Source organism: Poeciliopsis prolifica, unplaced genomic scaffold (assembly GCF_027474105.1).
Source record: "Poeciliopsis prolifica strain line A6 unplaced genomic scaffold, Auburn_PproV2 SCAFFOLD222, whole genome shotgun sequence".
NCBI lineage: Eukaryota > Metazoa > Chordata > Actinopteri > Cyprinodontiformes > Poeciliidae > Poeciliopsis > Poeciliopsis prolifica.
In genome coordinates, this window is record NW_026562597.1 from 1 (window position 1) to 69991 (window position 69991).

The following is a 69991-nucleotide window of genomic DNA, read 5'->3' on the forward strand; positions in this document are numbered from 1 at the left end:
ATAACCGGTTAGAACCGCTCTCCTTTAATTATTAAATTATATTCCAAGTCTAAAAGAAAGAAAGCGAGAGAGAGAGGGGGGAAAATCCCAGTTCAGCTATATCCACTGATCTTTTTAGCTTTTGATCATATAAATTGAAGCTCAGTTTTTTTTTTGTGCTCTGACTGTTCATTCCTGGTTGTTTTACACCTCAGACACTCATTCTGTCAGGATGATAACACTCTCACTAAAGCTTGGTTATATACGTAGAATGTAAGGTAAAGCGAAGTTTGCCTCGTGTCAGATGAATGCCACATGAATGTAGTGTACTTGCTCTTTTTTCCAGTTAGTCATTGGTCATGGTCAAACAGAGGAGGTATTGTTGAAATCTGAAATTGATTGTCTTCCACAAGACACATGACACGGTGCTGCGTGTTGCTGCTACCGATTTTACAAAAAGCGAAACTCCCATGTCAGTTTATTTTAGAGCAAATGTTTTTATTTCACTTGCAAAGATCAGACTTCTCATTTTTTTTCTCTCCTGTTTTTTTGTTTCTCTCTGTCTTTCTCTGTCTATCCTCTACCGTCCTGGATGTAATCAACGATGGAAGGCATTTTGTGGGAGACTCTTCTTATGTCTTGTTCAAAAACCCTTTGAGTTGAGAAGACAAGACAAATCCACATTCTGGTTCCCATCACGTCGCTATATGCTAGCATCTCTCCAGAAACAACCACATTTTGACCAGAATTTCCTTTGATACCCGAAGGTTCAAGACGAACCTGGTTTTTGCCTCAATGGAGTATTTCATGACGAAAAGGAGAAACCATAGAGGTAGAAGTTACCTCTGCATCAGCTGGGAAATAGCCTAGCTCAGGTCAGCACAGTGCTGCCAGCTCCTCCCTGATTGGTCCTTACCCCCCGTGCTCCCACTTTCTTAGTTTTCTGTCCCGCAAACCGCTCTTAAGCCACCTGCCATGTCGTCGGTCCGCTTCACCGTGACGCCCACCAAGGCCGAGGACCTCCCGGGGATGTCCGACACGTCGCCCGACATCAGCTCCCGTCCGTCTGCCCATGTTCGCTTCGGCTCCAGGGAGAGCGTGAATCGCAGCGACCCAGTGAGCGAGGGGTCCGCAGGTGGGACGACGTTTGGAGGAATGGGAGGGAACGAAACGCCGGACCGCAGCAGCATAGACCAAGGTGAAACACACACACTCATTCTCACAGGCGTAGTGGAGTGCTAAATATTTAAACATTGTGATTATAATTTAGCAATCATCTTGCATGCTTATTATCTCACATAAACATGTGCATGAAAATATATATTTTTTTGTGTACATGCAAAATTCTTTGTGTGGAGGAAAGCTCCAATCTCAAGGTTGACATTTCAGCTGTAAAATGACCCCAACATCCCATCAGAGCTGCAGTTGAATAGTTTAGATCAAAACATATTTATGTGTTAGAACGGCCCACTCAAAGTACAGACCTTGATTCAACTGAGCCTCCAGGGTAAACCTGGAAATTATTTTGACAATTTTTCTCATTTTCATGAGGTACTAAAGGGGGCAGTATTGGGTAAAGTCAACTTTGTCATCATGTTATTCCTTCATCAGAAACATACCTGAAGTGTTGTTCTGATTCCTTCAAACTTGTTTGAGCAACCATTCAGCTGTGTAAAAAAACGGCTGGGTGGATCTAGCGCCGCATTCGAGGACAAAGCTCCTCCCCTGCAGTTTCCGAGCCTCACAGAGCAGCCCGTGATTCCCCACTCAGCTCCTTCAGACTAGCCATCAGCAAAGTAGACTAGTCCGTTTGCAAACATATTAGCAAACACCTGGTGGAACTGTGGATCTGTTGAGGTCATCATAGTTGCTGCTTCTCAGTGAAACGCTGGTAAAAACGTTGTTAAAGGGTTAATAGAGAAGCCCTGTTGTGTTGACTTCCTGAAGGCGGAGTTTCAGAAAGAGCAGGAGTTTCTTAAAGAGATAGATGCCCAATTTTAAGGAATTAAATAAGGACGTAAAATTTCTTTTAAGTCATATTTGACATAACACATTTTTATAAGAACTGACATTAACACAGGGACTTGATTGTGCTATAAAATGGCATTGTGTGCTTGGAAAATGCATAATACTGGCCTATTAAATTCTTATTTTTGCATCAAAATTGTGAAACAAGCAGTAAATCATGTGATTTTCTATATTCTTTCAATCTTTTGGGAAAAACAGGTGTTGATTTTGCATAGAGATCTCTATTCTAAAACTTAAAAGGGACCAGTTAATGTTTTTAAAAACAGGACCAGTTATATGTTTTAAGCTCTGGTTTGCATACTCTTTTTATGTTTATCTTTATTTTTCAAATCCTAAAAAATGCTTTAAAAATGCCAAGAAATTTCCTAAAGCTCTTTAAAATGTTTTTCTTTTTTAAAAAGTCTTGTGACATTTACAGCTCTGAACAAGTTTTATTTGGTTGTCCTTGGATTAAAATTTCTCAGGTCAAACTTATTCACTCAATGGTTGGGTCTGATCGGGCTCAGGCTTCTGTGGCATGTTAGGATTAAATGCATGATATAAAGTTATGTCAATCTACTTATTATAGCATAAATAAAGGATGAGATAGTTTTCTTTGTTGAGAAAAGAAAGAAATCAAGGTGCAGAATTTCATTAGCACAGCTAATGTAACAAGCACAGCGCACTGCACAATACTCTCTGCCTTTTTCCACTCCTATCAATCACACACCCCAGATGATTTGCACTCGACTCACTCTGCAGTCACAACAAGCGACAAAATGGAGCTGGAAGTCATTGAACGAAAGCTAAAAAAAGGAGAAGTTGCACCTCACTCAAATTATAGCCTAAAAATAAAAGCTGTCAAATCTTAATAAAAATAATATGTCAGGCTTTCTTCGAGCCCAGGCTTTCAATTAACGTTAATTAGTCCGGTCAGATCGGACTCACCGATAAATGCCACTCTCCTATGTGGCCTCACTGGGATTTTATTTACTCCAGATCGGTCACACTAAGCAGCCCGGTTGGTAAAATTCATGGGAGCTTTTTCCCCTCCCTTACTCTATTTCAGAGAGTAGGTTGAAAAAGTAATTTTGTAAGAATAGTGTAGTCATGAGGACGATTCACAAGTGGTACACTGGCTCAGTGAGATGTAACTGTATTAGCCCACTGATCCACTTAAGCACTCGCGTTGTTATGAGGATGCCCCGCACTGTTTAATAAGCTTCCATAAATAGACATTGAGACGGTTAATCCGTTTCGATCGGGCCGCTGCGACACTACAGCCTGTCCATATTTCTGTCTCTATGTGTCCCAAAATAAAAGAAGAAGAAAATTGCTGACAGGTGGCGCTACTGAAGCAACTGAGTCAGGTTCCTGAAGTAATGACGGGAGAAGTCAGAGCGAATGGGAGCAGCTATTTCCTCTACGAGTCATTATTTTTGACACCATTACAGTACTGGGCGGAGGAGCCCTTCTGTTGGGAACGCTTTCAGAGACAAACAGCCGTTTTCCCCTCGGGTTCACCCACACGTGGTCTAGCAGCTGTGGCTCTGAGCAGACAGTAGTAGAGAATTGAAAAAATTAATTCTGCTCCGTTACACTTTCATCAATTTTAACACAGCGGATAGTGACTGTCATCACTTGTAGTATCTCAGATGGAGCATCACACAAAGTGTCTTGTGTTATTTAGCTTAAAAAACATCCCTACAAGATGTTGTCACATTTGATGGGGGAAAAAGAAAAGTGGAAAAGTAGAGGTGCACTCGGTCCATTTCTTTTTTTTTTTTTTTTTTTTGCAGATGCAGCTACAATGTTTAACCAATTCCTCCTTTTAGCCACAGAAACTCCTCAACACACTGAACCTGTTGACCTCCTTCCTGCTGTCCTCTTGCTCCTCAGCATGAGCCACTGCTGGTGAATAAACATTTACTAGTATTTGCTCACGTTCCACCTTCAGAATTGATCAATTTTTTGTCACCAATACCAGCATGGTCACACATCTATTGACATTCACCAGCCGTGACATTGATAACATAACATCAATAGCCTGTCAAGCACATTGAAGACCAATAAGGTCCATAATCTGACTCTTAGCTTGGCCAATATATGTTTCCAGGCAGTATCAGTTGGTTACTTTCAGCTCTTCCTGACCCTAATAGTTTCTGAATGATATCAGAGTTAAAACTGAAATACAAAAACAAAAAACAAAAAAAAAACAAACGTCTAAATATCTGGTTCTCAATTTTAGATTTCAAATTAGTGCATTTCATTCAAACTTTTTTTTTGAGACATTTCCTGTTGTTCTTGCCATCTGTTGTAGTTCTGAATTTAGTGTTGTTACGGCTTAATAAAACTACAACACCTATGAATCTGATGGTTGAGCAAGCAGTCGTGTCAGAGGATTTCATCGCAGGACATGCAGTTTGTGTCGTAACCAGTTCTTCTTTGCGATGAAGAACTGGTGTGATCAGGCTGCAGCTCTGTGAGCCTGACTCGGTAGATGCAGTCTGAGAAACGTAGATGAATCTCTGAACCCGGACCGTCCTGTTGAGCAGGTTTGCTTGCCAGGAATGCTCCCAAGTCTCAAAACTTTTTTTTTTTTCTCACACAGTCAGAACCCTGATGTTTTGTCTGTATTCAACCAAAACACACGCATTGCTTGGTTTGCACCTAATGTTGCAGTGTTGTTTTCTGTAATGCGAAAAGACTCGTGCTGAATACCAGCTGCACTTTCCAGCACCTCTATGTGACCCAAAGTGCATGCGGGCGATTGCTGGGCGTTAGCTTGGGGAAGCAAAGAGGGAAGTGATGGTGCTGAGTCAAGCGCTGCTGATGGTGCAGGGATGAGTGCTGATGGCTCTGGGAAGGGATTCGGTGACAGCGTTTCATTGGACTGTGCTGCATAAATCCGTACAGCTTGACCTCGATGAATCAAAATGACAGCGATCTCGACTCTGTGTGCTCATATTAAAGTTCCGGTCTTGTGTTTGTGTGTTCTCTTTTCTTGCTGTTCAGGGGATGGGAACTCTAAGATCTCCAGTGTTTACATCAACAACAGTCATGGGATGGATGACGACGAATTTTTCGACAGGAACTTGGCCTTATTTGAGGTTTGACAGACAAACTGATTATCTCTGTTGTTTTATGTTAAACATTCTAAGTTTTTTCTGCAACATTTTGTCTTGTAGCACCGATGGTGACAAAAATCTCTGTGCTTGTGTGTGGTATTTTTTTTTTTCTGTCTGCCAAACTTGCACTAAAAAGCTGCATGGTAGGTGCAGCTAATTTTAGCTTGTATAGATTACCAGCTTTTCTGGAAATGTCTCTAACCTTTTTCTGGTATAGTATTCCATAACATACTTAACAGTCAGGTTTTTTCTTCCTCTTGATTGTTTAACGCCCATCCTCTTCTCTTTCTCTCTTTATCTTCCTGCTTTTGACTTTGATCCTTTCTTTGTTCCCGACTCATCGCTGTCTTTTCATGTCCCCACCACTGTTATCGCCCCATTCTCACCTGTGACATCTCCAACTATTGTTCGATGACCAACAGGAGGAGATGGACACTAGGCCGAAGGTGTCTTCTCTGCTCAACCGCCTGGCTAACTACACCAACCTGACGCAGGGAGCAAAGGAACATGAGGAGGCTGAGATCATCGGGGAGAAGAAGAAAGCCAGCAAGGTGCGAATGCTACAAATCATCTTGAAAATTAAAGTTTACTGTGAAATAATAGCACAATAAAGCTTTTCTAATACAAATTACATGCAATGTGACTGAATTTGCTTGAAGAAATGGTGGAAAGCAGCGGGGATCCCTTTTAGAATGAGCTCATCCTCTCTGCGTTGCTCATCGAGTTGTTGTCTAGACAAATCATATCTACGACTCAAAGGGCGTTGAGACCTGAACTCGGTACACTGCAGCACTCAATGATAAGCTGCATCCATCCAAGACAAGACGATCTGTGTGGCCATTCATAGTATGTCCATCTTGGATTGACATGTCTTTACACCAGACAGTAGGAAGTGGGTTGGGGTCAGGGGGAGTTCAACCAAAATCATTTTAATCTTCCTTTCTGGTTCTGCAGTGAGTTCAGTACAAGCATCACCAAAATATTGCCACACCACTTGGAGATTAGCTTGTAACCAGGCCAAATTAAAGACATGAAAATAAGAGCATGCTCTCATTCTTTTTTTTTTTTTTAAAGTGAAACTAGACAGTTTGAATTTGAACACACCTGGAAAAACTTTCCTTTTGCACTCAGCATTGAACCTGCTTTCATTTAGGACCAAGAGATTAAAATAAAGGATAAATTCCAAACGGATACTTTGTCTCTGTTTCAGTCGCCGCACAGATGGGGACGTTCATGGGTGTTTACCTCCCTTGCCTTCAAAACATCTTCGGAGTCATCCTGTTCCTGAGGTTGACTTGGGTGGTGGGAACCGCCGGGGTGCTGCAGGCCCTCTGCATCGTCTTCATATGCTGCTGCTGCGTCAGTATTTCTGTGTCGGCATGCGTTCATGGAGACTATTGCAACATTTCCAGTAACATTTTGTGGGTCTGTTTCTGCTCTCCAGACGTTGCTGACTGCGATTTCAATGAGCGCGATCGCCACCAATGGAGTTGTGCCAGGTATTCCCTTTAGTTCTCTTCCCAATCTGAAGGGATTTTTGTCATTTCTGTGCTGCTTGTCTGCTCTGTGTTCATAAATTAAAACCTAGTTAGAATAAATGCCTTCCATTGACTTATCTTTCAACAGTGTGTGTAGATTGGTGTATTAAATAAAATGTTGAAGTAATGTGATTTTTCTCATGCCTGTAGCATCTTCACATTTTGAAAAAAATAAAAGTAGATCAAATGTAACCTGGATAATATGCAGCTTGAGTTTATCTACTCTGCACTGCCGTAAGAGCTTTTAGTTCTCATGCTCACTCTGTTCCCATGTTTATTATGGGTGATTCAAAGGATTATATATAAAAAGTTTGGCTTTCCAAAAAACACTCGGCGCCAGAAATTATTCAGTTATCCTTCTAAGTGCAGACAGAAGGATCTTTTTATGTATGCTGTCACTGTCTTGACATTATTCCTCATTCGAGGTACTTTCTTTACGGCTTTGATGTAGTTTTATGGCAAATGCAAATAAATATGCGCCCGGATACATTACAGGATTAATGCTGCTTTACAGTTGTACTCAGAACTGGGAGATTCCTACTTCCCAATCATAAAAAATCAACTGGAATGTCCTTTGAAGTCAGATTTCCTACTGGAAAACTGGGAGCAAATCCCCAGTAACAACTTGTAAGACGTGTTATGCATTACAATATGGCTGCCTCTCGCATCAGCAGTAAGCTGTGGTTAAAACATGTATTTACAAGACACGTGTAAAAGAGTGACTAAGTCTAGTTAGAAGTTGGAATTTCAACATGGCGATTCCCGTAGACATCGTGTGCAAAACCTCTTGCAATACTCTATTTACATGCGTGTCTTGTAAAGTAACCATGTTTGTTGATGCTAGGAGCAGCCATATTGAAACACAAAGTCGGCCTTGAAAGTTTTAACTAGGGGTTTTGTATATGGAAGTCCGACTTCAGAGGGCGTTCCAGTTGAATTTTCCAACTAAGAAGTTTGAATTTCCCAGTTCTGAGTAAAACTGTGTGAGCACAACTATATCTGAGACATATAGTTGAACCTTGTGGCATCACATAACTTCACCAATGTTAAAACCTATGTTTACCTTAGTACCACCTACTGGCCATGCCTCATCCCTGGGTAGGCCACTCCAATGTGTTTCCATTTACCATCCCATCATCTCTAATCTCCCAATCATTCCCAACCTATTGTTTTGGTTCCCAAGAACGCTTTTGTAAAGCTGGATTCTAGGGTTTGTTGTTGCAGAAGTGGTTTCTCTCTTCCTCAAGTGTTGCATAAACATATATCCTCCTACACAGCCAGTTAAGTAAGGTAAAGAATCAATTTCCCCAGGGTTTGGGAAAGGGGTGTGTCAATCTTCACAGCAACAAGGTTTGCAGTTTGAACACCAAACACTGTTTTCCTTTTCTTTTAGTTGTTCAAATTTGTTCTTTATGTGTTTATCATCCTGTACTACTATTGTCCGTTTTACAATTCTATCAGCAAAAATAGAGGTGCTGTTAGTTTTAACCATCTTGATAAGATCAGTCGAGGAACGTAGGCCTTTTTTAGATCTCTAAGAAAATTTCTAAAGTTTGCTGTTAGGGGGACAAAATGTGAAAACACTCAAGCTGCAATTTATACCATAGCTAGAAAATAAGTGGGGAAATAGTTCTTCCTGATCCTACGTTTTCATTTTCTGTATGTGTTGGTGACATATTTAAACTATAAACCTGTAAATTAGTTGATTTTCAATCTGATTTTTTAGTTGAACTAAAAAATGTGTTATTAAACCTTGAGATGACAGAAAGGGTAAGAAATATAAATTATTAAATTAAATTTTGCCTAAAACAAATGAAGTAAACTGCATCTCAATAGTATCTTTTTCTAAAAACACAAAAATACTCATAATGTCATTTTCAGAAATGTTTTTCCCCAAAATACATATTGTCTAATTCCAATATACCCTTGTAACACTGTCTTTTCTAAATGATTTTAAATTCTTCTGCTTATCTTCCATCATTTTTGTCCCCTTCTACACACTGTGGTTCATTTAACTTCCTCCACTATTTGTGTACCCTAACTCTCTACACTCTCTTCCAGCTGGAGGCTCCTACTTCATGATCAGCCGTTCTCTGGGTCCAGAGTTCGGAGGGGCTGTGGGGATCTGCTTCTACCTGGGCACCACCTTCGCTGGGGCCATGTACATCCTGGGAGCCATCGAGATCTTACTGGTAGGGCTTGGCTTCGTTTTTGCGAATCGCCCCACCAGTGTTTGCATTTTTGTCTACATTCCTGAATCATTTGATTGTAGTCTAAAATATTGGTTCTTATATTAACCCCGCTCCCCCCTCCGTCTCCCAGATGTACATTGTTCCTGAGGCGGAAATCTTTAAAGGAGGCGGGGCGGCCATGTTGAACAACATGCGGGTCTACGGCAGCATCTGTCTCCTCCTCATGTCCCTGCTCGTCTTTGTCGGTGTGAAGTATGTCAACAAGCTGGCCTCCATCTTCTTGGCCTGTGTCATCGTCTCCATCGTTTCCATCTACATCGGAGCGTTTGAGTCCGCGTTCAACGAGCGTAATTTTGAGTAAGTGCGCCGACCCAGTTGCGCCCCCTGGGAATTTTAATAGGGTTGGCCAGACCAAGCCAGTAAACATTTTAGGGGGACACAGATAAAAAAAAAAAAAGATCCTTTCCTTTGTTTCCTTCTTTCTTCCTGTCTTTCTTTTTAGTTGATTGTTTTCCATTTGTCTTCATTGAAGTAGATGACTCTGTTTTCTTGCCAGCATTCTTCAAGTGTGGCCCCTCTTGGTGTCACCGCTGACTCTACATTACTAAAATATTCTAATTTATTCCTCATTTTGTCAGATTGTGTAGGGATTCATTGCAAATGGCCGACACAAAGTGGTTCTATGTAAAAAAAACCTTTCAGATGTTCCTTCAACCTCACACCTATGCACCACTTTGCGTTTGTCTGTCTTGTAAACTCCCAATAAAATAAGTTTGTGGTTGCAACGCGACCGTATTATTTGTGAGATTTTCAACCCTGTCCCGTTCACTAGTTGGTGTCGTTATTGACTGCCGGGTCTCGTTTTCAACAGCGTGTGCATGCTGGGGAACAGAACCATCAGCAGTCACGTCGAGTGTAATAAAACCGTCCCGGTGGGAATCAAAGACACAACGTGGAGCTTCGACGGCAACTTCACACTCAGCTACGGTGGGTTGACGCTTCGTCCTCCTTCGAGTCGTTGCGCGTTTTAGCCGTTGGCTTGTGCTAATGTGTCTGAATCTTGCTGTTAGAAAACAGCACAGCTGGACCAGTCATTGTCTCCACCCCTGCGCCAGCTGTGGAGGAGAAAACCACACTTCTTTGGGAAGAATTTTGCCACAGCACTGAACTCAACGCCACCTGTGACGAATACTTCACCTCTAATAACTTCACCAAGATTAAAGGGATTCCTGGTCTGGCCAGTGGATCATTTCAGGTAATATTTGTTCTCGTATTTCCATTTAAAAGAATAATCTAGAATGATTTAACACTTCACCACTGTACACATATCAGCACAAATCAAACTTGATGATAAACAATGGGATAAACGTTGACTGAGAATTGATAAGTAAACCTGGAGTGGCACGCTACGTTCTCCAAAACAACTGTTTTCTGAATTTTCTCCTCCTGTTAGAGAACCTGTGGAGCTCCTACATCAGCAAAGGCGAGGTTCTGGAGAAAAGCTCACTCAGCTCCTCTCACTCGTCACCTCCAGCATCACTGCCTCATCCGTACGTGTTCGCCGACATCACCACCTCCTTCACCCTGCTGGTGGGCATCTTCTTCCCTTCGGTCACAGGTACACATTTGCTGCTCTTGCTCTACAGCTTGGGCCACGTCAGGATCACGAATGTCCTCTAAGAACGTATTGATAAAACTCCCTATTGACCAACTGTTGAAAATGATACCTGTCTATGACAGGTAACATATTCAATTTGATTTAAAAAATATGTAGCATTTTTGTGAACTTTTTATGTAGAAAATTATTGATGTAATTTGGCACTATACCAATAAAAAACTGAATTGATTTAATTGATCAAATCTAGGAAAACATCTACAGGGTGGCATGAGGAGGCAGGGATTTTATTCAGGGGTGGCTCCTATATGTAGGACTGTATATATATATATATATATATATATATATATATATATACATATAATATATATCGTATAAAATAAACAAATGAACACTAAAAGCAGTGAAATCTAATTAAATTTAATGTGTGGTTTTCTTCAGGCCTGTAATTCATGTTAATCAGTCAGATCGAACTTCACACAATGTCTATGGGCTCTGGGCCGTGTTTGGTTGAATTTTTAGACCTCATCTGCTTTCCTCTTCACATTTTTCATATTCTTCATAGCTTACAATGTTTTCAACTGTACTTTGATGTGTAACTTGTTTATTTTTTCGCCTGCACGTTCTTATTTCTTTTTCTTCTGTTTTTATTGTTAGTGAATTGCAGGTGTTTTGTGTTCAGCAAATAAAAGTAACCCAAAAAATATTATTCTCCTTCTCTTCCTCAGGAATCATGGCCGGTTCAAATCGGTCGGGAGATTTGAAAGACGCTCAGCGCTCCATCCCCATCGGAACCATCCTTGCTATCCTCACGACGTCTTTTGTCTGTATCCTTGTATCGTATCATGTCTTAGTTTCCTAACAAGGTTTTGAAGAATCTGTCCTACTTGTAATTCAAATATGTGAAAAAAAAGCCTCAGATTATTTCTGGAAGTCCCTTGGTTGAGAGCTCATAGTTCAGTTTGTGGGTACAAAGCCGTTTGGACTCTTCTGGTGTGAATGTTGTTTTTCTGAGTGGCATCCTTGTAGACCTGAGCAGCGTTGTGTTGTTTGGCGCCTGCATCGACGGCGTCGTCCTCAGAGACAGTCAGTACATCTGCTTCTATCATTCACTTACCTATGAAAACCCAAAAGATATACACTAACTCGCCTGTGCAGGTTCGGAGAGTCAGTTGATGGCACTCTGGTTGTTGGCACGCTGGCCTGGCCGACTCCCTGGGTCATTGTGATTGGCTCCTTCTTCTCAACATGCGGCGCAGGCCTTCAGTCGCTGACCGGCGCACCACGACTCCTGCAGGCCATCGCCAAAGACAATATTATCCCGTTTCTACGGGTAGGAGTCATTCTATTTTCTTTTTCTTTTGTAAGGTGATGAAGCAAGCCTTTACTTCTTTGAGTGGGATTCAATGTCACGTTTTGTTTGAGTTTTGTTTTACAGTTTAGTTTCTTAGTTTAGAGGTGAGCTTTGTAGAGATATTTTAAGGGCTTTCTAGAACTCTGTGAATTCTTTTATTTTAAGCTGAATTTATCTGATAATCAGAGATGGAACTGGTCTAACAAAGGCAATCAAACAAATTATAAACACTTTTTTTTACTTTTTGTCAATCAGATAAAGGCATGTTAGCTAACAGACATGATTAGATTTAAAGGAGCAGTATTATAGAAATTGGAATTTGTTTTCAGCTTTACATCATATTCCAATGTTATGTCACCAAAAATATACCTGGAGAGTTGCTTTGACTCTCATGCATGTTTGAGAAATCCTTTCATCTTCATGACAACCATACAGCTGTGGAAAACAGCTGGGTGGGCCACGCCCTGCCTTCGAGCAATGACATAACCTGTATCAATGAAGGTCAAATAATCATGTTAATGCTAATCTTTAGCTGCGGCTAGCATAAGTAGAGCATTTTTTGGGACATTCACATCATTGTGAAAGAGCAATAAAGTTCAGAATCTTAACAGGCATAAAAGATTTAAGGATTAGAAGCAATTATTTATTCACTAATTAATTCACTAAACAGCATGGGAGTGGACCAGCACCTGGTCACCTGGATCCATAGTTACCTCACCACAGGCCGCAGTATGTCAGGCAAAAGGACACTGTGTCTGACACTGTGGTCAGCAGCACAGGAGCCCCTCAGGGCACAGTGCTGGCCCCTCTTCTCTTCACCCTGTACTCCTGTGACTTCCACTACAACTCGGAGCTGTGTCACATACAGAAGTATGCTGATGACACAGCCATAGTCGGATGTATCAGGGACGACGGAAAGGAGGAATATCGCTGTCTGGTGAGGGACTTTGCTCTCTGGTGCCACACAAACCACCTGGAACTCAACACCTCTAAGACGAAGGAGCTGGTTATAGACTTTGGGATGTCCAGACCAAAGCCGAGACCAGTCGTACTAGAGGGAACGGAGGTTGAGGTCGTGGGCTCCTACAAGTACCTCGGGCTGTGGCTGGACAGTAAACTGGATTGGTCAAAACACACCAGCCACCTGTACGGGAAGGTGCAGAGCAGGATGTACTTCCTGAGGAGACTGCGGTCCTTTAACATCTGCAGCAAACTGCTGTGGATGTTCTACCAGTCAGTGATCGCCAGTGTCCTCTTCTACACCGTGGTGTGCTGGGGAGGCAGCACATCCAAGAAGGACACGTCCAGACTGGACAAACTGATCAGGCGTGCCGGCTCTGTGGTCGGCATGAAGCTGGACTCTCTGGTGACGGTGGCAGAGGCGAGGACACTGAACAAACTGCTGGACATCATGGACGATAGCAGCCACCCTCTACACGCCATCATCAGCAGCCAGAGGAGCCTGTTCAGTGACAGACTGCTGCTTCCCAAGTGCCGGACCAATAGATTCAAGAACTCCTTTGTCCCCCACGCCTTCAGACTGTACAACTCCTCACTGGGGGGTCGGAGGTGACACAGGACAGAGGGAAGAAGGAGGAGTTTTTCTACAAATGTGAACTCCATATTTATCAGGCCAAACCATACAGTGCAATACCATATCACTGGTCAATCTATCCACCAAATTGCTATAATTTCCTTTTGTGTTGTATTATATTCTTTGTTTTGTATTTAATTTGTATTTTTTTGTATTCTTTTGTGTATGCTTACTGTGTGCCACATTTTTGCCTGTGAGCTGCTGGTAACTATAATTTCCTGAGGGAGTCTTCCCAAGGGATCAATAAAGTCAAGTCTAAGTCTAAGTCTAAGTGTAATGCTTAGAGAGCTTATTTAGTCATTTCTTGTGTAAAGTCTTTGGTGTGATCACTGGTTTTTCCTCGCTGAGTGTCTGTGTGTGTTGTGCTCCAGGTGTTTGGACATGGGAAAGCTAACGGCGAACCCACCTGGGCTCTGCTCCTGACGGCACTGATAGCTGAGCTGGGGATTCTCATCGCCTCTCTGGACCTGGTCGCTCCCATCCTCACAATGTGAGCCAATGAGGCCGATCTGAACGGCCGGTCCTGATTGGCTCGGTCGCCCATCCTGTCAGCCAAATCTCTCCCTGTCGGACTCCAGCTTTACTTATCTGTCTCTCCAGGTTCTTCCTGATGTGTTACTTGTTTGTGAACTTGGCCTGCGCTCTGCAGACGCTGCTCAGAACCCCCAAACTGGAGGCCCGCTTCTCCTACTACCACTGGTACTGACAAACACACACACACACACACACCACACACACACACACACACACACACACACACACACACACACATATGCAGACTGAAGTGTTCTTGTGCTCCACATCTGTCCAGGACCTTGTCGTTTCTGGGGATGATCATCTGCCTCGCTCTCATGTTCATATCTTCTTGGTACTACGCAATCGTTGCCATGGTGATCGCTGGCATGATCTACAAATACATTGAATATCATGGGTATGTTGCCATGGTGATGTATTTGCTCCATGCATTTGTATATGTGCAGTATGGTTCGGATCCCTGTGTGTGTGTGTGTGTGTGTGTGTGTGTGTGTGTGTGTGTGTGTGTGTGTGTGTGTGTGTGTGGTGGGTGTGTGTGTGTGTGTGTGGTGTGTGTGTGTGTGTGTGTGTGTGTGTGTGTTTGAAGTAGTTTGATTTGGTCATTTTTTCAGTGGTGGATCCAGAAAATTTTATACGGGAGACCAGAACAGTAAAAATTAATTAAATAAATAATAATAAAACAAAATGAATACATTTATTTAGTATTCAATCATTTGTTTATTTTTTTAGTTGTATCTATTTTGATGTATTTATTTGGAATATTTATTTTAAATGTATTCATTTAGTATTTAATTTTAATAAATTGATTTAGTATTCATTTGTTTAGTAATTTATTTAGTTTTAGTTAATTTAGTATTAATTTGTGTGTTGATTTGTCAAATTTTTATGTATTTATTTTTTATAGTTATGTCTTCATTGAAGATGACGCTGTATGACTTTCTATGACATAAACGTGATTCTCTGGGGATGTGCGGGGGTCATGGGCCCCTCCTTTCCCACCTGTTGGGGGCGCCACTGCATTTTTCTCATTTTCTTTTTTCTGCTTACCGGCGCAAATGTATACTTTTTCTTTATTTCTGTGTGCATTAGAGCTGAGAAGGAGTGGGGAGACGGGATCCGCGGTCTGTCACTCAGTGCTGCCCGCTACGCCCTCCTCAGGCTGGAGGAGGGACCACCACACACCAAGAACTGGAGGTAAGAGCAGAGCACTTTAGGAACTTCTACTTCTTCATGCGTAAATGGAAAAAGATATACACTTAAAGCATTCAAATGGCCACAAATTTATGTAAAATCCAGTTTTATTTCCTTTACTTCCAAGGCCCCAACTGCTGGTGTTGCTAAAACTGGACGAAGACGCCCACGTTAAGTCTCCGCGGCTGCTGACGTTCGCCAGCCAGCTGAAAGCAGGAAAGGGCCTCACCATCGTCGGCACGGTCGTCCCAGGACACTTCCTGCAAACTTACGGAGAGGCTCTTGCTGCAGAACAGGTTCATCTTTACACTCATCACGTCAGTCCGGAGTGATGTCAGCACGTCCAGGGCGGCCATCTTGACTGACGATTGTATAAGGGCCAGACTATGATTTTTTTTTTTCAAGAATAAAGTTGTACTATGAGGAGAAAGAAGTAATTATTTGTCAATAAAACTTCAACACAAAAAAATAACAAAAACATTTTTTTATAAGGAATCCTGTAATATAGTCAAATTAATTAATACTCTCATTGAACAAACAATGAGAATATTGAAAGACAAAGCTAACGATGCTGAAATACAGACAATTTTTGAGGTGTTGGAAATTATTGTGGCGATAAATCAAAATTCTTATCATGATAAATAATCATGGGCCCAGTCCTATGATGTCGCACTGTATTTAACATGAATGCTAACAGCCTCTGGACCGTTTTCTCTCCTCCCTCAGACTTTGAGGCATCTCATGGAGAAGGAACGGGTGAAGGGCTTTGTTCAGTGCATCGTGGCTCAAAAGCCCCGCGAGGGCATCAGTCACATGATCCAGTCAAGCGGCCTGGGAGGAATGAAGCCCAACACGGTGGTGATGGGCTGGCCACACACCTGGAGGCAGAGCGAAGACCCGCAGGCCTGGAAGACCTTCATCAGTGAGTCACAGAGGAGAAGAAACGCAATTATTATTATTTTTCCTCCACTCAAAAGCCCGTCAGCTGACAACCCCCCCCTCCCTTTGTTTCCTGCTTCCAGATACGGTCCGAGTGACCACGGCGGCCCACCTGGCTCTGCTGGTGCCCAAAAACATCTCCCTGTTCCCCAGCAATAGCGAGCCGCCCACCGACGGCTACATAGACGTGTGGTGGATCGTCCACGACGGGGGGATGCTGATGCTGCTGCCGTTTCTCCTTCGCCAACACAAGGTGGGGGAAGGAAGGGCAATGGTTGCCTTTTCATAAAAATGCTACCATTTTTATTAAATGAATCCATTTTCTATGAATATGTTTTCCTGAGGGAGTCCTTTTCTGTCTCCATCCAGGTGTGGCGTAAATGTGGGATGCGAATCTTCACCGTGGCTCAGATGGAGGACAACTCTATTCAGATGAAGAAGGATCTGGCAACATTTCTGTATCACCTTCGTATTGAAGCTGAGGTGGAAGTAGTGGAGATGGTATGTGACCAGCTGGGTCCGAAAGGGCTACAGGGCTCTTGCCCAGGGCCCATGTTTTTGGGGGCATCCAACAATTTTATTTTTTATTTAATTTCTTTTGTGAATTCATGTTTTTTAAACATTGCACACTCTATAAAATCCATATTTACAAATCTTGTCAGTTTAATTATTTTAGAATTTTTATTAATTTAATAATATTCAAATATCTGAGAATGATCAATTTATTGATATTTTGTTTTTCTTTTTGCGCTCTCAATAATGTAAAAAGCATTATAAATAAAGCTGCTATTATTATTCTTCATTATTTAGTAGACTCTTCTACATTCTGAAGTACCTATAGCTCAGCTGTGAGATCATTTTTGTCCTAACCCAACCTTATAAATCTATGAAAGAATTGAAATGTTGATAATCTGTCAAAGTTTCTCATAGATGTGTAATAATCTGAGTGTTTTCATTCCTCTACGTCTCCAGCATAACAGTGACATCAGTGCGTACACCTACGAAAGGACACTGATGATGGAGCAGAGGTCTCAGATGCTCAGACAAATGAGACTCTCTAAATCAGACAGAGAAAAAGAAGTAAGTGTGCAGTGAAAATGTTTTTGTTTTTTTTTGTTTTACACTTGTCGTTTTGAGGGGTGTCTTTATAAAGTGGGGCGAATACAAAGTACTCAGTTTTTGGGTCAAGATTACCAATTTAGGTTGTGAGGCATGATCAGTTTTGCACTTGCTTTCTACTCCACTTAGATTTTTTTATTTCAGGTACCATAAAATAAAAAAAATAAAATGAGAAATACAAAGTAGAAACGTCTACATGCCAGTTATATACCAGACCAGTAGGAGGCACTCTAACTGTACATTGCCTTCCTGAGATGCTAAGTCTCACAGTTGTCAAGATATAAAAATAAAAGGAAAAAAGAATAATCAATGTGATTATTTCAATATTTATCAATAGCATTGCAGTCACATGTTTTTTCGATATCTTGCATCCATATGATGGCATGCACAGTATTTCTGCGTATTTTTAATTTTCTTGAGAACTTTTGTCAGGCAAAAGTTCGAGTCACACTCAGACATCTTCTTTATGTTCTATGACTCCAGACTGTTGAGGCTACCGCTAACTAGCTGCCAATAAATTCTAGCTAGTTAACTAGCTAGCTCTTTGGTGTCCATCTTGGGTAAGCGCAACTTTATCACCAATTGGCTGGACGAAGTTCAGCCATTTCTGTGGAGATACAGGTCTGAAATTCCATTCGGAGTGGTCTTAAAAAGTCTTAAATTTAAGTTTGTGAAACCTGTTGAATCCTTGGGGTCAACAAAAGGGTAAAAAAAAAAGTATGAGGCTCATAATGTAGCAAGTATTTTATTTTTTCCATTTCATATCCTCTCCCTTTGCCTCTGGTTTGCTCAGAGGGTGCGCTGGAGTTTTGACGATGTAAGTTTACCGTGTCTTGCTTTGCCATAGAAAGCTGCCTGAATTTAGATGTAGGCGAAGACCTTCAAACTTCTGAGAGCAGATTTAATTAAACTGATTTCACAAAAACCAGCTGGTTTCAGCCATTATCCCTCAACAGTCGATACAGACTAGATTACTAGCTGCACAAAAGTGTAAATAAAGTTCATGTCATAGTTCCTCTTAATAATTTTACACCATGATCTGTTGTTCTGTAACTTTCCTCTGCTGCTCCTCCCACTGAAGTTCAGAGGTCTTCTGATTTGTATCCTGTCTGGCAGTTAGGCTCCATAACCTGCGTTGTGCTCCTGTAGCTTCCCGATAAAGTAGGTACAGCCTGTGTTTGGTTTTTTTAGCAGGTTAGGTGACCTTGTGTTGTCTTTAGGTGTATCTCTCGCCCAGGTTCAGGAGTACTGAAGGCCACACTTCAAACCCCATCAAAGAAGGCAGAGACAGACAGGTACAAAGAGGCAGAGAGCGAGAAAGAAACGAGAGTTAAGAGTCAGGAGGTTGGTGGCAGAGGAGCGAGGAATCGCATTGGGGGGGGAAAAAAAAAAGGAACGGGCCAGGCTCGAATCAGGGGTTATACGAGCCGAGTCCATGTTTGTTTCCGTATGCAACGCAGGCGCAGTTGGTGAAGGACCGCAACTCCATGCTGCGCCTGACCAGCATCGGGTCAGACGACGAGGACGACACAGACGGCGGCGAGCGGGAGCGGGCAGTGAGCAGCAGCTCCGAGCACCACCGTCGCGTCCAGATGACCTGGACCAAAGAGAAGACGGCCCAGTACAGAGCGGCGCACTCCGGCTGCTCCACGCCCGAAGGCTTCAGAGACATGCTGAGCATCAGGCCGTGAGGACGGATAGCGAAGCACTTCTGTCTGTTGCCAGTGGTTTAGAGAGGTGGATGATTGTGGGATTTTTTTTTGCTTTTCTTTAAGGGACCACTCCAATGTCAGAAGGATGCACACCGCCGTCAAGCTCAACGAAGTCATCGTCAACAAATCCCATGATGCCCGGCTCGTCCTGCTCAACATGCCGGGGCCGCCGAAGAACACGGAAGGAGACGAGAACTGTATCCTTTCTTTCTCCTGGCGCTGTAATTCATTGTTCTCATGAGAGCTGAAATGATTAATGGATTAATTGTAATTAATTGATTTTTGGAAGAATCATTGACTGATGTAGTGATTAATTAATCGTTAACTGGAGAAAACGCATGCGAAAAAAGAAAATTTTCTAAAAAATATAGCTTGCATTTAAGATAAAAGCACCTTCGTCTGTAAATATGTTTTACTCAATACATAAACTTAGCTTCACCAGTTTCATTTCAGGCAAGAAAATGTTTCTTTTTTGTATTTAATTCTTTTTTTTTTTTCATCTTTCAGTGTATTTTGTTCATAAAAGGAGCAAATTGTTCAATGAAAAAAATCTCTTTTCATCCGATTAATCGATTAATCTTCAGAATAATTGATTTACTAGAGTATCGTTAGTTGTAGCCCCACTTCTAATACAGGCTGTAAAGTTTTAACTCATGAACGCAGACATGGAGTTCCTGGAGGTTTTGACTGAAGGACTGGAGCGCGTTCTGTTAGTCCGAGGAGGCGGAAGTGAAGTCATCACCATCTACTCCTGATTGGACAAGACACTGCAAGATACTGTTTAACAAGCAAGCCAGTCATGGAGAAGACGGGAGATGGGTTGGTTCTGTGTGGGCTGCGTGGGATAGACCGTCACTGGCTGCAGCATTGGTTGTCACGTCCACATCCCACCCAACTTTTCATCTGCACTCGTTTTCTACTCCAATTATGTCGACTCCAGGGAACGCCAACGCAGTTCCACGATTGAGCAACAAGAACCCATAGCAATCATGTGTGTGCATGTGTATGTGTGTGTTTGTGGGAATCGCTCACCTGGAAGATCTTTGATAGGTTGAAGGGACCAGCATTTTGTTTGAAGCGGGTGTGTTCAGGCAGTGGCTCAGTTAAAGTAAATGTGATCGGTCTGAAAACAATGCAGTCGTTCCACCAATGAAACTCAGGGTTTGCTTTTTGTACAGAATGTATTTTGGACGTTTGTTAGTTTTCGTGTGAGGCCTAAATGTCTGGAATCAAGAGGAGTATTATTGTTATTGTTTTTATTATTATTTCGGAAGGCACATACATGTTCATTCCAGAATTACACATGGCGTAAAGCAGATTAATCTCATATCATTTTCCATCTGTTGGAACAGATGAACACCAAACTCAGCATTTCATTTTGTAGACATTAAAGCTTGTGATACTGCAACTTTAAAATCAGTGTTATTGCACAAATGTCAGACTTTGCTGCTATTTGTCTGAAACTAATATTGTGTATTAGGAGCTCTGTTTTTGTTTCTTTTTGTTTTTTTTTTAAACCAAATTCAGAATAACTTTCTTTTGGTTTCTTTCATTTATGAACCACAATCTTAAGTTCAATGTAAACTTGAGCACAAATTAAAAATGATGCTTTCAAAAGACACATTATAGTTCATTAATTATGCAATTGTTCTTAACTGTTAATACTGGGTAATAATAAAGTCAATCATGTGAAGCAATATTTCGAATTAACAGAAACGAAGTATTCTTCGGACCTCCAGGAATATTGTTTTAAAGTATAGATGCAAGATCAAATTAATTTTCTTGGGCCAATTATGATGATGGCTAAGTGCACTCTCCCACTGCCCTACACACACACTCGCTTCTGTCAATTTCGTCCCAGCATTTAAAGAACAAAACTTCTTTATGTGAAATAAAAAAAATTAAGAAATTTTCCTAGAGGCACATATCATTATCGATTAATCGTTTAGATGCGAATATCTTTCTGAGGCCGCTTGGTTCGGATGCTAATGTTGCTGTGACGGCATATCTGAGAAGAAGGGCTGCCTTTTTCTTTTTTTAATTTTGTTGTTAAATAGTTATTGATCTCCATGTAAAACCAAAATGTCTATTGAGTTCGCGATGAGAGGTTTTGGACTTGTAGCGAGCCCGGTGGACTGCATGAGAAGAGACGTGTGTCTGTAACTCTTCAGAAACTGTCAGACTCGTTTTCGGTTTGCCTCAGAAAGGCAAGAAACGAACACCGATAATAATAGTGGTCAAGCTTGGACCATTGTGGCACGAACCACCGCACTGCATGTTGGGAAAAGGAGGCATGAATGTGTTGATGTCACATGTCAGATCTCGCTTTGTTCTGTGAAAGAATATCAGCAGTGTGAGAGTCATCATACCCGACAACCATCTCATTCCACACCTCGAAATAACCCCACTCGCGTTCTGCTTTGTGTGTATGCGCACGTGTCTGTATGGAAAATGAATGCCTGTGATTTTATAGTTCAATTTTAGAATATCCCAACTAGAGATGTTTTGTCCCTGTCAATGCTGTTTTTATTTTATTTTTTCATTCTTGTGCAAGGGTTACATTGTGTTGATTTTCATTTCCTGCAAACGACCTCGCTTGTACATAAGGCAGAAGAAGACCTTAAGTTTGATCTTTTTTTAAATTACATTATTATAAAAAATCATGAAAAAAAATGTTGCTTAAAAAAAGGGGAATAAAGCAATTCTAAAGAAATACATTGCTGTCTATTTTTGTTTTTTATGAATCACGGTAATAACTTGGTCTTCTGTGAAATATGTAGTTTATAGTTTCATCCAAATATCATTTTTAAGTCTTGATCTTAAAATGTAAAGTTTCGTTCGAAACTTTACGTTTTAACGTCACGCACAGTCCCACTCTTATTTTGAAACGCTGGCGTACTTCGTCGGCCTAACGACGTCACTTCCTCGAACGCGCATAATCAGGAAGCCGGTGCCATGTTATATTGGTGGAAATTGTGGGCGAAGTTCTGCCTAAAAAGTAGGATTTAACAAAACAAAAACAAACAGAACGTGATTCAGATTCCGGGGGTGAGGATGGAGGTAAGAGTGGTTGGCTTTGAACATATTTCATGCGGAAATATAGGAGTTAATAAACTGTAACACAGGATGTTTGGTCTTCACAATCACAATGATGGCCTTGTTGAGCGGATCAGCTGGTCCGCTCTGATTTATAAGTGTCCCTTTATTGGAAATGCTGTTTCAAAATTCAGCTGAACTGCTTTTACGATTAAAGAGCGAACTTGTAGACATAACTTTTCGTCTTAACTGCTTGTTACCGTCGCTTGAACGCGGTTTAAAAATGACTAAAGTCCCCACCAAGGATCGGCCGGCTTTTAGTAAGTTACCTTATTTGAACTTTTACCGGTCATAACAAACATCTTTTAGATTAGTCACAAAATATGTTAGCTCGGATCCAACGAGGACGTGGATTAATTAATATCCCTGTTTAACTTTCAGATTGTGAAAGCGCTCCGACAAGCGGAATCTGAGAAATATCTTCCTTCTAATTTATTGTCGAGCCACAGTCCGTATGTAGCATTGGGATATCTGGCTCTGGTACCTTCTTAAAGGCGACTTCCGGTTCTTGCTTTCAAAATAAAACGATATATATATATATATATATATATATATATATATATATATATATATATATATATATATATATATTTGGTGCAGAAACGTTTCACATCTTTAAATACTTTTTAATACAGTGAAATATTAAATGAGAAAATCAAATCATATGTGTTAGCTGTGTACGACCCAATGTACACTTAGGCCCAGCACAGGTCTGATTGAAATGATAAGAACCAACTTATGTTAAATGTGACACAATGTACACCGAAAGATCTCAGATTCTTGTCCAATAGGATTCAAGAACAAATAAGAAAACGAGCATGGAACGGGTTGCGGAGCAATTTTTAACTTGTGGGACTCCAGTGAGCCGCACAAATTGAGAAAACATGGAGTGGCTGGCCTCCTGATAATTACTCTGGGAGTGCACTGACTTCTCAACTGAGAGATCATGGAAGAAACCAAAAAGACAAATAAAGGATCCCATGCCTTTCCTGGCTCTTTTAGTTAACAGTAAGACAGAGTGGACAAAAAAAAATCCCCTGCAAAAAGACATATGTTCTGTAATACATCTTGATGAGCCCTAAAGGTTTTGGTGCAGTATTTTGTGAATGGACAAGACAAACATGGAACTTGTTCTATCCATCATACTAATGACACTAATATTCGAGCGTGGTAATGGTAGTGTGATAATCTGTCTCTGGATGGCTTGTAAAAATTGAAGCAATGACATTGTCTGATTTAAGTTTTGTGTCCAAATGGATTGTGATTGGATCTAACAAAGCAGAAACAAAAAGGGATTGTTTTTGAAATGGCCTATTCAAAGTCCTGGCTTGATTTTATGCACAATTTTAAACGGGCTGTTCGTGCTAAAAGAAAGTAAAGTTGATTTGCCAGTTGCCGTGTTGTTTATTTCTCTTTGGACCCATCCTCCCAGTTTTTTTCTTTTCAACATTAATACATTTTTGTTTTCTGATTTCTTTTTGTTTGATCACCATTAGGGAAGCATCGTGCAGAACTGTTGGTGTTTGTTTGTCCAGTTCATGCGGCTCGCTAGAACTGGAATCGAAATAGTCAGATCGACAAATTGGTTCAATTCAATATCAAAAATATGCTACTGATCCTGAAGGTAAATTAAATGTTGAATCTAGTGCATTAAAATCCCAACCCTTAAAGCTAATCATTGTACTAAGCATGTCAGGTTCAAAGTCGCTTAAATCCCTTTTCGTCCCAATTCTTGATGCGGTTTGAATCCCAACAAATGGCTTTCGCTACAGTTATTTGTTTAAATCAACGTAAGCATTTAATTGTAACCAAATAAATTGGCCAAAGAGCGTATCGATTGTTCTGGGGGGAAAAATAAATAAATAAAAGTTATCTTTTTGATTTTATTTTGAAACCTCACATCCGGTTGTGCTTCCGCGTAACTTTACCCTGTCGTCCCGGATCCACGTCTCGGGAATCTATTGAGCATCCTAGCCCGGGCTAACACGTCGCAGACACGGCGGATCGCTCGGTCTTCCTCCGCCTGTCAGACACCTTGAACCGTACCCCCCACATACATACACACACCTCTCGCGGCTACGGTAACGTTTCTCGGTGGATACTCTCGGAGGGAGTCCGAATGAAACGCCCAGGGACGGACGGGCAGACAGACGGGCTCCGGGGCTGGCAGTGGCGGTCCGAGTACCGCAGCCTCGCGGTAGCGGTGTAGCCAGGCTAAAGGGGCTAAAAGCCGCGGTGTGGGACAAGTCAGCAAGAACGACGGTTAACGGCCACGCTAACCCGGCGGCTAGCCTCGCGCGGCGGACCGGTTATTTTTGGCACTGCTGCCGGGGGCGACACATGCCTGGTGCTTCCCCCCGCGGAGCTGTCAGTGCGGACGGAGCGAGCAGATACAACTAGTGCGGCGGCGGGGGGAACTGGTATCCCCATTAGCAGCTACCTGAGGAGGCGTCCACAACATTTCGCTGCAAAACCACACAAAGAGAAGCGACTGGTAAATGCTAAGGCCCAGCTGAAAACATGGACCTCAATTTTTACTCGGATTTAACAGACGGAACCGGGCAGCACGACGCTGATCCAGAGTTCTTGGACCCGCATGCCTTCAATGGATTTGACTCTGACAGCAAGGTGAAAGGAGATAAAACACAGTTCCTGCAGCAGTCAGTAACACTGTCACCTTTTTTTTGGGCTCCTGTTTTTATTATTTTTTACAACCAAAACTAAACACCCAAGTGAAATACTAATATTTTTAGGAATTTTGTTTTTGTTATTGTTTAGCTTTTTTTCAACAACAAAAGCTAACCCATTATTTTTTTTATATCTAGACTGTCCAAGGTTTGGTAGCAGGAAAAATTTCACATGGTGCCATACCTATAGAATTCAACGCGTTTTGTATTATTTCAACATAGAGCAAGTTTTTGTAAGTTGAGCAAATTTTGAGTTATACTACAGATTTCCAACCTGGACTTTAACTGAGCCATCTTAGCACACAAATATGCCTTAATAGAAACTATTGTCACAAATGGCAACAAGACACAAATCGATGTCAGGATGATTTCTGGGTGACAAAAGTCTTCAGTCTCAACTAGCCCCGTTTTTTTTTTTTTGGAGGACAATTCTGTATACAGATAGGTCATAAGTCATTTTAATTCAGGTTCCTCTTGTTTTTGTTATTTAGTTAAAATGTCTTCCTGTTGCAGTGTTAAAAGTTGCTTGGAATTTATTGTTTATTGATCTTTGAGAATGTGTTCTTGCATTATTTATGCTATTGTCTTTATAAAATGGTCTAAAAATACAGTATATATTTCTATTTTATCGCAGTAAATTCTGGGGCAATTTATCGTCCTGAAAAATTTGGTCTAGGAAAGTTTGTTAGTAGCACTGTCACGATAACAAAGGATTTGTTTAGCCCTGTTAGGGGTAAAAAAAAATATTACCAGATACAAAACCAAAAAAGATTTTTAAATCTGTTTTTTTTTTTTTTTTTTTTGTGAACAGGCAGTGTAGTTTGACGTGGACATTGCATTCATGGTATTTAATTTATAATATACTTGCAAATATCGCATCCAAGCAGTTGTTTGCAGTATGACACATGTTAATATGCAACTTAATATTTGAAATTTGCTGAATTAAAATCCACTCTGTATTTCTGTAAGTCAAAGTTAACACTTTTTTTGTTTGTTTGTTTGTTTTGATTCCTGTAAAAATAAAACAAAACACAAAAGCCAGGATTAGTTTGTCATAAGGGAAACTTGTGGCCTGTAACTCAGTTTTCTCCTGTGTGTTTCAGTTCCCCGGTGGCAGCGAAAACTACCTGTCGATCCCTGGGTCCGGCCATCCCTTCCTCTCTTCCTCCGAGGTACGGGCTCTGCTGACCGTCTACGAATGATCAGAACAAGACGCAGCTTTTATCCTGACGCTCCCAAGCTATGTTAGATGCCTCAAAAAGCCAAATCTGAATGCTGTTTTTGGGGGATTTTTTTGCACTCTGTGTGAGTCGTCGGGTGCAAAGTTAGAATCAACAATTTCTCACCTGAGGATTACTTTCATATGTCTGAGTCGTGGCCTGTCCGAGGTGTTTTCTCCGGATCAGTTTGTGTAGTTCGGATTCAGACGTGTGGCTTCCGTGTTCTTCTTCTGTGGGTTTAAAGATGTCGCTTCAGAGCCCAGGCTTGGCGCTGTTGGCAGGATGAAAAAAATACGACTGAGGTTGGAAGTAAAATGAAGATGAGAAATTGTTTGTTTTGAAGTAATGTAACTACAATATTCAAATTAAAAACGGATAAAGAGCAATGTAAATGAATTAGTGAATTTCAATATGGCCAATTTCATCTAAAGATAAAAGAAGAAAAATACAGTGGGAAGAAGATGACTTAATTCAGACTCAAAACTCTTTAATGACCTAAGAACAGGATAATTTTATTTCAGAAGATGATGAATCTGAGACCAGATTATGCTTTCTGGAGAGTAAACTCAAGTTAATGCTGTTCAGTTTCATATTTTTAGGTATTTTTGTGCTCTGAGCACATTGTTTTGGATTAATGTGGAGCCATTCAGAATGTCTCCTTTTGTTTCTCAGGGGGTTTAATCTGTTTTTATAAATGTTCTCATATTTTTACTCTGCAGATATGTTTTTGATTTTTTTTAATCTCAGAATTTTGTAGAGATTTGCTATTAAAAGCAGAGAGATTTTTGATTGATGCACTGTACAATTCAGTACTAATGAGTGGGAGATTTGTCAGAGCTTCAGTAAAAATGGGATAAAAATAATTAATCCCGTTCAGGGCTTCGGTCCAAGGCTCTAGAAATAATCTGCACGTGATGGAAGAACGGTTCATACTTGCAGGAGGCATGGACTGAATTCGTGTGTGGGAGTGAGAATTGGAGTTTTCACACTTGACAGTTCAGTATACTTGGTTAATTTGGGAACAAAAATTGCAACGTTTGTTACATTTTCAGCTGCTGAGGTTCAGTTTCCTGCCACACTGTCAAATGACACAAACCCTTTGAAAAAGCTGTTCCCCTCTTCGCCTGTAGGGGCGCTGCTCCAGGAAATTCCCCTGAAGTTTCCAACTTGGACAAATGTTTTGTTTGTGTTAAGGTTTAAACAAAACCGCCTCAGATTGCCGTTTGGTTTTTTGACGGCTAGTTTTTTTGATATTGCACGCAGAGATGGAACTAATTTTGGTTTTACAGAAGAATCCCTACATGTATTTGTTTTTGACCAAAATAAAGACATTTCTGCCTTCTCTTGTTGCCTTTTCGCCTCTCCAGACGTTCCACACCCCCAGCCTCGGCGATGAGGAGTTCGAGATCCCGCCCATCTCTCTGGACCCGGACTCGGCGCTCACCGTGTCCGACGTGGTGTCTCATTTCAGCGAGCTGTCGGACGCCAGCGGCTCAGATGGCGTGGGGGTGCCGGGGAACGCCGTGGTGGAAGGGGACGACCCGTCCTTCGCCGCCCCCTATGTCGGCGCTCCCTCGCAGGGCTTGGAGCACCTGACCCTGGGGGTCATGAACCAGTCGGGAGGAAGCGCTCTGCTTGGCTCCTCGTTAGGGATGGTGAGGAGTTTTAAAAAAAAACAAAAACATTATTCTAAAGATCTTTTCTACCTTTGTTCACTCCTGTCGGTTCGATCCGTTCCTCAGGATCTGGGCCACCCCATTGGATCTCAGTTCAGCAGCTCCTCTCCGGTGACCATAGACGTCCCGTTGGGTGACATGGGCCAGGGGTTACTGGGGTCCAACCAGCTCACCACCATCGACCAATCAGAGCTGAGCGCTCAGCTGGGGCTCGGTCTAGGAGGAGGCAACATGTTGCAGCAACCCCAGTCCCCCGAGAATCCGTTATCGGCAACGGCGTCGCCCACCAGTTCGCTGCAGGACGATGACATGGATGACTTTAGACGGGTGAGTCTGAATCTTCTAAAATTATCCAGGATTTCATTTAGGATACTTTATAAAAAAGTAATGGTGGACTGGGAGGTTGTCATGATGCTGCTGATTAAATACCGTCATCAGGGAGATTTCAAGACGTCATTAAACTTTGTGGATTAAGGCCAAACTATATTAAGTATGTCTACTGTCATTGAGATGCCACATGCGTTAACATCAGGGTCTTTTTCACACCCTTAAACTAAAAATGCCAGACGTTGAAACGTTGAAAAGTAGGTGCAGTGGCTTTTATTGATCGTAGCAGAGCGCCACGATCAATTCATGTCGAAGAAATCCTGTGATTAGTTTCATCTCAGAACTTTCCAGACTGATCATTGTCCTCCTCCCCCAATCAGAGCGTGCTTGTCGAGTCTCCGGTGTCTCTGGCTGTTTCGCCCGGCGTCATCTCACTCGATCCCTCCATGTCGGAGTCCCCCGTCTCTGCGTCCACTTCGAGTGTCTCCTCAGCCGTCGGACGGAAAGGAGCAGCGGCACCAGCAGGTGGAGGAGGAGGAGGAAAGAAAGGGAGGAAGAAGAAAGACCCCAACGAGCCTCAGAAACCCGTGTCGGCCTACGCTTTGTTCTTCAGGGACACGCAGGCGGCCATTAAAGGCCAGAACCCCAACGCTACGTTCGGAGAAGTCTCTAAGATCGTGGCGTCCATGTGGGACAGTTTGGGAGAGGAACAAAAACAAGTAGGAGGACTTTTTGTCTTTTCCGCAATCGAATATTTGGATCAGACTTGATTTGTGCTGTTGACTGTTTTGACTTTCCTCCAGGTTTACAAAAGGAAAAATGAAGCAGCAAAGAAGGAATACTTGAAAGCACTATCAGAGTACAGAGCCAACAAAAACTCCCAGGTTAGTCTGAGCTGGAGTAGGACTGAAACTATCAATCAATTATTGGAATGATGCTCAACTAAGGTTGAGCATCATTCCAATCTGCAGTCTGTATTCACTGGAGAATACAGACTGCAGACTCAAAAAATGAAGGCATTTGTTGATGCAACATACTCAAAAGCAAGTCAGGAGGTAGTAACTGCTAAAAATATACTTAAATTTTGAATTTGAAAAAAACTCTGGAAATAGCAAAACATTTGACATTCTTGAGATGTAAAAAGCTTTGGGTGCAAGGGGTCAATGCCCCGTCAGACCGTCAGTCTGATGGGCATTCCTCTAGTGAACGGCGTTCACTAGAGGAATGCCGTTTTCACATTTTAGGCAATACAAAGTCTGTTATCTTATTTAAGAAAGGAATTGAAATATTTGCTTATTTGCATCTTTTAATGTGTGCAAAAAGGCTTAAATGAAAAACACGCAGAATGTGCTCCATTTTTACATCCGATTGGTGGTCACAAAAGATTAACGTATTGCTTATGACGATTAATCAATAGCTAAAATAATCATTAGAATCAGCCCTGCTTTTGAAGGGATGTGAGAAAAATTCTTGCTTTTTGTAAGCAGTTCTTTTCTCCTCAGGCTCCCATTGAAGTCATGGAAACCGAACCGTCGCCACCGCCCGCCGCCCTCGCTCCTCCTCCTCCTCCTCCTCCTCCTCCGGTGGTCACGCCCGCCTCCACTTCCACCCCGCGACCCTCCAGGTCCCAGCACTACAACCCCGAGGAGAACACCATCACCAACATCTGCACCTCCAACATCATCCTGGACCTGCCTCACGTCACCACGCGGTCCCGCACCGGCGCCAAGCCCTCAGCCCCGGCTCCGAGCCCCGCCCCCAACCCTCCCACCGTCACCAAGATCATCATCAAGCAGACGCCGCTTCCGTCCGGCGGCGTCTCCATCACCAGCACCACTGCTTCCTCGCCGCGCCAGCCGCCCCCGCTGCAGCAGATGCAGAGCACCCCGCCGCCGCCCAGACTGCAGCAGGCTCCGCCCCCTCTGCAAGCCAAGCCTCGGGGCGGCGGCGCAGCCACGGCCACCGCGCCGCCTCCCCTGCAGATCAAAGTGGTTCCCTCGTCGCGGCAGCAAGACTCGGCCACGCCCATCATAGTGTCGGCAGCCGGCGACGCCAGCAGCACGTTGACGTCCTCGTCGGGCGTGACGGTGGATGTGGGGCAGCCGGACGCCGTGGTGATGGCAGGGGAGGAGGTGGCGGAGGCGGAGGAAGGGGTACGCTGCAGTACTTTGAATGAGTCCCTGAGTTATTCTGCATGGTTTAGATGTTTTCGTCTCTCTGTCCGCTGCTCCAGATGGAGGTGGAGGTGAACGTGACGCCGGGTCTGAGTGTGACCGCCGCGCAGGCCCCGACCATCTGCGTGCGCGCCGGCTGTAACAAGCCGGCGGTGGAGAGCGAAGACTGGGACAAGGAGTACTGCAGCAACGAGTGTGTCGCCACACACTGCAGGTATTTACACACATCGCAGGAAAGATAAATCAGTTTGTTGTTTAGGGTTTAAGCGATTAATCATGATTATTTGAAATGAATTGCAATTAATCAGGTTCATTTACCAAATGAAGATTTTCTGCGATTAAGCGTTTTATCGATTAATTAACTGGAGAATACAGACTCAAAAAAGTCAATTTGTTAGGAGAACAATTTACTGAAAGCAGAACTTAAACCAGAAATGTACAAAAATATATACATCTTACATCAGATGATGAAAACCTCCTTTGTAAATATGTTTTACCCAGAACTATTGTGACATAGTCTTAAGTTAAACCTGAAATTTTATCATTTTGTTCTTCCTTTTTTTATTATAAGGACCTGAAATAAATGCAGTAAACATGTCGGGTAAATGATCTTGTCATTAACGGGTCTTGAAATTATTCCAGGCTGACCTCAAGTGAAATACTTGAGTGAAATACATTTCAATTCAACACATGTCGTAGCTCCAAGTCTGACTCCATAGAAAGTAAGATATAAGGTCAAAACCATTTGCTGTTTGGCTAAACGACAAAAGTCTGCTTTCTGAGGGTAAATAGATGTTTAATTACGGGGTGCATGGATTTATCGGCCAGCTGATTTATCGCTGCCAATTTCCTTAATTTTGAGAGACGGCTGATTTTTACAAATGAAGCCAATCTTGAATAAGAAGTGAAGTTTCCTTCTTTCTGGTTAGCAAATCTTTTTTTCTACGATATCTCTCTGAGATCATTGGGGAAATAAGGAGGTTCTGATTCTGTTTTTTTGCACTATTTTCATCGGACCCGCTTATTTGGATAAATCCCCACACACAAAACGTTGACATTACGTAGCACCTAGGGTAGCATTACTTTTTCTAAACATCCCAAAATCCTCAGCCACGACTGAACAGAAAACGTCTCTGCTTGATGTTTGTATCATTGTTGCCATCTGCTGGTGAGTCGTGGCTACTTCAGTGTTTATGTTGGTGTTTTGTGGGTAGAAATGTTTATAAGAGAGATGACTTGTATAATCTGCTTGCTGGGGAATTGAATTAGTTTAATCCGAGTTTTTTCAATGTATTCCGGCTAAGAGTATCAGGATCAACCAAGTCATTTTAATCGTGTTTTACTTTCAATACCCTCCCCGCCCCCCGCTGTTTCTTCTCCACAGAGACGTGTTCATGGCCTGGTGCGCCATCCGAGGGTCAAACTCCACCACCGTCACATAGAGAACGGAAACGATGCTACACAAACAGGACTAAATACTACGAATGAACTGCAAACAAAACACGTTTGACTGACTCAGGTGTCGGCTCCTAAATGGTTCGTTGTTGGTTTTTTTTTTTTTTTTTTTTTCTTTTTCTTACGCTCACATCATCTCGGGGACAAGAACAAAGACCTCACAGTGGCAGGAGGGTGGAAGTCGCCTCCGGTTTCCTGTTTGCAAGCACTGGATCTGTTCACACAGACGGATGCGGACAGATGGCTAACGCTGCTCCACGTATTTCATGTTGATCATGTATTGTGAATTGGAAAAAAGAAAAATGAACTTGATAAAACCAGGAGCATTTTATATGAATATGGCGGTGTTCTTAATTATTTTCGGAAAAGAAAAAAATAAGGAAAATGACATGTGGGCGGGGGGCTGCTAATGCATTTATTTTATTCATCTGTGCTCTTCCCTTCACTCATACAAGGACGACGGATCATCGTGAACAAATTCTAGGAGTTTTGGACGATTCGATCGTCTTGTCATCCGCGCAAATGTAGACATTTGGGAACCGACAACCACGCCAAGCACAAACCATCTCAAGATCGTGCAAGAAGGAGTTAAACATGGCGTGTGAAAAGAGAACCTGCCAGAAATGGAATTCTGTCAAACACATTTTTAAAAGACAATTTGTGACCAACTTTCCATAAGTGAACGGCTGCTGGTCAGAAACACAAAACTGGTGCTAACGTCTGCTTCCCCCTGTACATTTGAGCTCTTGGAACGTGTGCTGCGTAGTTTGCATATAAAGATTTGTGATCATTTCTGGATGAAATTAGAAATACCATTATGGAATAAACACACCAGCTCTAACAGCAGCATTTGCTGTAAAGGGAATACATTATAAATTTTATTTTTGTTTCTTTTAATGAAAAGATTCGACCCCATTAAAGTAATAAATGTGACTGAGTATTAGGGCCATTGCAGATTGAAAGAAATTTAATTTTTGCCCAAAAATCTCAAATTTACTATGCAATTTTTTTGAAAAGATGAAAATTTGCAAAAGTCAAATTCTGAAATCTTAGAAATGTACAAGTTAAAATTGTCTTTTTTGAGAAAATTTTTCTAGCAAATTTTAGACTTTTTAACCCTACAATGCTCATTTAGACCCCACAAGCTTTTTACAATAAGTTTGTTTATTTTTTTGGGTGGGGTGGGGTTTCGGGAACTGACGGTCTGACGGGACATCGACCCCTCGCACCCAAACTTACCTGCTTCCCCGTTGTCTGACCGTGACAGCCGCTGTGGTGCTACTGAGTGTTGTGCTAAGACCGCCGGGGTTGAACTGAAAAATGTCAGTTTCCTGGCAATCTCAAATTTTTGGGCAGAAATGTTCTCCTCCATTCTTTCACCTATCCACAATGGCCCTAACACTCCATAAAAATCAGTGGCAGGTTGACTAAGAAATAAAAGAATTAAGTTGCTTCCAAAAAAAAAAAACTGTTTCCAGATGGATAAAGCGATTGGTGTGGTCTATTGTAGATATTATGGCAATGTTTTTAATTATGAAATAAAAATATTTTACGTTATAATATAACATTTATTTTTATTACACTTTGGTGTTAACTTTGTTTTAGTTTTTACTATTTTCCCAAGTTATTTAGATTATTTTATTTAGACAAATCACAAAAATTAGGGACTTCAACAACCAGAAATATAAAGAAATACAAGAAATGAATGATCTATAACTTGAACAGAAGATAACTGGTTTTGAATTTCATTTATTTCAAGGAATAAAATTAAGAACGATGGCGAAAACCATAAAAAAATCAATCAGTAAAATATATTTTTTAAAAGGAATATGTTTATGGAGGATGGAGGATTTTAAAAGAACTAGAAGCGATTGTTCCTCCAGTTAGCACAAACTTTTAGACATTTGTAGAAATAGACAAGTTGAAACTAACGGAAGCTACACATAAATACATTTTTAATTTACAAATCATGTTTTAAGACAAAACTTAAATCTAGGTAGATGTGCTGTTATCTTAATATGTGAACTGCAGTTTCCCTTAAAAATGATGGTGAGCGTCTGACTTCGCAGTTTGTATCGCGAGATTGACGTCACCAGATCCATTCAACGATTGTGGCGGGAAAAATCTACAACGCGCAGTGGCGGGAAAACAAAAGAAAAAAACAGCAACGTGGTTAAGAGAGGACAGGGGGCGCTGTTGTGCGGCGTGTACTACAATGCGCCATAAAAACAAATATTAGTGACCGACATAACGGGGAGGAGAAAATGGTTTACTTAAATGACTGTTTTTATCAAATAAATTAAAAGAATAAAGTGCAGTCAGGTTGCGTTAAGTTTTATAGCGATGTTTATGATAGCGATGTGTTAAAACGCGAAGGGGGAGGGAAAAGGAGCGCAGGAAGAAACGAGGGAGGGGGCAACAAGGAGTTAATTACGACAGGGGGAGGATTTACATTACACTATTATATGCACGTTTTTAAGTAATAAAGCTTATAGCCTCATTTGTTTTAGTTACATGATTGCTTGATTTAAAAAAAAGGGGAAAAAAAGGCCGTCAGTGAAATTATAAGGCAGGCTGCAGCATCTCTCCGTGGTGTTTGGATCTCGGCAGGCGTGGAAAGGGAAGAAGTGCGTTGTTGTTGGTTGACACTCGCCGTCATCGATATCCGGCCTACTGCGAGGCGAAGCCGGGAGCTGGAGTTTGCAGAAAGGGGGACTCGCCATGGCAGTAAACCTGGACAAGGAGGCTTACTACCGCCGAATCAAGAGGCTGTACAGCAACTGGAAGGTGATTGTTGTCGACGTGACGCGCGTGTCGGAGTCAGGGAGCCTGGTGGAGTTTACTGTAGTTGTAAAAAGTGAGCTGCTGCTGCTGGCGAACCGCTAAGTTAGCCCGTGGTTTCTCTATGGCGAGTGTTGGCGTGAACGTGTTTGAGCCCGCGACCCCTAAAAGCCAGCGCGGCATCAGTAGTAGCTCTGCTTCCCTGATACACGCCATGGAGCCCCCTCGCAACTTTCTGAAAACTACCCTCTTGTCCTATCTACCCGTCAGAGTGGCTAGCTGCCTCATGTTAGCACACCAGCACTCACATTCCCCACGTTAGCTAGCCTGCTAGCCGAACGACCTGAACTGCAATGGTGTTGCGGCTGCTGCCTTGATAAACAAATCACATCAAAGCCCTACAAATGCAGCAAATTGTCCACATGGGTCCCGCGGAGCTACAGGACATGAAGCAAACCGCGGATATATTTAGTTCCTGTCGGTTTACACCTCCAGTGTTAACAACATGCTAATGTTAGCTGGCTGATTAGCATCTCGATAACGTCAGCATCCTAGTTACATGGCCAGGGACGACTGTGGGTCCTTTCATTTGGTTTCCGTAATGCAGTTTAATGAGTTCACAGTCTTTCACTGCTAGTTTTGTTGCAACATTTTTAAAAAAAGTCGTCATTTTTTTCTTTTTTGACTACCTAAAAGTGAGGGAGAATGTGGCGGGGTGAGCCTACGGTGTTCATAGTCTCGAGCATTGATTTGATTCAGCACTCGTCCTACCCCGGCTGTTGATATGCACTGCCAGCCAGCTGGCTGAAAATACCCCCCATGAATTGTGAAATTGTAATAGAAAAATAGGAGCTACCCTAACTAATTTTTGTGTGTCTCTTGTCTTCATAGAATAGGATGAAAATTGCCCTCATTAGCTACTCATCAACACGTCTCAGACTTTTTATATTACATATTGTGATTATGAAAGGTTCCCCAATGGGTTTCAATAAACTAGAAAGAAAAATGCCAGAAAACTCGTTAAGTCCGGTGGTTGTAAAAGAAAATCAAACTTAAATAAGAGATGCTAAGCCTGTTTTAGGCACAAGTAAAGCCTGGCGGCCTGCCAGGCTTATAATACACTGGAGGAAACCCTGAATGCCTTGGCAATGTTTGGAATATCCCGCTTATTTTCCCAAATCCCAATCAGATCATTCAACTTGGGCATTCCCACATCCAAGCTATGACTTTAAGCACAAATCAAATGCAGGATCACTCTATGAAGACCAGAGCTGTGTGCAGTAAGAATGTGTCTTGCAAAACATTTGGCTTTATGTCATTATTTTAAGTCAGACTCTTTAATAGTTGATTTTTATCATGAAGTTGTATCATTCGGCTTCGTCACCTTGTCCGTGTGTGTTTTCCAGAAAGCGGAGGATGAGTTCGGTAAGGTCGACGCCATTGTGGTTTCCGTGGGAGTTGATGAGGAAATTGTGTACGCCAAGTCCACAGCCATACAGGTGAGCGCAGGCCTCAACAACCAAACCCTGCGGGATACCATCAAGCGACTGTTTAGGACTCTTAACACAAACTCTGCGAACAAACTTTCAATCTTATCTCTAAATTACAGCTTAGCTCAGGTCGAAGCTCCGCTCCTGTTTTCTTTAAGCTTTATTTTCATTTAGTTTGTTGTGTTTATTTAATTTGATTATCAGCTGTTTTGTTAATTTTCTTTAGAAAGCCTTTTCCCATCCGTCTCCACGTTAGTCCTTGTACCAGATCACACATATGTGCTATTTTTAAATATTTGTTTTGTTGCTGCAGACCTGGCTGTTTGGCTACGAGTTGACCGACACCATCATGGTGTTTTGCGAAACCAAAATAATTTTCCTGGCCAGCAAGAAGAAAGTGGATTTCCTCAAGCAGGTGGCCATAACTAAAGGCAACGAGAACGCTAACGGAGTGCCACCCATCACGCTCCTCACCAGAGAAAAGGTAGCAGAGATGTCTGCCTGGTTAATGTTTAATGGATTAATTATTATTATTATTTTTATGCAATTGGAGTTTGTTCTGTGGTTTCATCATGAACAGTCTCGGTGTTGTACAGACAGTTGTTTTTGCAACGATTGAGGTAAATTTGTACATCATTCCCGAATTTTGGGGGTAGTCGGATTTTCACCAGCCATCGCAACTTTTCCAAAAAAATCTGACCAATCATCTTAACGTTTTCCGTATTTCCTACTTTTCCGACTTCACTTCCTGTTTCGTGACGTGTTTTGAAAGCCATAAATGTCAGATGAAAACGCCGTGTGTGTCGAAACGGTAACATTTGTCTGTCTTCTTTTGCAAAAAACATTTTGAAGTCTTAAGTTGAATGGCAGATGTGGATTTTTTTTGTTTGTTTGTTTTTTGCACATTAGTCCCTCACCAGTATATGATTTTATTTGTATTATGAGTGCTGTTTTAAGAAGGTAGTTGAAAATGTTGTTTGCGTTTCAGAAATGAACTGTTTTAAAATCAAGTGTTTTTTTTTTGGGAAGGTTATTTACAGAAATTTAAACAAAGGCAGTGTTATGGCAAAAGTAAGGCCAAAATAAAATAAAAAATGGAAACTTTTTGAAAAAAATGCCACAGAATTAGTAGTTTCAGGTTGCAACAATCACAAAGAACATAAAAAAAATTCTGGAGAGACTTTAATAAAAGAAGCTACGCTCAATAATAAGCTGCTATAACGAGAGTAGACTGTTGAGCTTGAAATTAAGCCCATTGATTTGTGAGTATTTTGTTTTATAACCTGCAAATCCTGTGCCGTCACAAACCACCATGTCTCTTGTGCCTCGCCTCTTCCAGAACGAAAGCAACAAGGGTAACTTTGACAAGATGATCGAAGCCATCAAGGGCAGCAAAGAGGGAAAGTCGATAGGCGTGTTCAGCAAGGACAAGTTCCCCGGGGAATACATGAAGAGCTGGAACGACGCGCTCACCGCAGAGGGGCTGGACAGGGTGAGGCGGCGCTCCACACGCCGAGCCGTTCGCCAACTAGAGCCAGGCGACGCGTCGTTTGCTCAACGTTTGGGTTTGTGTGGCGCAGGTGGACATCAGCGCCGTAGTCGCCTACACGATGGCGGTGAAGGAGGACGGAGAGCTCAACCTGATGAAGAAGGCGGCAGCCATCACCGGAGAGGTTTACTCCAAGTTCTTTAAGGAGCGGGTCATGGAGATCGTCGACGCAGATGAGGTGAGGAGATCGACGGCGTTGACATCTGCGTGCGTTTTCACGGATCCCTCACTGGCTCTGAGTCTTGAATTTGCTTTCTTGAGTGACATTACCACTTTAGATGCACTGGGCTTTTCCCCCAATGTAGTATAAGACTGGTGGGCTGCCAAGCTCAGAGACCCTTTCTTTCTCAATCCGGAGATTATTCAAATAAAAAACAGCCTGTGTAGAATAAAGTTAAACACTTCCCTAATTTGATGCTTCTGGCTTCAAGTTGTTACTCTTACCAACACTGACCTTACAGTGTGGTTCTCCTGGACGTTTCTCTTTAATCCTCCGTTTTGCTCTCGTCATCAGAAAGTGCGTCACAGCAAATTAGCCGAGTCGGTGGAGAAAGCCATAGAGGAGAAGAAGTACCTGGGTGGGGCCGACCCGTCCACGGTGGAGATGTGCTACCCTCCCATCATCCAGAGCGGCGGCAACTACAGCCTGAAGTTCAGCGTCGTCAGGTAGACCGTCTTCCCCTCTGCAGGGAATCATTCGTTTCTGCCGTTTCACGCTACTTTGCGCGGCAGAACTAAACGTGAACCACAAACCGAAAAGGGGCGATGGAGTCGAAGGACGTAGTGTACGAATAAGGCCACTAGATGTCGCTCCAACCAATTGGATACCTGCCTGTTTTCTTTAGATGATGCTGACTGCTGTTAGCTGAAAGCTAAGATTTGTTTTTCTGATTCACTAAACTTCTCCAACTTCTGATTCTGCGATGACAGGCAGTATTTAACCCATCACTCCTCCCCGTTTTATTTTTCTCTTCACCAGCGACAAAAACCACATGCACTTTGGTGCCATCACGTGTGCCATGGGGATCCGCTACAAGTCCTATTGCTCCAACCTGGTGCGCACGCTCATGGTGGACCCCTCTCAGGAGATGCAGGACAACTACAACTTCCTGCTGCAGTGGAGGAGGAGCTGCTGAAGGAGCTGAAGCACGGTGAGTGTCTGGAAATGCTCCGCGCTTCTCTGTCATTACAGCTGAAACGGTAAAATCGTAAACCGGCGACATCTTTTTCCTCCGCAAGGCGTGAAAATCTGCGACGCCTACAACGGCGTCATGGAGTACGTGAAGAAAGAGAAGCCGGACCTCGTGGCGAAGCTGACGAAGAACCTGGGGTAAAGGCAGAGCGGCGTCGCCTCCTCTCAGCGCCGCGTTCATGCACCTTCCACTCGCTCACGTCTGTGTTCTTCTCAGCTTTGCCATGGGCATCGAGTTCAGAGAAGGCTCTCTGGTGTTGAACGCTAAGAACCAGTACAAACTGAAAAAAGGTGAGCGCATCAGCTCTACCGCTGGGTTTTACTGCACGGCCTCTTTGGTAATACCGGCTGTCTCCAACAGGCATGGTGCTGAGCATCAGCCTGGGCCTCTCCGACCTGACCAACAAAGATGCCAAGAAGGAGGAGCAGAAGTACGCCTTGTTCCTCGGCGACACAGTTCAAATCAATGAGGTGAGGTCTCTCTTTTGTTTCTTTATTTTTTTAAATATGGTTGTTTGATCCAGACTGCGACCTTTTTGGTCTCAGTTAATCAGTTCGCCTGTGAATCCTTAAATTGTTCCTCGTTTAGTCTGCTTTAATCGAACTCTGACTCGATCGCCTAGAAAGTCCGGTTCGTTCGGCTAGGCGTGAACGCGTAATAAAAAGACTCCCAGAAAAGCGAACTCGGCCTCTGTTTCGGTTCGGTTGAAGTGAACTCTGGTGCGGTCCGAATGCCAAGCAGACCAGAGATCTCTCCAAAAACAGGAAGCGGACTGTAGCGCAGGGAATTCTGGCTCCTTTTTACAACTCTAGAGAAAGCAGGTCTTTTCTGAATTTCATAAAACTTAAAGTGAATAATTTTAAAGTTATTGCTGCTGCGTGACGTCATCATGAGTTTTTGTGTTTGATCTGAACCTGGGCGTTTTGTCTGGCAGGAAGAGGCCGCCACGATACTCACCCCCGTCAAGAAAAAGATCAAGAACGTGGCCATCTTCTTGAAGGCAGGTTTTCTCTTTGTCTCAATCTTCTTTACTCTGAGTGAAAGAAATGGATCACCGGTAGACTTATCAATCGTCTTTGTGTTTCGTTTTGTTGGTTAGAATGACGACGAAGAAGACGAGGAGGAGGAAGGCGATGACGCCGAGGAGCTGCTGGGAAGGGCGCCCGGAGCGCCGCCTGCCCAGCAGAGACGTGCTGAGTGTCCTCCTCTCTGTTCCTCACCTGACTGCTGATTTGGTGTTTGCTCGTCCTGATGGTGAATGTCTCTGTACTCTATCAGCTACTCGGGAAGGTAAGTATTCGTTTTATCCTCAAATCTCATCAGCTGAACCGATTCAGTGACGTATATTTAAGAAAAAAAAACCCGCTGATGGAAAAGACCGCCATTTTGATTTCAACAACTTTACTTGGTTTTTGTGTTTCCGAGTGTTTTTTTTTTTTTTTTCCCCACCACATATCTCAATACAAGTCTGTTTTCTGCATGTATGTTGTTTATCATCTTAAAAACAGAATAATACTTCGGTTCCTTTAACCAGTGATTGTTTTTTTGTTTTATTCTGCAAATGACATGTAGAACGAGATGACGGCGGAGGAGAAGAGGCGCGCTCACCAGAAGGAGCTGGCCAACAACCTGAACGAGGAGGCCAAGCGGCGCCTGACGGAGCAGAAAGGAGAGCAGCACATCCAGAAGTGAGTGTTGGAAACGTTTCTTCCCCTCAAACCTGGTTCACCGTCAGGTCAATTAGTCGACTTCGATTTGTCCAATTAGGTTTGATTAATTGATTTAATCAAATTAACATTTGATTTAACAATTAATCGTGGTTAATCAAAAATCTGTTATTGATCATTAACATGTATCAAATTAGAATTTGATTAATTCATGTTATTGATTTATGAAAATTTATTTTATTTTTTCCAAGATTTAATTTTTAGAAAATCTAGATTTATTTTATTTTTTTCCCCACAAATGCACTCTTTGCGGTTTGCAGAATTCAGAGTGAGCGAAAGTGTGGAGATAAGAACAATGTTATAAATCTCAGCTTGATGAGTTTTGAAAAGGTTTGAAGTTCACTGTGGGAAACGTATGTAAATCCTGACCCGTCCCTCCGTCTCCTCCCAGAGCCAGAAAATCAAACGTGTCGTACAAGAACGTCTCTCAGATGCCCAAAGAGAAGGAAATCAGGGAAATGAAGATTCACATCGACAAGAAATACGAGACGGTTATCATGCCAGTTTGGCATGCACGCCCGTTTCACATCGCAACCATTAAGGTAGCCCGAACTTATGATTCATACTCCAGTGATTTTTTTTAAATTGAAATCACTTTAATCATGCATTTGTGTCTGTTTTTGATGTTTCAGAACATTAGCATGTCTGTAGAGGGAGACTACACTTACCTGAGAATCAACTTCTACGTCCCCGGCAGCTCTCTGGGACGACAGGAGGGAAACATCTTCCCCAATCCCGACGCCACGTTTGTCAAAGAAATGTGAGTATTTCTACCCAAACATAAAGCTCTACTGTCTGTTTGCTGCAGCTGATGATCATTTGATCAATTATTCAGACAGTTAATTGATTTATCAGATAAAATGTTGGCACATTCTGCAACTTTATCATTTAGTCACCTAGGAAATGCATAAAAAATGTAAGTCAACAATAGACAGTTTGGTTTTTCCAAAAAATTTTGCATTTTATTACATGTTGTTGCATAAAATCTAAGAAGATTCCCATTGGGAATTTGAATATATATTCTCTTAAATGTAAGAGAATATAGTTAGGACTTCTGCTTGATATTTGATGGATCGGATTCAGAAACTCTGGACTCGCCAGTGAAACACTGGAGGCTGTTAAACCCAAACCAAACATTTCGTCTGTAAGAGAATATATATTCTCTTACATTTATTTAAGTTAGTTATCTTTGTCTTAAATGTATACACACATTTTGTACAGTTTTGACTTAATTCCTGCTCCGAATGTGTCGTTTTCTTTTTTTTTTTTTTACCAAATGATTGCTGTTTGAGTCTGTGTACTCCAGTTAATCAATGAGTTCAGTAATTGATTCATCACAATGAATCAATTAATCCAGAATTGAAACCTGCTGTTTTTCTATATTTTCTATAAAGTGGATCTTTCTCATATCGATGAGCTCGTTCGCCCCTCTCTCTCCTCTGCCAGCACGTACCGGGCGTCCAACCTGAAGGCCCCCGGCGACACGTCGGTGCCGTCCACCAACCTGCAGAACGCCTTCCGGATCATCAAGGAGGTGCAGAAGCGCTACAAGACGCGGGAAGCCGAGGAGAAGGAGAAGGAGGGCATCGTGAAGCAGGACTCGCTGGTCATCAACCTGAACCGCAGCAACCCCAAGCTCAAAGACCTCTACATCCGGCCCAACATCGCCCAGAAGAGGATGCAGGGCTCGCTGGAGGCGCACACCAACGGTGGGGAGGGCGGAAGCGTCGCGGCAGCGAGGGTCAGGGAAGCCGGACGGGACGAACGCTGAGTTCTGTCGCTTGTTCTTTTCCCCTCAGGTTTCCGTTTCACGTCGGTTCGCGGTGATAAAGTGGACATTCTTTACAACAACATTAAACACGCCATCTTCCAGCCGTGTGACGGGGAGATGATCATCGTCCTTCACTTCCACCTAAAGGTACACTTAGTAAAACGTAACGAGTCGGCAGAGGCACTCAACTTTATTTTAGCCGATATGATTCGTTTAATTATTTATTTTTGCCTGACAAGCTGCTAAATGTTGATTTTTCAAAGTAAGATGAGATCGATTTCTCATGCAAGGGTCGGCTGCTTGCAGATCACCCAAAATGCAGAAAATGGGTCCAATTTTTCTGGGGGGGAAAAAAACAACTAAATCCAACTTTTCATTTTTTTTGTGCAAAACATGTCATTCAACTTAAAAACTTAAAATGGCTTCTGCATGTTTCTTGTGTAGTTTGAATTCTTTAAGGCTCCATTGAACAAATTTATCCTCAGTTTTAAGGACAGGAGTTGAGTCACTTTCTTACTTGCTGATATTTTCCTAAGTTAATAAATTGGATCAAAGCCGTAGTAAAAGGTTTTGGAAAGACAAGGTTCTAAATTTTAAAACTTGGTTATAAAAAGGCAAATACTTTGTGTTGAACATAAGATTTTCTAAAAGTAGAGTGCAGTAAGAGGCAGCAGCTTTGAATGCTTTACTCCGTTTCCTCTTCCTTTTTGTGTCCCTTTTCAAAATAAAACCTGTTGGTTTCTCTTTCACAAATTCTCAAATTCTATCTCAAAGTGGTCGCTAATTACCAACGTCTAACCCGACCTTTCGGCCTGTCCCCTAGAACGCCATCATGTTTGGCAAGAGGCGCCACACGGACGTGCAGTTCTACACCGAGGTCGGGGAGATCACCACGGACCTGGGCAAACACCAGCACATGCACGACAGAGACGACCTGTACGCCGAGCAGATGGAGCGCGAGATGCGGCACAAGCTCAAGTCGGCGTTCAAGAACTTCATCGAGAAGGTGGAGACGCTGACGAAGGAGGAGCTGGAGTTCGAGGTTCCCTTCAGGGACCTGGGGTACGGAAACGGAAGGAGATGAATGTGGTTTGATAACGGGAAGGTGTGCTGACAGATGTTTGTCCTCAGGTTCCAGGGCGCCCCTACAGGAGTACTTGCTTATTACAGCCATCCAGTTCCCTCATCAACGTTACAGAATGGGTGAGAACACTGAAAGTTTTTCAATCCAATTCTCGTCTTCTTATCATGTCAAATGTACTTTTTTTTGAGCTTTACATCATGTCATGATGATATTCCCTCGTCAATAACGTGTGCTGACATCTTTTATGCATGCTTGGGAAATCTTGAAAACTCCATGGCAACCATCCAGCTGTGCAAAACACCTGGTTGGACCTTCAAAGACTTAAGCTTCTCCTCAGAGCTGCAGTTTCCAAGTCAATGGCTTCCGACTCGCCTTCTGAGCTCCTTCAGACTAGCCAGCAGCAATTAGCAAACACCTGATGAAACTGAGCATCTGCTGAATTCATTATAGGAGCTACTTCTCAGTGAAACGCTGCTAAAAATGTCATTAAAGGGTTAGGAGGAGCCATGTTGACAGGAGCTTTTTAAAGAGCTCAATTTCAAGGCAATAATTAGGAAGTCCTATTTCTTTCGAGTCACAAATTTGCAGAATTTTTCTAAACAACTGACGCTAACAGTTATTTCAGTCGATTGTGCTATAAAATGGTGGCATGTGCCTGAAAAATGCATAATACTACCGGCCCTTAAAAAAATCTTCAGCACGGTTTTGTTTGAGTCTAAATTTCACTGCTTTCAGCCGCCGTTCGTGGTGACTCTCGACGAGGTGGAGTTGGTCCATTTCGAGCGCGTTCAGTTCCACCTCAAGAACTTTGACGTCGTCATCGTCTACAAGGACTACAGCAAAAAGGTCACCATGATCAACGCAGTGCCTGTCAACTCCCTGGACCCGATCAAGGAGTGGCTCAAGTACGACACACTTCAGCTGACCGCAGGATTTTTTTTTTCACTTTTCACTGATTTTCTTTTTTTCGTTTCTTTTTCTTCAGCTCATGTGACATCAAGTACACAGAAGGAGTTCAGTCTTTGAACTGGACCAAGATCATGAAGACCATCGTTGACGATCCAGAGGGTTTCTTCGAGCAGGGAGGCTGGTCGTTCTTAGACCCCGAGAGCGAGGTGAGCTTGAGTTGCTTAAACGATTGAAACAAACCAGATTCACTTTAGTTCTTCGATTCAGACTTACTTTATTATAATTGCACAAAGACACAACAGTCGCTGTGACTGTATAATTGCGCAATTTGAATTAAATAAATCCGTTTTATGGAGCCACGGTAATTAGGAAAAAAATGGGTGACATGTTGGCTCCATCAGAATTGCAAAACTTCAATGGAAATAAATTTTTTTCCCCACATCTCACACAAGTCATATAACCAATAACCGAGCGTCACTACTGCTGGAAACGACACAGAAAATGACAGGAAGTGTTTGGAGGGTCGTGTTTTTAGTGACTTGCTGCATGAACAAACTTTAATTTTGTTTCTTCTTTTATGAAAACGCCTCCATTTTGAAACAGTTTTTTCAAACATTAGCAGAATATCAACAAAGGTTTTGCACTAATTTGGAATGGAAACACAGCTATTGAAAATAACTAATAACCATTATCCAAGTCATAAAATATTGCAAAATACATGAAGCAGCAATCAAATTAATATTGAACTGTTTAGACGTTTTGGTTTTGACTTCATCCACATCTTCCTTTTTGTTTTAGGGAAGCGGCGCGGAGGAAGACTCGGAGTCCGAGATGGAGGACGAAACGTTCAACCCATCTGCCGACGAAGAGGAGGAGGAAGAGGAGGACAGTGACGAAGACTACAGCTCGGAGACAGAAGACTCCGGTAACGGTAATATTGCTTCGTTGTTTGGCCAAGACTTTCCTCGCCACTCTTCAGGCACGGTTGAACTCAACTTCCTGTCTGGGTGCAGATTACAGCGCTTCACTGGGCAGCGAGGAGGAGAGGCAAAGACTGGGACGAGCTGGAGGAGGAGGCCAGGAAAGGTCTGTGTCTGCGATCCCGCCGCAAAAACACAAAATTTCACCAAGTAGTTTTGGTCCAGTGCATGTTCGACTGGCGGATTATTTCACTTATTCCTACTTTACAGGTGAAATAATCTGTAGCTACAGCGTTTTGATCGATATTTTTAAAAAATGATTAAAACAAGCATCTTGTATCTTGTTGAAAAATGCTTGTAGGTTAGTTTCGTCTTATTTCTGGTGTACTAAGATATTTCCACTAGAAACTAGACCAATATTACTTTGTAAGCGTTTGTGTTTCTGCAGTGTAGCTGCTATTGTTTGTTCGTTATCTTTAAGTCAGGTTACAGTCTTTGAATATTTCCATAACTTCCTGCACTGCAATGACAGCTAAGATCAAAATCCTTTGAAGTTTTAAAAATTCTTTTGAACTTCGGGTAAATAAGATCTGTTTTCCAAATGAAGGCTGTTTAGAGAGCACCAAGAGGGAGACTGTTGACCACAATCAACCAGTTTTCACCTTGATCTGCTGGTTGGAAACTCAAAAATGGGCTCTGATCACACTCTTCGGTGCGGCCACCGATACCGAGTAAAGAAGATTCTCTTACAGAATCAGAAAGATCAAACGTTTGCGAACAGCTGAGGCTGAAAATCGACAACGATTTCTGACCAATTGAAAGGACTGAAACATCGGTTGTTCTAGTAGCGAGATTACAAGCCGTTGTCTGGGCCGAATGGTTAAAGAAAATAAATTTGTGGCGTAACTGTTTTTGATCTTCCTCAGTCATCAAGGTAACTAGTTTCTCTTTCCGTTCTGCAGCCGACAAAGAGAGCCACTATGAAGACGAGGACACTTCCAACAGGAAGAGGAAGGCACGCTCATCGGCCCCTCCCAGCAGTAAAAAGAAGCGGCGGTCCTAAACTGACACACACACACACACTCTCAAACACACACACACACACACACTGCCAAACCCATTTTACCCTCCCGCCTTTTTTCTTTTACCCCTTCTGTGGCTATATTTTTTTCAAAATCACACACACACATTTTCAGACAAGCAACCTGTACATAGACGTAGAAGGTCTCCCCCCATTTTTCTTCGTCTCTCTTTCGGGGGTCTGTGAAGTTACTCGTGACGACAAGAGAACCAGCAGTCACACTTCATTCAACAGCTCTCATCATGTTCATTCCCAACTGACTCTGTTCTTCAGTCAGCTACTCTTTTTGGTTGTGTGTGTGTGTGTGTGTTCATGGGTTTTTATTGCAAGTTGTTTTCTGCTTAAGATGAAATTGGTTTCTTGATATGACGAATAATAAAAGACGGCCTGTCATCCCCTCTGCAAAGTGGTTTATATGAAAACTAATCAATCTTCATCTCAACGCGTTTTCTTTCTTAAAATGTGATGACCAGCAGGAGCGTTCACCTTCCCTGATTGTTTTTGGTTTTCTAACGAGATTTGTAAAGCCCACGGGAACACACACACACATGCACACACACACACATGCACGCACGCATACACCATCCTCCTCACACTTGTCCTACGTTTCCCTTTTTGTTGTATCAGAATAGATGTACTGTTGATTCTGAAAATCTGTTTTTTGTTTTTGTAATAAAATGAAAAGAAACTGTAGTTTGTTTCCATTGGGTTTTCTTCAGCTTTCAAGTTCCATAAATGGGGTGAAGTGGCCAAGAAGTATTGAGTTGCTGATGGTGGATGAGGGAATTAGATTTCCACCTTCGTGAGGCTGATGGGTGAGGTGAAGCAGGAAACGTCTGCCAGGATGAGGGAAATGAATTATGATGTTTGCAGATGATATTGTGTTTTGAGTGGGGAACTATTACTGGGTTACCGAATGCGTGTGCTTGAATGAAAGATGGTGAAGCTAGTAGCGGAAGGATACATGTGAATACAGGGGCAGGCGAGTGGAGCAGCAGTGGAGCCGTTGCGCTTTCCACCCAATATGAGGTTATTACGGTAATTTCACCCCCCCCGCCGTGGCAGGAAGTGAAATGAATCTGATGCTCTTTTAATAGACGGTAAATTGCAAAAATGATTTGCTAGATACTGAAAGTTCCTGTTGTTCTGGATATGTGGGAAAACATATTTACTCAGGACTTTCAAAGAACTTTGTACAATTAAAATAAGCAAAAATATCCAGGATGGAGGTTTGAAACTTAAAGGGATGAAGGAGGCCCACAATAAACAACCTAATGATTTTAAAAAAAATTTTTTCACTCATTAATTGCTGCTCAGGTTCAAATGTCTTCATGTGAGATTCCTTGACTTCTTGAGCAAACCAGACTGTATTTTAAAAAACAAGATTCTGGTGAGTATCAGAGCTTCTTGTTACAAGTGGAAACTCAAGACCATTGCAGTGAAAACGCAAAACAAACTAAATTTGACATGTTTTTACTTAACCAAGAAACTCCAGCTCACATTCAATAAACAGAATCAACTGTTTCGTCTTGAAATAAAAGCGAAACTGGCGTAAACGTCACAAAATGTCAGGAGGTTCAAAGATTACAACTATTTCTGCAAGACATTACAGAAAACTGAATCATTCATGCTGTGCAAACATCACTGACAGGTACCGAAAGGGCAGAGGGCGCGTGCTTACACACGCCCTCTGCCCTATACATCAGTTTCATTTTATCTGAACAACAAAACAAAAACAGAATCTGAGTTTCTTCTTCTGTGAAGCAGCATGATCCCTTTTGTTCACCTGCTGTGAGAACATGCTTACGTTTCCATGTACCTGCAGCTCAGGGTTTCACTGGAGGTCATTCAACATAAGTTGTGTTTCTTTAGAAATCAAAAGAACATGTATAAACGCATATTAGTAAAAATATTATGTCAACATAGAGCTTTGGAGCCAATTCAATATCTTGCACCGTCTGGTTTCTGTTTCACGGCTGATGTTTATTAGTCGCCTCTAGACCAATAAACGTTGGCAGGTTTTATTATACAGATTTGATATAAATTAAAATAAGCAAAAATATCCAGTCTGAATGCAGCGACTTCCTGCTGCAAGATGTATTGACAGCAGTGGTTATGAAATGTTTGGGCACGACTGTAAAGAAAGCATTTATAGGAAATGGACGACGCTTCTTTTCTTTATAAGATATGTATCTAAGTGTGTATATTTTTATTGAAATATGTTCACAGATTTCCTGTAAAGCTCCTGTTTCCAGAAAAACAGAATCTCACCTTCACTTCTAAAGAAACACAACTTATGTTGGCATCTGATCTTTCAGGCTTGAGATCAGCTGATATATTTAATTTGAAGGCACGATGAGCAATGCCTTGTTAATCAGATAAATACTAAAACAAACAGGAGAGAAGTATTCAAAAAATGGGGCGGTTCCTGTCGTAGTTTGTAATAAAAGGCCTCATCTGAAGGTTCGCTCAGCTGCACCTGCTGGAACTCTTGACAGGTAAGAAACCAGATTGTTAATCTGCCTCTATGTAGTATTTGGAAAAATGTTCTCTGTTCATCTAATATCTTATTTTTAAGTTCACATCCAGCTGAAATCATTTTGGCAGTTTTGAAAGACGTCCACTTCTAAACCCTTTAGTCCTTTAAACTGTGATTGACTGTTGAGCCCATTTAATGTAAGATCAACTCGTTTGGTTAAATATGTTTTTCCATCATGAAAGAATCATGTTTACTACAAACATGGCTTCACAGGCATCGCAGCTCATCATGACCCGGAATCACAGCATTACATTTCAGTGAACCAAAGGGAGGGTTGTGACCCGTTTGTGGTTGGAGTCGTCATGGAGAGAAGGTTTAGGACAGGATAACCCGTGCCTGAGACTATTTCCACTTCTCACCTGAAATTGTTTTTCCCCTGTTGTGTGTGTTCTTGTGAATCTGCTGGCTCAGATGGTTTTAGGGGTGACAGCAAATTGTCTGATGATTTATTGATATGTCCAGGATGTGTGTTTTCAGGACCAGCAGACGTTTTAACAACAGCTGCGCTGTCGAATCGCTTTCATTCAAGAAAATATTGCATTTTTTTAAAAACGACAAACCTTTATCAGCTTCATTTGTCCGTCTTTAAATTTATCATGCAGCTATTGTGCATGAATGCGTTGACTAATTCAGTATAGAGAATACCAATGTGTGGCTGCGTTTAATAACTTAAATATTCGTTTTATTATGACCATTATTAGTCTAATACCCAGAAGCAGTTTTGGTTGAGTAATCAACCATTTCTCCTTTCATTTCTTTTGTTAAATTTTTAGGTTATTCACCTATTCATCAAACTACCTTCTAGCCTTTTGTCATGGTATGGACCTTCACATTTTTAGCTTTATATTATAAGCCTCGGAACATAAAAGTCAAAAATTGAAAGACTTCTTTCATTGAGTCAATGCAATTTCCATTTGAGTGCTCTAGTCACATGGTCCAATCATTCTGCTTCCTCATAGCAAGATTTCATTAAAAGAAATCTAAAAAATGTCTCAGCCTGATTGAGAAACACTACTCTGAACATATCAGTACGTAGCATCTTAATCTGTTTAACGCAGTCTGCTTTGGGAATTTACTGCAGTTATGAAGAACAATACATATATGGCAACACATATTTTGCTTCAGTACATGAAGGGAGCTTCTAGATACGTTATTCATGAGATCTTTGACAGCTGGAGGGCTGGTCCTTATCTGTCTGCGTTTCCGGGACAGGCTCTTCTGTAAAACTGTCATAAGGTAAATGCAGATAGGCAATTTAAAATGCAATTCATTTCAGAAATGATTGAAATTCACAGAAGAAATTTCAAAGACGCTCAATATTCTGCCTGGAGGTTCTGAGCCTTTTTCTCTTCCAGCCTGAGAACATATTTCCCATTTAGTTTCTTTTTTTGCACCAGTTAGTACAATTATTATTTGATGAATGCATTTATATTTTTCAAAGTGTCTGACAATCTTCTCTGATTTCCAAGCACTAAGAAGACATCTCTTCCTTTTGGAGAGGCCACAATGGAAAGTAACTCAGGAGAAAGCGTGACCCCTGACCGCAGCGCCTCTGAACATTCATTTCTTTTTCACAAACCACGCATCTCTGCCTATGTGCAAAACAAGCCAGTGTCCACCAACACCAGGCTGTTTTCGGTGTTGGCCTTGCTGAATGCACACAATCCGGAGTCCAAGCTGGACTTTCAAGACTGTCAACAAATCCTCGGACCGCCTGATCCCAGCCATGGAGAACCTCCCTTTGAGAAAAGAATGGAGCCTTTTTCCTGCCTCATCACGGTGTCCAGTCAAGCCGTGCATGTGATAAACACAGATATAGCCAAGAGCTGTTTGGAGCTATTAGCTGACCTGAAACATTAGCAAAAATGCTATAGTGAAGGATTGCATAGAATTACTCTGTGGGGATAAAGTCCAACCGCACACAGTCAGTTCCCTCAGAAATGTTCTGACAGGGAGCAATGTGGTGGAAACCAGCAAAGACGTGTCCTTACGTCTGACTAAAGAAATAATGGGGAAAGAGAGCATGGCGGCGCCAAACGACGACTACAGAAAGCAGCTCAGACAGAACCGAGACCTCGACTGTTAATCTGAAGTCATTCTTGGACTTCTTTTTTGGTCTTTTTAAATCAGACATATTTGAATATGTTGAAAGCTTCCCAGATTCCAACAACACAAAGTTGTTCTCTATCTTGGCGCTGTTGAACGTTTATGTTCCAGAGTCCTACCTGGTTCTGGAAGACCCCCAACAGATCTTCGACGATCCACTTGAGGAAAAATTGAAGCCATTTCTCAGTTGTGACAGAGCACAAAGTCAACGTGTGTTCATGATTCACCCAGATATTGCAAACAGATCTTTGGAGCAAACTGGTTGCCCTGAAGATTTCCAGAAGTTTCATCGCATCCAACTGTATAGTTTCACTTTGCGGAGACCAAGGCCATCATGGCTTAGTCAAATTGATGAAAAAGCTACTGGTAGAGAGAGAAAAGAGGGAGAATGGCAAAATGAAGTTCTCAACATTGATAGAAGACATATTGAATATAGAGAGTTCTTCTGAAGCTCTTGATGTATTAAAACTGGCTTCCCAGAAATTTCAAGACATTTTCATCTATCCTCAAACAATTGCTCGCTTGTATTATCAACATGACATAAACTATAACGAAGCAGAACAATGGGCAAAAGAAGCTATCAAGAGAGATTTGAAAAATTCCTTTACTGCTGATACCCTTGGACAGGTGTATAAGAACTGGTTAAAGGAAAAATTCACATTACCCAGGGAAGTAAATAATATGGCAGAGAAAGCCTTCGAGGCCTTCAGAGATGTGGAGAAGAAAGCCGAGAATGAATGTGCCGATGAAACAAATTCGTTCAACAACCGAGGCCATTTTGGTTTCATTCAAGTGGCCAAGATCGTCTCTCAGAAACATGAACATAATCCATTTGAGGACACCCACAAATTGGCAGTTGAAGACAAGTTTGAGTTCTTTGAGTGGTATCTCAGCTACTCGCAGCCTGACAGGACAACAGCGGAACCAGATTACTTTTGGGAAGATGTCGCCAGCTGCTATCAACTATACACGACGAAAAACGCAGCCGATTCCACCAGCTTCCCTGCTCTTCTCGATTGCCTGAATCACGGCCTTTCCGTGTCGAAGGAAAAACGAGCTTTCAAGGCTGAGGTTACTGAGAAAACACGGCCACAGCTGGAGCAAACCCGAGATGAGTTAAAGACCGCCTATGAGGCAAATGTAGATGACGTGAAAGTGGCAGAGAGGTACATCCTTTCAAACATCATCTTGAACAACAAAGGGCCCTGCTCTCCTCAACGCGCCCTGGTTAGAGAACTTCAGGCGATCCTACAGAGGTTTCTACCCACCGGGGCAAACAGTAGAGACCCAGAGTTTTACCTTTTGGTCCTGATGTTGTTTTGGCCAGAGGAGCATCTAAAGGCAGGCCAAGAAAACAGTGCCGAAGAATTACGAGAACCTGAAACAGACAAGGATCAGCTTCAAGAACAAACTACAGAGGAAGCAGATGTAAAAGAGAAGGACACAGGAGAAGAATCTGAGCAGCTCCTTCCTGGCCTCATATATGAATTCGACATAGAAGAATATGTCGCCTTGATGGAAAAAGCCTATGATAAGGTCTACGCCAAATACCTTCGAGGTCGTTACTTGCTGCCACTGTTTTTTCTAGGGAAGGGCTCAGGACTTAGCCGATGGATCCACAAGTCCAGACTGGACGAGGTGGTGGAAGTCATGGTGGACACTCAGCTCGCCAATGAACCAAGGGACACAAATAGGAACCAAATGAAATGGAAGAAAATCAACGAGATGTGGAGTAGTGGGAAGGTGTGGCAGCTGCCGCAAATCCAAGAGATACTTCAGCCACTCCCACGCTCAGTCATGACTTTTACAGTGCAGCCGAAGGTTGTGACTGTTACTGTTGGAGGGAAGAAAATGCAAGCCAGAACAGAGTGTAAATCTGGCACTCAGGCAAAGACCACCGTGTATTTTTATCTTGGCTTTGACATCAGGGGTCCTGTCGTCTTCAAAGTACCAGCTGCAGGAGGGACCTTCGAGGGCCCTTGAAGACGCCTTGAAGATTTCCAAACAAAGAGACAAGGCGACAAAAAAACACTGCTTTGAATCAGAAAGCATTATTCAAACATTCTTTTTTTTAATTATTTTAATGAATGTCCTACATATTTCTGATCTTGCTTTTTAATCACATGATGAGATATGTTAGTGACATAATGTGTTATGCTTTTATTGACTTTTGATAATGCCAACAAGTGTGTTGAACAGCTTTTATTACTTATCTTATGCATGAATTTCATACTCATGCTTTTGGCCTGGACTCATTGAAAGTTGTTTTTGTTCCATAAATCTGAGTTGCTCATTAACTGGATCTTTGTGTGTCATTACCTTCAGTGTGAAAGACTTTTTTCCTTTTCAAAACTTTATGGGTGGTTCAGTGTTCATATTATAAAACATCACTATAGTTTTAGTATCTTTATACAGAAAGGGGAATAATCAGAGTAAATCAAAATAATCAAATTCATATATGAATTATGAAATTGCTCACAAGCTCCTTTAGTGCTGCTGAATTTTGGGTTCTGGACAAAATTGTGAGAAATTGCCGATTAAAAATCTTCCATTTTCAAGAGCTGTATTTTTATGTAGTGCAGTTACATTTGAAAACGGCTTTTTCTGGCAATAAAATGATGAAATGTGGGAATAGTGGTATCAATTCAGACATTTTGTCAATAAATAAGTGGAAACAATGTCTTAAAGTTTGATGTGTGGCTCTTAAAAGAGCCTTTGTGTTGTTGCAGCTGCTGCAGCTTCTAAGCTCTCTCTCCGCGGATGCGGCGGGCCAGCTGTATGTCTTTGGGCATGATGGTGACCCTCTTGGCATGGATGGCGCACAGGTTGGTGTCCTCGAACAGCCCCACCAGGTAGGCCTCGCTGGCCTCCTGCAGAGCCATGACGGCGGAGCTCTGGAAGCGCAGGTCAGTCTTGAAGTCCTGAGCGATCTCTCGGACCAGACGCTGGAAGGGCAGCTTGCGGATGAGCAGCTCCGTGGACTTCTGGTAGCGGCGGATCTCTCTCAGAGCCACGGTACCGGGCCTGTAGCGGTGAGGCTTCTTCACGCCGCCGGTCGCCGGAGCGCTCTTCCTGGCCGCCTTGGTGGCCAGCTGCTTCCTGGGGGCTTTGCCTCCGGTGGATTTACGGGCGGTCTGCTTGGTTCTGGCCATGTTCTGCTGCTCCGATCGGGACCCAGAGAGAAAACCAAATGTTGCGACCCGCCGACGCTCCGCTGCTCTTAAGCTCAGGCTCTGGGCGTCGCTCTGTGACGCTGCAGCTCCGCTCCGGATCCTGGTTGGTCGGCGGCTCCTCCTGCAGCTCAGCCCCGCCCAGAGGCGTGGATCACGTCTGAATGCCCGCCGCTCATTGAACGACGCCGCGTTCAAAAAGTCCTCCTCTCCGTCCCGCTCTGCCGGGAGCTTTTCTGATTGGTCGCCGGCATCGTCCCGCTCCTCTGCGCGGACATATAAAGCCGCTTTCAGCCGCTGCTGCTCATATTTCTCGAGTCTCGTCTCCAGAAACAAACAACAACAGCAAAATGAGCGGCCGCGGAAAGACCGGAGGAAAAGCCCGAGCCAAGGCCAAGACCCGCTCCTCCAGAGCCGGACTCCAGTTCCCGGTGGGTCGCGTTCACAGGCTGCTGCGCAAAGGCAACTACGGCGAGCGGGTCGGTGCCGGAGCCCCCGTCTATCTGGCCGCCGTGCTCGAGTATCTGACCGCTGAGATCCTGGAGCTGGCCGGGAACGCCGCCCGCGACAACAAGAAGACCCGCATCATCCCGCGTCACCTGCAGCTGGCCGTGCGCAACGACGAGGAGCTCAACAAGCTGCTGGGTGGAGTCACCATCGCTCAGGGTGGAGTGCTGCCCAACATACAGGCGGTGCTGCTGCCCAAGAAGACCGAGAAGGCCGCTAAGGCCAAGTAGACAAACCCAGACACCCCGCTGCGCTGGAAACTAAACAACCAAAGGCTCTTTTAAGAGCCACACACTAAACTGGAAGAGCTCAGACTCATGCTGACTTTACTAACATCATAAACACCCAATTTTCTCAAACATTACTATAGAATTATGAATATTGTCTTAGTGGGACAAATTACTAAACCACCACTGACTTCATGTTCATAAAGTCACATTTCATTTCATTCACCAGTGAAATGTTGGAATAAAAAGTGATTCTGGTTCTGAACTACAATCTCAGCCACTTCACTTCTTTACCAAAGTCAAATTTTTGGATTATACAAATTAATGTAACGCTACAGTTAACAGTTACATCATGTTTTAATGAGCAGTATGTAGTCTGAGGCAAACTCATGCTCTTAAATTGTTTGCAGACATGAATTTCACTGTATAAAAAGTTTCTGAGACACTTAGGAAATCAGGTAACTGTATAACGGATCAGATTTCTGTAGGTGCTCATCAAATATTAAACTGATTAGAACTAATCACTCATAATTGATTTTTTTATTGATTTTTTGATAAGTTTACATTGCAAAAAAATAAAATGAAGAATGAAACGCTATTCCACAATCTGATAATGAGATGAATAAAATGCTAATTTTTGCCATTCAGTCCATAATGTAGCAGAATATAATATAAATATCCACTGTTGATTCACATCCACTCAACATAAACACGTGATTACGCAACAGTCCTATCAATAAGACAATGGAGGCTTCTGTCATTTTACTTTTGAAAGCTCTTCAGTTTCACTAAATACCGACATTCAATTCATTTCATTGTTTCTCAACTGAAACACGAGATTTCTCTCTTTACTTTCCTCTTGATTGTATTAAAAACTTATCAGGGGCATCACTTATTTTCATCCTCTCAAAATGAATTCGTGAATTGCCGAAGGAAAACTTGGTTTAAAGAAACGGCAGAGAAAACCAGGAGCGAGCTCGACTCCGCCCCTGTTCTCTCTCAGGTCCGCAGGTCTCCCATATAGCCTCTGTTTCCTCCTCCTGACCCTCATCGTCTCTTCAGACTCTTGTAGATCAACATGAGCGGCAGAGGAAAGGGAGGTAAAGGACTCGGTAAAGGAGGCGCCAAGCGCCACCGGAAAGTCCTCCGTGACAACATCCAGGAATCACCAAGCCCGCCATCCGCCGTCTGGCTCGCCGCGGGGGAGTCAAGCGCATCTCCGGCCTCATCTACGAGGAGACCCGCGGTGTGCTCAAGGTCTTCCTGGAGAATGTCATCCGTGACGCCGTCACCTACACAGAGCACGCCAAGAGGAAGACCGTCACCGCCATGGACGTGGTCTACGCTCTCAAGAGGCAGGGCCGCACTCTGTACGGCTTCGGGGGTTAAACTCGCAACCTCTGCACAAAACAAACCAACTAAACAAAGGTCCTTTTCAGGGCCACACACATGACTTTTAAGCAGCTAATTCCCTGTCAAATGTGTCCCAACAAGATGCTGGTGCAATAAATGATTAATTATTAAAGTTACATTTCATATACTTAATGCAGATGACGTAATGGTGTAAACGTCAAGTGCAACAAATAATCACAAAAAACCTGCAATCGACTCTCAAAAGTTAAATGTAGGGATGGAAATGAAGCTGCTCCACTGCGCCCTCAAGTGGACATGCAGCCACTATAATGACGTCCTCCAGGTGTATTTCATGAAGCTTCTCACTGAATCTTTGATGCCGATACGCAACTTTTCGACACTGTTTTAATCTTTAATTTAAAGGCTGGACCAAAAGACTTTAAATTTGGTCCAGCCTTTATTACAGCTGCAAAATGTCTTAAAACTCAACTTTTCACTGACTGGGCTGAGATGTTTCTCTGCTTTGAGGAAATTTCACCTGCTGTAGAAAATATTAGTTAGCCAATATGGAAAATGTAACATTATACAAGTTGAAATAAACCTTTTTCTGTCTTTCCCAACAGTCGGGGGATTCTCCAGTTTTCTAAAGTTACCATGTCTTTGTGTTCAAACCTTTCTAAATGCTTTTGAAAGGCTCTAATGCTCCTGCATTGAGGTCTCATCTTATCAAAGGTCATTTCAACACCACAGGCGCCTCACCTTCAGTAATTACAACGCGTCATCTGCCGTGTTGCTGTTTTTAGACACCATCTATAATTTTATGCAAAGATTATTGGGAGACATGATAAAAACCCTCCTGGATTATTGACACAGCAGCTTTCAGGTTGTTTTGGTTTGGGGGGAAAACCAGGTGTAAATATGATGGGAAGCCACTGGAGCAGCTTTCAGTGCAGATGGTAAAAACAATTTAAAGGCAATTTTGCAGCCTTCTAAACCAGCTTTACATGTGCTGACATGAAACCTCTTCATGCATTTCCTTCATGCTGTATAGTCCATTTAAAGTATTTGGACATTTTTTTTCAACAAAAAATTTTCAAACCAAATGATTTGGTTTGAATATTGCCTTTCACGCAAATGAAAGGCAATCATTTTGCTTTCATTTGCGAAGAAACACAACTCATTCAGCGGCCAATCCTTTCAAGTTGAGCTATTAATAACCGAGGCACGTTTGAGTCAGACATATGGAAACCAGGGAAGGAATGCGTTGTAACATGAAACTCACGTCATCATTGAGATCGAGAAATTGAAACCATGGGGAGGGTGTGGTTAAATCTGATTATAAATAACATCATTCTACTGTTCAGTCACCTGCACACCTGCTGGAACTCTGACAGGTAAGATGATTGAAGAGTGTGTGTGATTATTTATCTCTGTGGGTAAAGGATAAATGTTTGTGTCATATTTTTGATTACTGTCAAATCATACATATATATATTTGTATAGCCAATCATTGAATATGATCAAAAACAATTTAAATAGTCTGTGTATGAGAAATTGTAATATTCGATTTGTAACAGTACAAATAAATATATATATATATATATATATATATATATATATATATATATGTGTGTGTGTGTGTGTGTGTGTGTGTGTGTGTGTGTGTGTGTGTGTGTGTGTGTGTGTACATTTGTAGCACTTTCTGGCTACAAATGTAATAAACATATATTGTAAAAAGAAGTATTATTACAAACGTTACAAATCCTCTGGTCATACTCATTTTACAAGTAAGTGGATCCTGAAGCATTGGAGATGAATGAATGAATGAACAAACTTCATATGTTATTTCTATGCAATGCACAGAAACAAAACCGAGCTTCACAGATCCACAGACAAGGATATAAAAAAATAAATAAATATACTATAACCCAACTCTGCATGCCACATCTTTGTTGTTGTGAGGGGAAAAAAGTTATTTAAATGTCCTTCTGTATTTTTTCCCCAAACGACAGGAGTAATTGCTGTGAGCGGTATGTTAAGACGCCATCTTCTCTCTGTAAATGCCCTGCAGACGAGGCACTGATTGTTTTTTTCAGCAGTTCTCATTGCCAGACTCTTTCTGCTGTGTTGTTGTTAATGTGAGGACGCTTCCAGTGTCGCATCTGCAGAATGCTGTGTTGCGCAACGAATAACTGTAAATGCCAAGCAAAGGTGATTGTTAATGTCATTAATTCTATTCAGGATTACCAAGGTAGGGCAACACCTGATAATCTGGAATGCAAAACTTAACAGCTGACAGACTTTATGAACACCTGTTTGGGTATTCATGAAGATGGATATTATAAACAATAGATGGAGTGAACTCACTACATGCTTATTCAAATCATTGCCACTCCAAAGTACAAGAATTTGTCAGCATACCTTAACTTCTGGTTAAGATGCTTATGTCGATAAGCTCTAACTGGACTGGTGACATTCATCTGAACCAGAGGTTCCTGAACCCGTTCCTCAAGTACCCCTGCAGAAGCCATCACCCATTCGTTTAAGTGAGGCGTTTGGAAGCAAGGAGACACCTGCAACTTGCAGGACAGGAGTAACTGGAGACCAGGTTTGGAAACCACTGATCCAAACTACTAAGTAAAACTGAAAAGAATGAGGAAAACTAATAAATCTTGCTTTGGATCCAAGGTTTGTCTCACAAGAAAATCATGATTTCTTGATGTCAGATGGACCTCCAGGAACCTACAACTGGTGTTGCGAACACTTTCATGATTTTTAATAATATAGGGTCATATTGTTCATTGATCACAAGACTTTTATGCAAAATGACTCATCATTGCTTGTAATGAGTCTGAACACACCGGATGATGAAATTAGTTGACAAATTCCTTCTTTCCTGGGTGTGTCAGCATATTATGGAGAAGGGTGGAGATTTTCAGTAAGACTTTAGGCAAACTTTAGGCAAATGGTAGGCAAACTGAAACTAGCCCTGATTAGTGACAATGTGTAGTGTGATTATTCCAAACATTTCTTCAATATCACCTGGATGGTAAAATTCATGAAGATGGATTTGGCTTGGACAGAGGAAAGGTGACGACAGTCTTTGGACAGGTTGGCACTTTGGCTTGGCTAAGAAAAAAATGATAAATATGTCAGGAAATGTATTAATTAGCTGTTCAAAAAAGGCTCTCAACACAGTCTGAGTGATGTGATCTGGACCATTCTGTGGGCTTGATATTCTGGGTTCAGTTTGTTAGAGCAGAAATACTTCACAATACTCCAATAACTTCCAACACTTTAATCTCACTATGTCTTGTTATTTTGAATACTTATGATAAAGAACCTTGTCTCTTCTGCTTTCAGGATTTCAAACTGTGCTGAAACAACCTTTTCAAGCAGAAGCAACACAAACAAAAGACCCTTCTGTTTGACGTGACCATCATGGACAGTAACTCAGGAGAAGATATGAACTATGTCCTTAGGCTTGATGAAAGAAATAGTCTATATTATCGTTGTGAACCGTACATTTCTGCACATGTGCAGATCCACCCAATGTCCACCAACACAAAATTGTTCTCAATGTTGGCTCTGTTGAATGCCTATGTTCCCTATTCCTACCTGACCATGGAAGAGTGTCGAAAAATCCTGGGACCGCCTGATCCCATCTATGGAGGTCCTCCCTTCAAAGTCAGAATGCGGACCATTTTCTAAGCTCCTCAGAGTATCTGGCTCGAAGGTCCACCTAATCCAGATATTGCTGCAAGGTCTGTGGGGCTATTGACTTACCGGCATTCCCAGAAGTTCCTTAGCATTGGACTGTGTTTCTGCTTTGTGGAGAAGAAGTCCAACCTCACACTGTCCAGTTGTCAAGATTTGCTAACAAGGAGAGAAATGGGTCCAAAGGGCAAGGAAAATTTCATTGCTAATTCAAGACATCATAGAGCAAGAAAAATTTATTAACGCTCTCTTGGTTTTGAAAAAAGCTTCAAACAAATTTCGAGACAAACACTGCTTCCCCCAAACGGTTGCTCGGCTGTATTACAGTGGAGGACGTTACCCAAACTTCAAAAACGCTGAGAAATGGGCTAAAGAAGCCATCAAAAGAGCCCAGAACAACTCATATGCTGCAGACACCCTTGGACAAGTGTACAAGAACCATTTACTGAGAGGGGCCAAAGAATCCAGTGAGCTGAAAACAATGGCTGAGAAGGCCTTCGAGGCGTTCAAAGATGTAGAGATGAAAGCAGAGAAAGAGTTAGACTCTGAATGGGGTGAATACGATGGCTGTGCAACTACCGATTCATTCAACAACCGAGGCCATTTTGGTTTTCATTCAAGTGGCCAAAATCGTCTCTGAGAAACATGAACATAAATCCGTTGAGGACACCCACAAATTGGCAGTTGAAGACAAGTTTGAGTTCTTTGAGTGGTATCTCCACTCGCAGCCTGACAGGACAACAGCAGAACCAGATTACTTTTGGAAAGATCGCCAGCTGCTATCAACTATACACAGCGGAAGACGCAGCCGATTCCACCAGCTTCCCTGCTCTTCTCGATTGCCTGAATCACGGCCTTTCGTGTCTAAGGAAAAACGAGCTTTCAAGGCTGAGGTGACTGAGAAAACACAGCCACAGCTGAAGCAAACCCGAGATGAGTTAAAGACCCGCTTATGAGGCAAATGTAGATGACGTGAAGTGGCAGAGAGGTAATCCTTTCAAAATCATCTTGAACAACAAAGGGCCCTGCTCCTCCACACACCCTGGTTAGAGAACTTCAGGCGATCCTACAGAGGTTTCTACCCACCGGGGCAAAACAGTAGAGACCCAGAGTTTTACCTTTGGTCCTGATGTTGTTTTGGCCAGAGGAGCATCTAAAGGCAGGCCAAGAAAACAATGCTGAAGAGTTACAAGAACATGACACAGACAAGGATCAGCTTCAAGAACAAAATACAGAGGAAGAAGATGTAAAGGAGAACAACACAGTAGAAGAATCTGAGCAGCTCCTTCCTGGCCTCATATATGAACTGACATGGAAGAATATGTTGCCTTGATGGAAAAAGCCTATGATAAGGTCTACGCCAAGTACCTTCGAGGTCGTTACCTGCTGCCACTGTTTTTTCTAGGGAAGGGCTCAGGACTTAGCCGATGGATCCACAGGTCCAGACTGGACGAGGTGGTGGAAGTCATGGTGGACACTCAGCTCGCCAATGAACCAAATAGAAACAAAATGAAAAGGAAGAAAATCAATGAGATGTGGAGTAGTGGTGAGGTGTGGCAGCTGCCGCAAATCCAGGATATGCTTCAGCCCATCCAAATGGAGACGATGCAAAGCGGAGACGATCATAATGCGTTTGTTAGCATAGGCGGGAAGAAAATGAGAAAATGTTGTTTCCAGGTTGACTCTGCGTGTGAATCAGAGCATTTTTATCTTGGCTTCAACATCAGGGGTCCTGTCATCTTCGAAGTGAAGGACCAGTAAAACACCTTTGATTGTTCAGGAAAACAACCATTGTAAAGGTACAAAGCCGCAACTGAACATTGTTGGAGTCAATATTGGTTTCTAGGAGAGAAAGCAACGTTGTCATTCATTCCCTGAAGTTTCTGGCTCTCTGGGTCTGTTAAAAGAAGAAAAGTGAATTTTCCAACCAGTAATGGCTGAATCGGGGATTGTTACATTTGAAAAGCTACTGTGACCAAATATATCATTACAGTATCTGATTTTGTCTGTTAGGTTTTAATGTCTTGGATTCTCTGATATCATAAATATAAAATGAATGAATTGGGTTGATTTTAATGTCTTTCTCCTCATTTTTGTTGTTTTACATGCAAACATAGAAACTTATATTCAAATAAATTAAGAATGATTAAAATGACACCTCCATGACTAATGCTTACTGAAAAAACTAATTGATTAAGCTCTAATAAAAAGAATGCCATAACACTGGACTGGATTATATGTGTTATTTTTATTTTCCAACAATCTCCCAAACATTTGAGCTGGAATGCAAATTCACATTCTTACACTTTAAATCTCACAGCTATCATGCTGAGCTAATTGCTGCACAAACTACTGTTTGAACCAATAATCCTCTTATTTAATTTAATTTCATTTTTTGTGGTTGGTGCAACATCTGTACAACTTAAAAGGTTATTGTGTGACCCTCATCTATAAAACTGGCTGATAAATTACATCTGATCACTGTAATGTGAAAAAAGCATCTTGGAAATTGTTCAAAGAGAAAAGGGATGTTAAAAAATAGATTTAAACTACTTAAGTCGTTTGGATATGTTTAAAACCAGCCTTGAATAGTTTTCCATGAGCTCACTCAATCTAAAGCTACACTGCCCCCTATTGGTTGTTTCTCGGTACAGCAGCAACTTTCATCAGTGACATGCAACATTATTTAATGCTGTCCGTTGACCCTAATAAAATAAACCAGCAACATTTCAGATTTATGGTGTTTGAAATGATCCTCAGTTCTGCACACAAAGAGTATCTATGTAAAAAAAAAGTCTGATAAACAGTGACTTATGTGCAGTAAAACTGTGACTTATTTGGCTCAGGATTGGTGACACAGGAACTGAATCCACACTGGAATTTGCTAAAGCAAATCATTTCTTTCATCTAACCAGTAAAAAAGTTAAATCATTATCATAAAACTCCATTTTGTAAAGCAATGTTGCAAAGTGATCCAACAAAAAACAGGAAATTGTTAGTGCAGAGAAAGACTTGAGAGAAGCATTTGTAGGTCACGCCTGAAAGGTGCAGAAAACCCCAAACCCCCCCCTCCCCCCTCAAAATGAGGCAGTGATGTCATTCTGTAACGGTTGCTAGGCAGCCACCAATAAGGAGAGCAGGATTGTGAGAGAGTCAAAGCTGCACAGGTTTGAATTTAAGGAAATATGTGCATGAAGCTTCTGTTCATTAGCACAGAGCATGTTTGCAAACAGTATTTTTAATGAAAGGTTTGAGAAGAAACAAAAATATTTCGCTCATTTCAAGATAGAAAGCTGTTCAGGTGTGCTGTGCCATGGATTTTGAGGAGAGATTAACAAAAACAACTATAACTAGCAAGAAGCATCAATAACACACATGTAGGTTCTAAATATAAAACGGTTGAAAAATCTGGTACCAACATGTCTCTACAGGCCAACGCCTTGCAGTAATGAAAACTTATCTGGAGAGAAAGATGTGATCTGGTCTTGTGACAAAGGTGCAGAACACCACCTTCCTGTTCACTTGAAAACCACGGAAACCAAACGGCAGAGGCTGCTGAGCTGTTTTGAGCGTTAGCTCGGCGTCTGAGAACATGCGTCAGCACAAACATGGGAGAAAAGGAGACGTAGAAACAAGCACTGCCTAATAAAGTGGCCAGGAAGCAAATAAAGGACACGACCCTGAAAAAATCGTAAGTTAATAAAAAATAAACAAAACACCCAAATACTGTTGATTGAATTGTTTTTAACCCATTCTCTAGTAGCCTAACAAATAAACAATAGTAACTTTAACATGTTTTTGTGTTGGAAAAATTAACCCTGCATGTTGGATCACATCCACAGCAATGTTTGCTTCCACAAAGTACTACAGGACTGGTTGATTCAGTCTTTGGATTTTTACATTGTAAAATCTCCCCATGCAAATAACAAAACCATTCCTGGTGTCCTCATCTGCTGTAGGTCTTAGGACATACGGTGGAGCTACTGGTGCCACCAAAAGCAGTTCATTGACTGGGAACCATGGAAATGAAGAATTATTATTCCTTTTATACACAAATCACTGCTAAATCTCTCCCTTCCTCAAGAAGTCGCTGCTCTCTCCACTCTCTCCTTTCCCGATGGTCTTAGTGACATCAAATCGGGGATGACTCAGTTCTTCAAGTTTCAATGAATTAATGAAGGGATGAATTTGCTCTGTTTCTATTCAAATAGATGCTGACCTTTGGTCTGTTAACTAAAAATGCTTGGATGTCTCTCTCCTTTATTTTTCTGCTTTCTGCAGTACTACTAATCGCATTTCTCTTTTAATAGTGAGTCAGGTCAACGTGTCGCCTGTTAACCGGTTGGGTTTGTGGACTGGTGGGGGAGGAGGCTCCCAGATCCACAACATCTTCTCAACCAGACCAAGGTGTTGCATGAGCGTACTTTAGCTTCACAGTTTTCTACGTGCAGCGCAGACCTCTTGCTTCCTCTTCCTTTTCATAAGAGGAATTTGACAAAGAAGCCACAAACACCCACATGCTCGGTTTTAACACTAACTTGATGAGGCATCTTGAGCCTGTCAGGCATCGCTCAGAGCTCTCCACTCCACCGCTTCTCCATCCAATACTTGGTTTTTGATGGTTCCTCGCTCCTTTCAAAACAGATGCACAGTGGATGAGGCGACTGCAGTCACTCTACAGGCCAGAGAGCAAAAAAGTTGGACTAAATCAGAAAGCAGGTGGAGCACGCTCATCTAAAGGTGAAATTTAACAAAAACCCCCAAATTAAATCAACTCATGTCCTAACCGGTTCTTCGGCCCGCCATCCTGAAAGCTTCTCGTTGCTTTTCTCTCTGCAATGTTCCAACCTCAATCGTCACTGCTCGCCACAAGGGTGATCTGTCAAAAATGAAAAAAAAAACAATCGCTTGATTTGAGTCAGCAGTGTGAATATTTGTTGATCGTGACCTTAGACTAACAGAGTGATGCCGGTTGATTTCGGTCATTTGATTGGCTGTTTGCTGTGAGCCGGGTCACGCAGTGGTCTCGGTCAACTGACTATAACGTCAGAAACCTCCTCCTGTCTCGACACAAGACAGAGAGTGGAGACCATGGAAGGTGAGTCAAAGCTTTCTCAGCTATAAACGAAGATACTAATGGCTTTGTCATTTGGTCTATTCTAGTTTTTAGCTCCTTTTTGAGAATAAATATCATGTCACTGTGTTCAAGTGACATGATATTGGAACAGTCATGACTTTTTATTTGTCTCTCAAATAGATTATATAATAATCATGATGATTTAGCAATGCAAGTATTTTAACATCCAAATTACAGCAAACAACAAGCGCTCCACTACTCAGAGGAACAAAGCAGAAGCTTTGAATTGCATTCACTAACTGAGTTTCTGCCTCTTCAGTCAAGAAAATGCAAGTCGTCCTGCTGATCGCCGTCCTGTGCAGCTGTGCTGCGGCAGAGGACGACTCCTACAACAATCGTCCGTGTCAGCCGAGCAACCACCAGAACGCTTACAAGAAGTTTGAAGCCAAACACGTCCTTCCGAAAAAGTTCAGAACTGATTCAACATCGTGTGGGAGAAGTGAGTGACCGAATGTTCAGTCAATGTGTTGATTAAAATCGGGGTGAAAACCTGCAATTATTGAGTTATTAATATATGCATAAATCAGTGAAGTCAAAACTAGAAGGTTTCTTATTTTAAAACTCATCTCTATGTTCTGCTCTTTGGGATCCAGTTCAGTCTCAACACACATGAATCCAATATGAACCCAATCGACGAGTTTCTCCAGTACAGTGGGACGGAAATGGATGTGCCCTCAAAAGACTTTCCTCTGTTTTTGAACAAAACATAGAAAATCTTAATCATTTTCAGTCACAAAAACTGATATTGTGAGTCAAAAATACAGCGTTAAAACAAGCGTTTGTTTTCAAACTCTGACATGCATTCACATTATACTGTGCATGGATAATGTTAGTTTATCCGACAGACTCATGGCTTCGTTTTAATAAAAAAGCTAACCTTTTTAAATTAGATGAACGAACGCTTTGAATAACGCAGCCTGTTTACTTTCCCAGGCACATAAGACGCTTGAACCGCTGCAACGTTACAATTCAGACCTTCATCGAGCGGTCAAAGGTCAATCTGCTTAAGAATATCTGCAACGGCGATGGCTGGAACTGGCAGGACAACTTGTGCACGAGCAACTCGAAACTCCCCGTGTACGTGGTGAAAGTGAACCGAGCGAATTGCACAATTCTCAACACCCCGAGGAAAACAGAAGAACTGGTGACGGTGGCCTGCGACAAAGTTGGCAACCACTGCCTTCCAGTTCATTTCCAGGGACAACAACAAACCAAGCAGCGGCGCAAAGTCACCTGCTCCCCTGCTGCTGCTGCTGCTGCTGCTGCTGATGATGATGATGATTATGATGATGATGATTATGATGATGATGATGATGATGATGATGATTGGTCTGATGAGCAACTTAACATCTCAATCAGGATCGGCTAAGATTATTAAAAACGCTTCTACGCTGTTATTATTGGTAAATTCAAACCCTTGAACCCGCTCCAGCCATCCTGCACAAGAAATAAAGAAGTCCAGCGCCAAAGGTTTTTATTTGCTTCGCATTCTTAAGAGTAGACATTTTACAATAACCATTTCACATGTCAGTGTAGTTTTTGTTCTCTTTTGGATACGGTGTGAATACAATACAAGCATTGTGTGAAAGTGTAAAGCTTTCAAAAGTGCAGCTGAAACCAGAAATTTACGTCTCCTGAATATAAAGACACATTACATTGAGATGAGTCTGAAACTAAGTCAGACCAAATGTCTCTTGTTTTAGGTTCATTCGAGTTATTTAAATTTTTTTATTTGCTAAATACCAGAAAACCTGTTGAAATTGTGTTTTGGAGACATTTTTTACTTTCTTTAAATTCAGAAGACGTGGAAATATCTGGTTTCAGTCGTACATATGATCAAGTTAATTGTTTTCATGTTAAACAAATCACTGTTGCTTTGAATATGGCCCAATAAAGCTCATATGAAACCTGATTTTGTCCAATCGCAGATCATGTTTCAACACGGCTCTGCAGTTCTGAGAAGTCTCAGTGACTAAAGTAGCTGCTTTGCTATGAACCTTTTTTTTTTTCTAGTTTTGCAATAAATGTTAGAAAATGTAACCAATATGGTGATAACGAGTAGTTATGTTTTGAGTTAGTTGTTCATCCTCACACATGTAGGCATAATGTAAAAAAAAGAGAGAAATATCAATAATTACTGATAATTTGAATCTTCCTCAGACCTGAATCTTTGCAAAGTTTATAAGTTTATGAGCCTTTTATGCATAGATGTTAAAGGTGTTGTTAGAGGCACTGCTACACTGCCCCCTACTGGTTGCTCATCAGTGCAGCAGCAGCTTCATCTCAGTGAGACGCAACGTTATTTAATGCTGTCCGTTGACTCCAATAAAGTGAAACAGCAACATTTCAGATCTTTGTGTTTACAAAGAGCTCAGCTGACTGTTAGTTCTGCTCACAAAGAGAATAAATGTACCAATGGCTGATAAACAGTGACTGTCCAGCACTCGGCTCTGAGTTGCTGACAGAGGAACAGAATCCACACCGACAATGTCTAAATTCAGCAACAGTGAGCAATGCTGCTAAATGATCCAACAAAAAACAGAAAATCATTAGTGTAGAGAAAGACTTAAGAGAAGCATTCATAGGTCACACCTAAAAGGTGCAGAAAACCCAACCCCCTGAGAATTGGTAGTAAACGTGGCTCTGACTGATTGCACAGGTAATTCAAAATGCACTTTCAAAGCGGTGAAAGTTCGTCCCTCTGAAGCGTCGCAATCATGAAAAACGTGTTTGTAAAACCAGACGTGAGAGAGTGCAGACCACCACCTTCCTGTTCCTCTTAGCGTCGCTTAGCCAGGCAACTCTCTCACCCCGTTAACTGGTCTGGAGGTGACGGCGGTTTCCGCCTCAACATTTTCTCAGACCAGACTTTACCTTCACCCTCCAATACGTGGCCTCTGGCCTGCTGGGCCTTTTCAAAAGAAGCCGTCAGATAATAAGCCATCTGAAAATCCTTCGTCGTTTGATCATTTTGCTCAGTGAGTTCCCACACCTCCAGAATAAAAATGCACTGAACTGAAATAAATATCTCCTGAGTTATAACTTGCATCTGAAGTCGATTGTTTCTGATTGATAATTAAACATCTTTAATGAAACAGCTTCTTAAATTATGACCAAGGAACTTCTTTTTTTTTTTTTACGTCCCAATCACAGCTTCAAAGCGAAGTGACAAACGTTTTGAATGGCATTCAGTTACTTTGAGTTTCTTCCTCTGCAGACAAGAAAATGCAAGTCATCCTGCTGGTCGCCGTCTTCTGCGGTTTCGTCCTGGGAATCGAGGATTTAAACAAACTGCCCTGTCAGCCGACCAAAAAACGAAACGCTTTCTTTACCTTTGAAAAAAGACACATCCTTCCAAAAAAACTTTGACACCAGGTCAAAACCTGCCTGGCAGAGGTGAGTTACTGATGTCAATACCTTTGAGTGAAAGGTGAGAATAAACGTCAGCAGCTGCTGGTATGAAAGCGTAACTCTGTCATATCGAAGCCACAACTATGAACTGTGGTTTGCATGTGATTCAGTTCAAATCAAACACACTCTAATTCATAATGTGAGTTTAACTGAAGGACTTGTGACATCATGAAGAAAAACTTTCTTTAAATGAAAAACATGAATGTTTTTTTTTTAAAACAATATATTTATTTCCCTAGACACATAAGCCTCTTGAATCGCTGCGAGGAACCAACTCAGACCTTCATCGAGAGCTCAAACAAAAACCTTATCGTAGAAATCTGCAACGGCAAAGGCTGGAACCAGGAGGGCAACCTGTGCACCAGTGAATTCAAGCTGCCGGTGTTTGTGGTGAAAGTGGCGAGAACAAAATGCAGAGTTAAAAAGGTCCCGACGGGAAGAAGAGAGTCTGTGACTGTGGCTTGCGATAAAGTGGGCAGATTGTGCCTTCCTGTTCATTTTGAGTCAAAAGCTCAAACCAATGAACGGCGCAGAAGCACCTGCTCTCCTCCTGCTGTGGGTTTTTGGTTCCACAGACGTTTTAATATCTCCGTCTGGATCGACTGAGAGGTGATTAGAAATACTTCAGGAATGCCTCTTTATCTCTCAAACCCTTTAACCTGCTCCAGCAACCCTGTAGAAAAAAACCCCAAAGAAAGTTCTTCAGGTGAAATTATTTTTATTTTTCCCCCCTGCATCATGATTAATATGGGTGTTTAATACAAAACCCCTTTTACATGCCAGCGCAGCTTTTGCTTGTTTCACAAATAAAGCTTTGAAATCCGTGTGACATGAAGTGAATCGTTTGTTCTCTGATCTCCTGATTTACTGTGCGAAGAAACTATACTGACTATTTTGTTTCTGGGTGTTTTTTTTTCTTCTGATTTCTTCTTTTTTTCCCTCTGAAAAACCTGTTTGAAATAAAACAAATTACTTTTAAAAAAAAAGTTGAATATGTATGACTGGTTAAACTGGCTTTTTTTTCCTGGAGTATTTCGAGTATTGCGTCCTTCGCAGCCAAGCGCCGCTCCGGCCTATTGGCCACCGCAGGGTACTAGCAACCGCCACCCGCCAGCCACCACAGAAGCTGTTGTGCAGTTTCTGCATCCGTCCACCAGGCGGTACGTATCGATGCGTTCTGCGGCACTCCCTGACGACGCACAAAAAATGTGGTGCAGATTGGTGGATTTAGCGAGGAGATATAGCTGGTGGATGAATGTAGGGGGCGCAGTGGAGTCAAAATACATTTCAATGCTGTTGGGTTCTTTAGAGGTCAACAAAGGTCATACATATCCAATTTGGCGCCAGTCGGATGATCCATGTGTGATTTAGAGCCGATCGTATGCACATGGCGAAGGACTGCAGCTCGCCATTTCTCCACCCCAATGCGGTTTGGTCAGCAGCCAGCATTCACAGAGTTCATCATGTTATCGTTTTTAGTCAGTTTTCACATGATGAAACCCATATGAATGATAGAATAACAGTAAAACATACAAAAGAAAAAACAGATGATTAAAAGTGGGCGGGTCACTTGATGACATCATGGAAATGTGTTCAGGATTGTTCTGTAGAGAGACACAGGATGTGTGATGCAGCTGTAATCTTGCATATGGAAGTAACTGAATCTTGATATTTGACAGCGAATAGTCAAAGTCTGCCACGCCGCCACGCCCACATGCTCCATCGAAGCCGGTCAGGGTTGGAATCCTCAACACACCAACATGTTTTCTGTCTCTGGGTACA

The 69991-nt window shown here is 42.1% G+C and overlaps 5 protein-coding genes and 1 pseudogene across 6 annotated transcripts; 5 read left to right on the forward strand and 1 right to left on the reverse strand.

The window, feature by feature from the left end:
• Nucleotides 1-593: 593 nt before the first annotated feature.
• On the forward strand, nt 594-20098 carry LOC129357044 (solute carrier family 12 member 6-like). The gene is made up of 25 exons (XM_055026565.1): nt 594-1177; nt 5002-5096; nt 5537-5669; nt 6331-6473; nt 6559-6613; nt 8714-8844; nt 8975-9201; nt 9716-9831; nt 9915-10099; nt 10300-10462; nt 11188-11286; nt 11489-11549; nt 11618-11792; nt 13779-13897; nt 14008-14106; nt 14219-14338; nt 15031-15135; nt 15260-15428; nt 15859-16054; nt 16155-16324; nt 16441-16572; nt 17044-17151; nt 18651-18877; nt 18966-19099; nt 19566-20098. The coding sequence occupies exons 1-25, from the start codon at nt 955-957 to the stop codon at nt 19655-19657; spliced, it is 3477 nt and encodes a 1158-aa protein (XP_054882540.1). The 5' UTR covers nt 594-954; the 3' UTR covers nt 19658-20098.
• Nucleotides 20099-21932: 1834 nt separating this feature from the next.
• On the forward strand, nt 21933-33046 carry LOC129357046 (TOX high mobility group box family member 4-A-like). 2 transcript variants are annotated; one of them, XM_055026569.1, is made up of 9 exons: nt 21933-21962; nt 25789-25857; nt 27273-27560; nt 27648-27908; nt 28289-28627; nt 28712-28792; nt 29411-30061; nt 30142-30296; nt 31467-33046. In XM_055026569.1, the coding sequence occupies exons 1-9, from the start codon at nt 21957-21959 to the stop codon at nt 31522-31524; spliced, it is 1908 nt and encodes a 635-aa protein (XP_054882544.1). In that variant the 5' UTR covers nt 21933-21956; the 3' UTR covers nt 31525-33046. The 2 variants fall into 2 exon arrangements, with proteins under 2 accessions (XP_054882544.1, XP_054882543.1); XM_055026568.1 differs by lacking the exon at nt 21933-21962 and adding an exon at nt 23985-24626.
• A 913-nt stretch (nt 33047-33959) lies between these two features.
• Nucleotides 33960-46735, forward strand: LOC129357045 (FACT complex subunit SPT16-like). The gene is given in 26 exon segments (XM_055026567.1): nt 33960-34324; nt 35725-35817; nt 36122-36292; nt 37148-37300; nt 37389-37535; nt 37872-38023; nt 38337-38473; nt 38476-38508; nt 38597-38687; nt 38767-38840; nt 38911-39020; nt 39485-39550; nt 39650-39742; nt 40123-40238; nt 40669-40819; nt 40910-41037; nt 41724-41986; nt 42077-42195; nt 42872-43112; nt 43181-43251; nt 43868-44037; nt 44118-44247; nt 44840-44972; nt 45055-45085; nt 45087-45127; nt 45924-46735. Coding segments are annotated over 26 exon segments (3081 nt in total). The 5' UTR covers nt 33960-34258; the 3' UTR covers nt 46025-46735.
• Nucleotides 46736-52887: 6152 nt separating this feature from the next.
• LOC129357047 (histone H3) lies at nt 52888-53859 on the reverse strand. Its single transcript, XM_055026570.1, has one exon. It carries the CDS (start codon nt 53837-53839, stop codon nt 53429-53431), a length of 411 nt encoding a protein of 136 aa, XP_054882545.1. The 5' UTR covers nt 53840-53859; the 3' UTR covers nt 52888-53428.
• Nucleotides 53860-54190: 331 nt separating this feature from the next.
• Nucleotides 54191-54671, forward strand: LOC129357038 (histone H2A-like). Its single transcript, XM_055026560.1, has one exon. The coding sequence runs from the start codon at nt 54208-54210 to the stop codon at nt 54592-54594; it is 387 nt and encodes a 128-aa protein (XP_054882535.1). The 5' UTR covers nt 54191-54207; the 3' UTR covers nt 54595-54671.
• A 992-nt stretch (nt 54672-55663) lies between these two features.
• Nucleotides 55664-56004, forward strand: LOC129357040 (histone H4-like; annotated as a pseudogene).
• The last annotated feature ends 13987 nt before the right edge of the window (nt 56005-69991 follow it).

What these genes read in the sequence shown, in the direction of transcription:
- LOC129357044 (XM_055026565.1), top strand. Translation starts at nt 955, where the DNA reads ATGTCGTCGGTCCGCTTCACCGTGACGCCCACCAAGGCCGAGGACCTC. An exon ending in AAATACATTGAATATCATGG is followed by an intron (nt 14,339 to 15,030) that starts GTATGTTGCCAT and finishes TGTGTGCATTAG; the next exon opens with AGCTGAGAAGGAGTGGGGAG. An exon ending in AGGTGGAAGTAGTGGAGATG is followed by an intron (nt 16,573 to 17,043) that starts GTATGTGACCAG and finishes CTACGTCTCCAG; the next exon opens with CATAACAGTGACATCAGTGC.
- LOC129357046 (XM_055026568.1), top strand. Translation starts at nt 24,519, where the DNA reads ATGGACCTCAATTTTTACTCGGATTTAACAGACGGAACCGGGCAGCAC. An exon ending in GATTTGACTCTGACAGCAAG is followed by an intron (nt 24,627 to 25,788) that starts GTGAAAGGAGAT and finishes TGTGTGTTTCAG; the next exon opens with TTCCCCGGTGGCAGCGAAAA. An exon ending in TTGGCTCCTCGTTAGGGATG is followed by an intron (nt 27,561 to 27,647) that starts GTGAGGAGTTTT and finishes TCCGTTCCTCAG; the next exon opens with GATCTGGGCCACCCCATTGG.
- LOC129357047 (XM_055026570.1), bottom strand. Translation starts at nt 53,839, where the DNA reads ATGGCCAGAACCAAGCAGACCGCCCGTAAATCCACCGGAGGCAAAGCC.
- LOC129357038 (XM_055026560.1), top strand. Translation starts at nt 54,208, where the DNA reads ATGAGCGGCCGCGGAAAGACCGGAGGAAAAGCCCGAGCCAAGGCCAAG.